General features: G+C 44.8%; 1 protein-coding gene across 1 annotated transcript; it reads left to right on the top strand.

The window, feature by feature from the left end:
- The first annotated feature begins 11,924 nt into the window (after positions 1 to 11,924).
- On the top strand, positions 11,925 to 57,255 carry LOC141157215 (cytochrome P450 2D15-like). Its single transcript, XM_073644208.1, has 9 exons — positions 11,925 to 12,338; positions 24,462 to 24,633; positions 34,986 to 35,129; positions 42,826 to 42,986; positions 44,603 to 44,776; positions 46,992 to 47,133; positions 48,285 to 48,472; positions 51,997 to 52,138; positions 56,962 to 57,255. The coding sequence occupies exons 1-9, from the start codon at positions 12,129 to 12,131 to the stop codon at positions 57,138 to 57,140; spliced, it is 1,512 nt and encodes a 503-aa protein (XP_073500309.1). The 5' UTR covers positions 11,925 to 12,128; the 3' UTR covers positions 57,141 to 57,255.
- Positions 57,256 to 60,948: the final 3,693 nt, after the last annotated feature.

The raw sequence follows: 60,948 nt of genomic DNA, 5'->3' as shown, positions 1-60,948 counted from the left end.
CATATAAACATTATATATATATAAAACTTTTTATATAAACATTCTCGTAGACTTCTCTTGTCTCTGGCTCCTCCTCCGGACACTGTGCAACGTGTGTCCGGGAAAAGTGCGACAGTCTCTTAGAAAAATCTGGTTTTCTTATAAAACCGGTAGGGGGCGCTTTAGGACGCGCAACTATATACAGGGAAGTTGGAAGTTGGCCGCTCTCAGTCCTCGGCCAGTTAGAGGAAAGGGAATGGCTGCTCACAGTCCTCAGCCTGTAGGATGAAGGGGTTAACGGGTAAAACAGTTCACTGGTCCCAACGGGGACTATTTTAGCAGCAGCAACAGTTCCAGTTTCAGTTCCTTTATACCCCGATTGGGTAACTATTTACATCACTTCTCGGCCGCACTCAACGGCGTCTTCCTCCTGCTCTTTGCTTATAGCTGGTTGTAACTTCAGACCCGTCCAGGCACGTATGCTGGGCGAACAGGTCCTCTCCCAGATGCGGCACCCTTGGTATTGCGGGCGCGGGCGCGGTGGTGGTGGCGCCCGGGTTGCCCAGGCCTTGCGGCCAGGCCTGGGGCACCTGGAAGGTGAAGGGCACCGTTAATACGGCGGCGCCCTGGGCTACCTGGCCTTGCGGCCAGGCCGGAGGCTCCGCGGAGGTAGGGGGCGCTGTTGGTGATGCGGCGCCCGGGGGTACTAGGCCTTGCGACCAGGCTGGTGGTATTTCCTGCTTTGTCATGCTCCGGGTCGAGGCGCGTGACGTCACAGGGGTCGCTGCGGCGGCTTCCGGTCGGGGCCTAGTCCATAGCGGTGACGTGGCGGCTACGGGCACAGCAGGGGGACTTTCAGGCTCTGCGACGGGGAGCTGGGGCAGGTAAGCGGTGTCACGGCTTGGGGTATAGGCGTCCCCTTTACCTGCCTCCATGCGTTCGGCTCCCTCCTCGGCGCCGTCTCCGGCCTTTGGTCCTCCCGCGCCATCCTCAGAGGCGGTCTGCTTCCTCTTCCAGGGTAGCGTGCTCCGTTGACTGGTCTCTGCTTGCTGGGTCATCTCCCGGCCCCACTCCGCCAGTATCTCGCGCTGTACCCGGGCCATCCTCCTTGCGAGGCCCTCCAGGGCAGTTTGTGCACACTCCCGGTCTCGGGGGAGCTGCGCTAGGATCTCCGCTAGACCTAGCGGGGTTGTGGACTCTAGCAGGCTCCTGACCATCGGGTCGGTGCTGCTCTGCTCGGCTCTCGGCAGGCTCCTGGCCAGCGGGCCGGTGCTGCTCTGCCCTCCTTCCTCGGTCTCTAGCAGACTCCTGGCCAGCGGGCCGGTGCTGTTCTGCTTTCTTTCCATCTCCGGGTGAGCTTCTCCGCTACTCCTTGTTAGACCTCTTGCCTCCGGGTGCGCTCGCTCCAGACTCCTCCAAGCGACACCCATCTTTTCTCTTCTCTTTCGTCTCCTCCCACCTTGAGGGCGGTCCCGGGGCAACTCGGTGACTGTCAGCTCCAGGGGTAGTTCTTTCACGCTGACAGACACCTCCAGCATCACAGTCTCTGTTGGTGGGGGCGGTTTCCACTTTTGGCGCCATTTTCTGTCCTGGCCCACGATGGGAGGTGGCCTCTTGCCCTCCTTTGGCACGCCCATAATGGCGTCCGCTGCTCTTCCAAGGCGGGAAATCTGCGGTTTTGGCGGGAAGCGTCGCCCAGTGGCGGGAAACTCTGCAGATGGCGGGAACAAGTTGGAAATGGCGGACAATCGGCGGGAAACGACTGGTGATGGAGTCCGATGGCGTGGACCCCCCGGAACCGGCGGGAGACTTCTTTCTGAGGTAAACTTGCACTTTTCTTCAGGCACGCAGTACCCGGGTGTTGCGGGCACGTAATCCTGCCGACTACGCCAAAGTTGACGCGCCCCCTGGGACATATTCCTTTTTGAGGGGAATACCCGGCACCGGATCAGATGGGGGGTTGTAGTCTCCGAGCGGCTGTGACCCGGCCCGTGCCCAGGGCGTCAAGCTAAGTGTTATGTGGCAGCTTTACAGATGTTACTAAAGTTCTTTTGTGTCGACTACGCCACCCGTTGTGATGCGGTCACTGTGGCCGCCGCTGCTGCAGGGTCCGCTGAGGCTGATGGTGGGTGCGCAGCTTGGTGAGATAACCCCCAACGGGAGGGGTATAGCCTCAGAGGGGACAGGCGCAGAGGATGGGGGTTGTGGTGGTGCGGTGCAGCCGGCAATGAAGACAGACTCGGGTTATGCAGTTAAGGGTGTTTACTTACTGCAGATGTTGTACTGGTCACTCCAGCTGCTAGTGACCACCCGAGCCGTGCTGCGTCCACCAGGTCCTGGATCCAGCCAACCCCCAAACAAGTCCAGAGCGTGGCCCTGAGCTCTCCCTCTGTCCTTTCTTCAGCCGTCCCCACCAGTGATTCACCTAGGTCCAGCTCCCTCGGGCCTTCTTTTGGGACACCCTTGGCCCTGGGTTCCCTGACCCTTCATGTGGTGTGCCTTCGGGGTGAATGTGGTGGGTGACCGTGACAGACACTGCCCACGGTCTCCGGTCTCTGGCTGGGGAATGTCTTTACCCCCACCAGCTTGGGTTCCGGTACCCTGATGCTGACTCCTCACCCGGTGTTCTAATTTGGGTTCTTGGGTCCCTTCAGTCTTCCCCCTCTGGGTCTTTCTCTGCTCCACTCTCTCTCTCTCCAGGGCTGCTGTTTCCTTCTCTCTCCTCTCCAACTGACTTGTTCTCAGCGTCTGACCCTGATCTAAGTTGGTGCCCTCCTTATATATCCCTCTATGTGTGAGCTCAGGTGACCAGCACCCAATGAGCTCCTATCACTACCCAGACTGCTCCCCCTATCTGCCCCTACACTACATGGGATGTACCACCCCCCTCCCACTCCAGCCAGGAACAGGCTCGGTTGTACCTGCACATTTCTAAGTGGGAGTACCGTCGGCCTGCTCCTCTGGAATGGGATGTATGTAGTGCATGCAGTCTATCTGAGCTCAGTTCCACACTCCTTCCTTACCCGGGAGTGGAATATCACACCTCTGGGTTGAGGTGCAATACCCCTGTAGCAGCCGAATCCTCAGGGTGCTACAGGGGCAGGGCAGCATATATACAAGGATGGGGGCAGGGCAGCATATATACAAGAATGAGGGTAGGGCAGCATATATACAAGGATGGGGGCAGGGCAGCATATATACAAAGATGGGGGAAGCATATATAAAAGGATGGGGGGAGGGGAGCATATATACAAGGATGGGGGCAGGGCAGCATATATACAAGAATGAGGGTAGGGCAGCATATATACAAGGATGGGGGAGGGCAGCATATATACAAGAATGAGGGTAGGGCAGCATATATACAAGAATGAGGGTAGGGCAGCATATATACAAGGATGGGGGCTGGGCAGCATATATACAAGAATGAGGGTAGGGCAGCATATATACAAGGATGGGGACAGCATATATACAAGAATGGGGGGAGGCCAGCATATATACAAGGATGGGGGCATATACTAAGATGGGGGTGAGCACATTCTTTATTTCTGCCATCTCATACCCCTGCTCCTTCCTGTGGCTACGCTATACTGCACTCACTTGCTCTTTGTATCAGTTGTTTTTTGTAAACTAAAACCTCAATATTTAGGTTAAATTTCCGTGTTGGCACTTGGCGATAAATAAGTGGGTTTTGGATTGCAGTTTGGGCACTCGGTCTCTAAAAGGTTCGCCATCACTGCTCTAGGGTAACCCTTCTCTTTGAATCTTGTGATCAATGTGTTTGATTGCTCCTGGTAATCAGCTGTTGAGGTACAGTTACGCCTAATGCGTCGGAATTGACTAGAAGGGATATTTTCTTCCACTTGGGGTAATGTCCGCTTGAGTAATCAAGGTATCCATTTGTGTCTACCGATTTGAAATATGTTCTACTTTGGATTTTTTGACCTACAGTATATAGTTCAAAATCCAAATAAACGATTTTTTCTTTAGATGTATCGCTAGTGAACAATAAGCCCCAATCATTTTGGTTTAACTCTTTCACACAGGACTCTGCTTCGCTTGCTGTGCCCCTCCATATTATGATCAAATCATCGATATATCTGCGATAATATCGAATGTGATCCTTATATTTGGGGGCTGTGAGTGGCGACAGGGACTCGAATCGCCCCGTGAATAAATTTGCGAAACTGGGTGCGACCTGAGTCCCCATCGCAGTCCCGAACTGCTGCAGGTACAGTGTGTTTTGGAACCAAAAAAGATTGTGTTTGAGTATAAATCTCAGGCTTTTGAGCAGAAAGATTTTTTTGTTCCATCAACACCGCTGTGTCGTTTGATAAATAATAATCTATAGATTCGATACCCAGGTCGTGATCTATAATTGAATACAGCGCACAAACGTCAAGGGTCAAAAAAAGAAAATCGGTTTCCCATTCTATATCTCTAGTTTCCAATATCAGTTGTGTGGAGTCTTAAGATATGAGGGAAATTTAGATACATATCCTTGTAAGAATAAATCAACATAATGGGACAGAGAGCTGGTCAAAGAACCAATTCCGGAAATGATGGGTCTTCCCGGAGGATTTTTATTGTCTTTATGAATTTTGGTTAAATGGTAAAATATTGCCTGATTAGAATTATTATTGGTTAAGAACCGTTTTTCTTTTTTGTTGAGTACTTTTGCTTGATACGCTTCATTTATCAGGATGTTGTATTCTTTTTCATAGGATTTGGTAGGATCTACTGTAACAATTTTGTAGTATTTATTATCAGACAGAATATTTAGTGCTTCCTTGATATAATCATCTCGATCTTGTACAACCACCCCCCCTCCCTTGTCAGCTTGTCTTATGACAATTTTGGTGTTATTTTGTAGCCGTTTTAAAGCCAAACGTTCCCCTTTTCGTAAATTGTATGTACTTATTTTAGTTTTATTAATATTTTCAAACTCACCCATGACAAGGGAATAAAAGGTTCCAAGAAAGTGTCCTCTATGATGTAGAGGATAAAATTGGGATTTTGGTAAAACTGGTTGATGCATATATACATCTGACTCTAAGGCCATGTGCCCACGTAGCGTTTTTGTAGCGTTTTTACGGCTGCGAAAACGTTTGTAAAACAGTCTGCCATGCAAAGTAATGTGAATTCGGATGTGCTTGTGCACATGATGCGCTAATTTGCGCGCCGAATTCGCATTGCGTTGCAAAACGCAGCATGACCATTTCTACCGCGATTACGCTGCAAATTCGCGGCCATTGAGGAACATTGAATCGCAGCAAACCCGCAGGTATATGTGGATTTGCTGCGTTTCAATTAAATTCAATGGCCGCGAATTTGCAGCGTAATCGCGGTGCGTGTGGTACCCGGGATGAAGAGGAGACTACAACTCCTCTTCATCCCGGCTACCACGCGGTGAAAAAAAGAAATAAAAAAGTAAAAAACAAACAAAACCTGTATAGTCACCTCTCCGGCGGCCCCCGGTCTGCTCTCCGGTCTCCTCCAGTCTGCTCCCGGCCACATCCTCTCTCCTTGCCGTCCCGCAGTGTACTGTCAGGACCTGCGGTGACGTCATTTAGTCACCTGATGGTCACGCGACCGCTGACGTCGGCGGTCAGGTGATGGTCGCGTGACCATCAGCTGACTAAATGACGTCACCGCAGGTCCTGACAGTACACTGCGGGACGGCAAGGAGAGAGGACGCGGCTGGGAGCAGACCGGAGAGGTGAGTATACAGGTTTTTTTTATTTTTAACACTTTAATTCTCTTTTTTTTTTTTTTTTTTTTACTATAGATGCTGCATTTAAAGCATCAGTTGTTCACACATTATAAATCCATGCCGGTTGCATGGATTTATATTGTGTGACCAACTTGTCAAGCACTTTTCCAAGTGATGCTCAAAATCGCTTGGAAAACTGCTAGAAAAAACGCATGCGAAAACGCATGTAAAAACGCTGAAAAAATGCTTCTTTCTGTCAGAAAAAACGCATGTAAATCTGCACGCGTTTTTTTCTGTCAGAGAGAAGCAAAAACGCTCTGCATCAAATCTGCTACGTGGGCACATAGCCTAAAGCCAAAGGTTCAGATTTCACTTTGGTTTTTTCAATCTGGAAGTGTCTATCTAGGGTGAGTTTGTGAACAAACCTATTTAAATCCAGGAATAGTTGATATTCACTAGCTTGTTGTGAGCATAGGCGGATTATAATGAGGGCAATCCGGGCTACCGCCCGGGGCCCCGAGCCTGCAGGGGGCCCGCGGCTCCGGGCGGGGTGTCTAATGCCGGATTGCCCTCATTATATGTCCAGGCACATACCGGTAGCAGTGGCGGGAGGGGGGGCCCCGGACTGCTCCCCCAGCAGCGGCGCACGGCCGCTACTTCTTCATCGGCCGGGCCAGCACTGCAGCAGTTAACTTCCCTGTGCTGGCCCGGCCGCATCACTGCTAGGAGACACGGCCCTGTGCGCGGCCATGTCTCCTAGCTGTGACGTCACGCAGTGCGCGCCCGGCCTGCACTGCTGCAACGGAGAAGTCAGAGCAGGCAGGAGGAATGGAGCCGGGGGATGGTGAGTCTGTATGTGTATGTGTGTGTGTGTGTGTGTGTGCAGGCAGATATCATTGTGTGATGTCTGTTTATATGTATTTTTGTGTTTCAAATGTGTTTATGCGTGTATGTATATGTCTGTATATGTTTGTGTGTGTGCGTGACTGCATGCGTGACTGCGTGCGGCCTCCTGCTGAGTATAGTTGGCACCGTGCGGCCTCCTGCTGTCTCTGGGGGGGGCGCCGTGCGGCCTCCTGCTGTGTATAGATGGCGCCGTGCGGCCTCCTGCTGTGTATAGATGGCACCGTGCGGCCCCCTGCTGTGTATAGATGGCGCCGTGCGGCCCCCTGCTGTGTATAGATGGCGCCGTGCGGCCTCCTGCTGTGTATAGATGGCACCGTGCGGCCCCTGCTGTGTATAAATGGCGCCGTGCGGCCCCCTGCTGTGTATAGATGCCGCCGTGCGGCCCCCTGCTGTGTATAGATGGCGCCGTGCGGCCTCCTGCTGTGTATAGATGGCGCCGTGCGGCCTCCTGCTGTGTTTAGATGGCGCCATGCGGCCTCCTGCTGTGTATAGATGGTGCCGTGCGGCCTCCTGCTGTGTATAGATGGGGCCGTGCGGCCTCCTGCTGTGTATAGATGGCGCCGTGCGGCCTCCTGCTGTGTATAGATGGCGCCGTGCGGCCTCCCGCTGTGTATAGATGGCTACGTGCGGCCTCCCGTTGTGTATAGATGGCTACGTGCAGCCTCCCGCTGTGTATAGATGGCTACGTGCGGCCTCCCGCTGTGTATAGATGGCACCGTGCAGCCTCCCGCTGTGTATAGATGGCTACGTGTGCTCAATATTGAGTCATACAATTAATGTAAGGCTATGTGCCCACGATACAGAAATGTTCCGGATTTTTTTTGAGCGTTTCTGCATCTCCCTGGCAGAAAAAACGCATGCGGATTTTACATGCGGATTTTACATGCATTTTCCTGCCAGGGACATGCGGATGTGAAGCGGTCTTCACTTGCATTTCTGCATGCGGGTTGACAAGCGCTTTAAAAGCGATTTTAGCATCACTTGGAAAGTGCTTGACAACTTGGTTACACTATATAAATCCATGCAACCAGCATGGATTTATATAGTGTGACCGTAAAAGAATGGTAAAAAATAAAAAATATATACTTACCTTCTGATGGCCTGCCGATGTCAGCGGTCGCGTGACCCGTCACATGACTAAATGACGTCACGGCAGGTCCTTTTCAGACCATCGCGAGCTGCCGGCAAGCCAGGACGCATCGGATAAAGACACCGGGGGCCATCAGAAGGTAAGTATAATATTTATTTTTTATTTTATTCTTTTTTTTACAGGTTCTATGGTACCCGGGTCCGGAGGAGAGTCTCCTGTCCTCCACATCCAGGTACCATCCGCACATTGAAACGCATGGATTCCGCATCACATGATCTATCACAGGGGATCATGTGACATGTCACGTGATAAATCAGGTGTGTGTGTGTGTGTGTGTGGGGGGGGGGGCGCACCTTCTAAGCTGCCCGGGGCCCTTGCTACTCTTAATCCATCCCTGGTTGTGAGGGACAAAATTTTAATCCTTTGGTAAGGAGATTAATTTTGAAGTCATCGAGTGTATGTTGTGATAAGTTGAAAATCGTTACAATTTGGGAGCTTTTTTTGTGGGGGTGTATTTTGGGGAACTGTTGGTGTTTTCTTCCTCCTCGTTTTCCCCGCAATGTTCTTTTCTTTTTCGGGATGATTTGAGTGGTGGAAAGAACTTTGTTATGGAGTGTGACCAGAGGGATAGAGGAGGAGGGAGGGTAGTAGTGGGGCATGGGTGCCCTGGAAATGTCAAGGACGGGCGTGTGGGGCCCAATCTTAAAAAAGAAATGTCGGATGCATTGCTGAATGTGGATGCGACTGAGGACGAAGATGATTTGGGAGACCGGGAGGACAGAGGCGTGATATTCGTGGGAACTATGGTATTTTGTGAAGAAGAATTGGATGAAGTGTCATAGACAGAGATATTGCTGAGATTAATAGGGGATAGAGTACCAGATCCAGAAGGTAAGGGGGTATCTCCTTTTTTAGCAGTGATGAGTGCTGGTAAATTTGGATTGGGTGTGGGATATTTTTTAATTCAAAATAAATTTTTATATCTTGAACCCATGCGCTTTTGAGCAGTCCCCTGCGAGCCTATTGGAACGTTTTCACTAAACCTACAGTGGAGTCTCTATTATTATCCACGGGAGCGCCTCCGGTAATCTCTTGTCACAAATAATACCACATACAAGGGACAAATACCGCTACACCATGATCAGACCACATATTACCACCACATAGTGACCGAATAATACCACATGCAAGGAACAAATACCACCACACTGTGACCAGATCACATATTACCACCACATAGTGACCGAATACTACAATACTGATCATTAATAAAAAAACAGAATACTAATATTACCATAAGTGACATTATTCACAGGAGCTCTGTGCATAGTATACAGTGTACAGTGTCAGGGTACAGATAACACACTCACTCACCAGTGACATCTGTAGTTGAAGTCCTTCATCTTTGCTTTTCCTCTTCACCCAGTGCCGACCGCCATCACTTCTTCCAGACAGGACTCATCTCTGCATAAAATAACAGTTATTTAGAACAGCTTACAGAACACATTCCCCAATTTTTCCCAACTTCTCACTACACCAGATGAAGAAAAAAAATGACATAGTGTTGCCCTGCAGAGTAACAGGACCCCCCCCCACTGAAAATAGTATCCTCAAAAATAAAATCCATCACACCAGTAATAATATCCTTTAATTAGCCCCTACAGTAATAATGCCCCACGTCTTGCCCCCCATTGTCTCCATCCTGTCCTCATTGTCTCCATGCTGCCCTCAATCTGCCTCCAATGTATCCAATGTCTCTATCCTGCCCCCATGTCTCCATTCTGCCCCTCGTGTCTCTCCATCCTGCCCCTCATGTTTTCATTCTCCCACCCGCTGCCAGTGACTGACAGGTCTTTCTCCAATCGCGCATGCAGTAATACTGGAGACTTGTCAGTCACTGGCAGCGGGTGGAGAGAAGCCACCGGGTCATGTCTGTCCGATTCATCCACTGTGCGGCTTGGTCCCCGGCAGCTTTTAAAGTACATTCTTCTCTGAGAGGCCGCAGCGTTTCAGAGTCAAACATACCTGGCTGACATCAGACAGAAGGTGCCTGATACTCGCTGCCGGTAGATGATGGGTATCAGCTGTCAGGTTCGCTTTAAAGGAGTTTTCTAAAATAATGAAAGCGCTGCACCCCGACAGTAATACATGTGCATTAAAGAGATTATCAGGTCAAAGGTTCTGATGGGAGGTTAGATTTTGTAAAACTAAAAACAACATAATGAACCCTACTTACCAGCAGTTACCCTCCTGGATCTGGTGCAGACTGATCTGTGATCTGCACCAGCAGCAATAATGTCACCGTTCTACCAGACTCAGGACCGCTGCTGCTTTTGATAGGCTGCAGCAGTCAGGTAACTTGAACTGCAGCAGTCATGTGTCTTGTAGAACGGTGACATAATGTTGGTGCAGACCATAGGGTGGCTTGCACTGAGTCCAGGAGAGTGACAGCAGGTGAGTATGATTTATTTTGTTCTTTTTAATCTGGCCTCCAGGTAGTGAGCACCTTGTGTTTTTTGTTTTTTTTTAGTGTCACATTCCCTGATGTTTCTTTTTACAATGGCTGCAAGTGTCTCGGCCCAGATGCCCCATGTGACATCTCCAGCCAATTTGTTTAAAAGCGTGCGCCTAAGTGTCCATGCCCGCGATCAGGAATAGCAGTACTTGGACGCAGTGTATTTTTGCTGTGTCCAAAACGCTGCGTTCTAATCACACACTTAAATCCGCATGTGTTTAGAGAACTATACGGATTTACCACATCTAATGACTGGCTATGGGTTAAACTATGTAGCGGGAACAAGCGTCTTCGCAACATAAATTAACAGTCTGCGGCCCATAAACACCTCCGGTTGCCATATATGCCTGCTCACTCAGTCCACACCACGTGACCCCATCTGCAGACGCCGCTGATGTCCGTTGATGTCATGTCATCTTCCAGATTTTCTTGATTCACCCAGTCGCATACACCCCCCTGATTGACTGAGCTGTGTGACGCCGTGACCAGGCCTACTCCACTGAGAGGGAAAGGGGGACCCATTTAAGACTTTTCCTATGGGGCCCCTTGGTTTCTATGTACGCCCCTGTAATGGTAGGAGTAAAATACTGATGACCATTCACTCCTACACCTGCCATCCATGTGGAAGGTGGATGCTTGGTGTTATAATGGCACAAATAAATTTTTTGGAAGGTGCTAAATCATATCAAAAGTGTAATTTTTTATTCTCAGGCCCCATTTAGACATCCATGAGTTTTCATGTACAGTACGTAAAAAATGGTCTGAGTACCATCAGTGTTTAAAGTTTCATTGAGATGTCCATTTTTCCCGTATAAGTGCTATCTGTTGTTTTCACGGATAGCACTCGTGCCTTTGATAGTCTATAGAGCCATTCACATGTGCGGGATTTTTCATGGATTGAGCACTCGGCGGAAAATTGCGGAGACATGTCCGAATTTGATCCAAGGGTCAGATCAAGATCAGCAATGCAAGTCTATGGGTCCGCGAAAAAATCAGACTGCACTCAGGTAACATCCGAGTGTGGCCTGATATTCACGAGCTGTCAGAATGGAGAAAACTTTTTTTTATCCGCGTATGAGAAAAACTGATGACACTCTGATCAAAGTCTGGTCAAAATAATTGGTCCATTTTTCTCGTATCAAATAAAATCGAAAGTCTGAATGCGTCCTCCTCACATGTCAGTTTTTCACAGACAAGGGCTATCCCTTTTTTATCATTAATACCTTTTGTACCTATGACAGTCTATGGGGCTGTTCACAATTCAGAATTTTTCTCTAACCGAGTGGTCCGTGCAAAATCATGGAAACATGTCCAATATTAATCTAAGTGTCGGATCAAAATTGGCAATGCAAGTCTATGGGTCAGCGAAAAAATCTGACAGCGCTCATATGCCATCCGTGTGCTGCCTGTTGTTCACTGACTGATAGGAGAAGGTGGAGAAACTTTTTTTTTTCACCAGTGAATAAACTGATGAAAATCTGATCAAACTCTAATGAAACGCTGATGAAACTTGGTCTGTTGTGTGAATGAGCCCTTAGTGTTTTAAAACTGATACTTAATTGGACAGAGAAATATCCCAGGCCGGAAGTCTTTCTGATGGTGGATTATTAACTTTTTATGACTCGCTCACTCTGACGAGCAGCCACTCCTCCTGGCAGGCTTTCCCCTTGGCATCGAATCTCTTAAAGCTGCTTTATATAATGTTCCTCATTCTCGTTATTAAAAAGGATTTTGCCCCTTTAAAGATAAGGCAGGAAGAGCAGCTGGTACACAGGCCTGCTGTATGTGCAGCAATGAGAGCGGCTTCTTGTTGTCTGCGAATGAACGCCGTAGACTGGGGGGGAACGGACTGAGGCGAGGGCTGGGACGGTATTTAAGACAGCTAGGACGTGAATCGTCTGCCGGCAGCAGCTTCCTCACCCGCAGCGATGCAGCTGCTCAGGTTCTGCTCTTATATCCTTGGCTTCTTTTCTAATGTTTTCTCCTTGGGTGTACTCCTCGCCATTTCTCTCCTGTTTCTGGACTTCATGAAGCGACGGAAGAGGTGGGATCGTTACCCCCCGGGCCCAGCTTCTGTACCTTTTGTGGGGAACATATTCCAAGTTGACTTTTCCAATATTCATAACAACTTTAGAGAGGTAAACGGCCGTGCTTCACTATATATTTTCTTCTATCCATAGTTTCCATCTGAATTGATTTGCCTTCAGTCATACTTAGGCGGATGTGTACTGGGCTTGTGACCACTCTCTTATGTAGCCAACAGTGGCCTCGGACTGCAGGGACGCCAAGGCATCTCTCCTCCATAGGTGGCCATTGCTCGTAGAGGTGACCCACTGAGTAGGAACAGAAGATTGTCTACTTTGCATAAAAACAATTCACCTATTAATAATACTGTTTACAATTCTGAATCCTTCACCTCCATAAAGATATAAGTATGCATTAGTTATGCTATGGATATAGCCTGGTTCTTACCGCTAACTGCAAAAAAGATATACTGCAGACAGGGGTGGATTAAGAGTAGCAAGGGCCCCGGGCAGTTTAGAAGGCGTGGCCCCCCCCCCCTACACACACACACACACACACACACACACACACACACACACACACACACACACACACACACACACACACACACACACACACACACACACACACACACACACACACACACACACACACACCTGATGTATCACGTGACATGTCACATGATCCCCTGTGATAGTTCATGTGATAGTTCACGTGAAATTAATTTGGCACAATATTAATTATAATATTTTTTTTTAGGCTGTGTGCCCACTATGCGTTTTTTAAGCGTTTCCACAGCGGCAATTCCGCTGCAGAAACACTTAAAAAAACGCTTGGTAGAAGGTCTGCCATGTTCCCCAATGATAATCCGCATGTGCTGTGCACATGCTGCGGAAATTTCCGCTGCGGATTATCATTGTGGAAAAATCCGCAGCACTACCAACTGTTTTGCGGAAGCGCGGCGTTTTCGCCGCCATTGACTTGCATTGGAACGCATGGAATCCGCATCACTGCATCTGTACATGCAGAATCCATGTGTTTCAATGTGCGGATGGTACCCGGGTGTGGAGGACAGGAGACTCTCCTCCGGACCCAGGTACCATAGAACCTGTAAAAAAAAAAAATAAAATAAAAAATAAATATTATATTTACCTTCTGATGGCCCCCAGTGTCTCTATCCGATGCGTCGTGGATTGCCGGCAGCTCACGATGGTCTGAAAAGGACCTGCCATGACGTCATTTAGTCATGTGATGGGACACGCGACCACTGACGTCGGCAGGCCATCAGAAGGTAATTATATATTTATTTTTTACCATTCTTTTACAGTCACACTATATAAATCCATGCCGGTTGCATGGATTTATATAGTGTGACCAAGTTGTCAAGCACTTTCCAAGTGATGCTAAAATCGCTTGGAAAGCGCTTGTCAACCCGCATGCGGAAATGCAAGTGAAGAACGCTTCACATCCGCATGTCCCTGGCAGGAAAAACGCATGTACAATCCTCATGTACAATCCGCATGTACAATGCGCATGCGTTTTTTCTGCCAGGGAGATGTAGAAACGCTCAAAAAAAATCCGGAGCATTTCTGCATCGTGGGCACATAGCCTTACATTAATTGTATGACTCAATATTGAGCACACATAGCCATCTATACACAGCAGGAGGTCGCACGTAGCCATCTATACACAGCGGGAGGCCGCACGGCGCCATCTATACACAGCGGGAGGCCGCATGGCGTCATCTATACACAGCAGGGGGCCACACGGTGCCATCTATACACAGCGGGAGGCCGCACGATACCATCTATACACAGCAGGGGGCCGCACGATGTCATCTATACACAGCGTGAGGCCGCACGGCACCATCTATACACTGCAGCGGGCCGCACGACGCCATTAATACACAGCGGGAGGCTGCACGGCGCCATCTATACACAGTGGGAGGCCGCATGGCCCCCCCCACCAGAGACAGCAGGAGGCCGCACGGTGCCATCTATACTCAGCAGGAGGCCGCACGCAGTCACGCACACACACAAACATATACAGACATATACATACACGCATAAACACATTTGAAACACAAAAATACATATAAACAGACATCACACAATGATATCTGCCTGCACACACACACATGCATACATATACACACGCATACATATACATACACACACACACACACACAGAGACACACACACTCACCATCCCCCGGCTCGGCTTCGGTACTCCTGCTCTTTTCCGATGCAGCACTGCAGGCCGGGTGCACACTGTGTGACTTCATAGCAAGGAGACACGGCCGGCGCACAGGGCCGTGTCTCCTAGCAGTGACGCAGCCGGGCAAGCACAGGGAAGTTAACTGCTGCAGTGCTGGCCTGGCCGAAGAAGAAGCAGCGGCCGTGCGCCGCTGCTGGGGGAGCGGTCCGGGGGCCCCCCCCGCCACTGTCTGCCGGTATGTGCCGCGGCGCCGCACATATAATGAGGGCAATCTGGCCATAGACACCCCGGAGCCCCGGGCCCCCTGGAGGTTCGGGGACCCGGGCGGTAGCCCAGATTGCCCTCATTATAATCCGCCTATGACTGCAGATGTAACAGCATGAAACCTTTTTTTCTGTTAAAGAGATGGATACACCGGAAACCAGATTATTATCAATGGGTAATGTGATGGATCTATATTACGCAGAAATCAATAACTCAGGTGTAAACACCACCTTAGCAGATTTTAATGCAAATTTTCAGCTGCGTTTTGCAGTACCAGCAAAGTCTATGAGAAACCAGAATTATCTGTTCACACACATTGCATTTTGTTTGCTGCGTATTTTCTGCCTTGGTTGTGTTTTTGGAAAATAGAGCGTGTTACTTCTTTCACCGTTTTTACATGCTTTGGAAGTAATGGGTGGTGAAAAAAAACGCTGCAAAAAACGCACCTGCATTTTTTGCAGCATTTTTGATGACAAAACAGAATGGGATTCTTTTTTTTCCCACAGAACTTTATGTACATGCCTAAATAGAGACAGCGGGACAGTGAAAAAAGCACATTAAAAAACGCAGGAAAACCTGCATTTTTTTTACGCAGCTGTTTTCCTGCCAGAGAAAAGTTGTCAGCAGATTTAGCTGCAGAAAAAAACACGTGTGTGAACATAGCTTTACAGTTTGCTGCATAAACATGTTCTTCAACTATATGGCAAAAATGTGACTGTCTATAGCCCATGTTACAGCATGCCATACAATTCTCGCTGCTCTGAGCTTGTAGATTAGTTTTAATTTTCTTCAGAGGGATTTATCAAAAATATTAACAATCCCATTTTGGTGGGATATAAACCACTTTTGCTTATTTGAGAGACGTTTGCAACATATTCTCATGGTAGGATGGTGCATGGCTCCTGGTAAATGACATAAATATTACAATTTGGCATAAAATGGACACAAGGTCTAGAATAAGCTCTGGGGTCCTGTGTCTCTGAACATGTTGGGTAGAATGTAAGCCACATGTAAAGAGCCCATGTAAACCATACCGAGACGTAGCTGTTCAATACTGAAGAACCATGGCCACTTCCCGTGTCACCACATGGTGCCTCTACTCTATTATGGAAGCATTTCGCCTGAAGGCCCCTTATACATTGCACTTCAGGCTGCTAAGCCACCAATATCAACAGGTTCGTCTAATGTGCATGGGGGCCTCCTACAGATGATGTTGGGGAAGATAAGGATCCAACGTCTGATTTTGGACTTCCTAACTTTTTGTTTTCTATGAGATAAGCTGCCACCAGAGATGTCTTCCAGAAGCTTTCTCATAGAGAACACAGGAGCACTTGGCCGAGTGGGTGTTCCTGTGTATGGGTGAGTCTGGCAAGAAGAAAGGTTTGGCTGACTAATATCTAAAGTGTATAGGAGGCTATAAACCACCAAATTTCTACTATGTTAAGTTAAGCTTAGAGATAATGGTGTAATAAAAAAATAGAATGCATAAAATATACAATCAGAGAACACAAAAAAACGAGGTCATATGCCCTTCAAATGCACGCATAACGATCAGTAATACAATACTCTGTGCATAGGCTGTCATTGTTCTTGAAGAATAAGATGGAACTGTCTAAATAAGTAGGGACCATAGTAACCAAGGGGGTCCTCCCAAACTAGATATGAGCAACAATAAGAGGCACCAGGGAGTTGTAACCCAATAAAGAGTCAATGCAACAGCAATACATGTAAACATAATAACATTTATTTAATCAATTAAAAACAGAGCTAATTGTTATAATAATGGTAAAGAGTAAGTGATGAAAAACACAAATGTGTGACGAATGTGGCACTTGTATAAAATGGTATTGCACATAGGGTATCTAGACACTATCTATGTAGCTGAAAAGTGGGGCCCTGGAGTTGGTCACTGGTGGGCCCTTGGCACCGCAGTCCGACACTGAGTGTAAATGCACCCTAATAACCACTGAAAGATTAACAGCGGGGAGTGGCATGAGGTAAGCACAAAGAGCAACCGATGGGTCATTGAGTAGAATGTAATAGTGTGTAATCTTCAGATGTGGTGTAAGAATATTTTTAACCCTTGATCAACAAAATGTGATAATTGCAGCACAGATGTGGGCACAAAGTGTAAAACTACAATTGTTATTGTCAGGTATTTTCTCCCCGTGTCTGCGTGGGTTTCCTCCAGGTTCTCCAGTTTCCTCCCAAACTCCAAGGACATACTGATGGGGAATGTCAATTATGAGCCCCAATGGGGACAGTGATGATAATGTCTGTATAGTGCTGGGTGATGTGTGAGGACAGATATACGCATTGTATTTTGGCTCTTCCAAACCTGTAGACATAAAGTCTTACCTTTACCATTAAAGTAACTTCTGATGACAAGGATGGGTTTCCCCTCTCACAATATGCATTGAAGAATAATGGTGCTACTTCCTAATCAATCTGTTGTGAGCATTATGACGTTCAGAGCCCCCTGTATGTACACATGGCATTTATATGATAATACCGGTGATACTCACATACCATTCTATTTGGGAATCAGTATAAACAATGAGCATGTTCTATTCGCACAAGGTATATTCCATTCAGACTTGCAACTAAACCCGCAACGCTCTAACATTTGTACTCCTAAAAATAACTGATAACTGCTGTCGCAGGCAGATGGTGGCTGTATAACGCAGCCACCATCTGCAGGTTATGGTGCGGGCTCAGTTTATGAGCCACCCGATCGCAACACTCATCAGGAGCGCATTAAACTAGAAGAAGAGGGGATGGGAAGAAAAACGCCGGACACGAACATGCAACCAGAGAGCATACTAATGAAAGATATGAAGTGCGACAAAGAAGGTCCAAGACAAGATACTTGGAAGGGAGGTAAGAAAATTTCTAATACAATCCACAGGGAGAAGATTGGAACAAAACAAAATCGTGTAAACTGCATGCTAGCAAATGCCAGGAGCCTGACAAACAAGATGGATGAACTGGAAGCAGAAATATCTACAGGTAACTATGACATAGTGGGAATAACCGAGACCTGGTTAGATGAAAGCTATGACTGGGCAGTTAACTTACAGGGTTACAGTCTGTTTAGAAGGGATCGAAGAAGTCGGAAAGGGGGTGGAGTCTGTCTATATGTAAAGACGTGTCTAAAGCCTACAATACGGGAGGATGTATGGGAGGGAAATGAGGAGGTCGAGTCCTTATGGGTGGAGATACATGGGGCAAAAAACAATAATAAAATTATCATAGGAGTCTGTTATAAACCTCCAAATATAGCAGAAGCCACGGAAAGTCTATTAATGAGACAAATAGACGAAGTAGCAAAAAATAACGAGGTGATTATTATGGGGGACTTCAACTACCCCGATATAGACTGGGAAACCGAAAGCTGTAGATCTCAGAAAGGAAACAGGTTTCTGTCAATTATCAAAGACAATTATTTGTCACAACTTGTGCAGGAACCAACTAGAGGGACGGCCCTTTTAGACTTAATATTAACTAACAGGCCAGACAGAATAACTGATGTGCAGGTCGGGGGGCACCTGGGAAATAGTGACCACAACATTATACAATTCCACATGTGCTTCAGTAGGGTGCCCAGCAAGGGAGTCACAAAAACACTGAACTTCAGGAGGGCAAAGTTTGATCAGCTAAGAGATGCCCTTCACCTTATAGACTGGGATAGTATCTTTAGTAATAGGAGCACGGATAGAAAATGGGAAATTTTCAAAACAGTCCTACATAGTCACTGTAGAAGGTACATACCTTATGGGAATAAAAGGGCTAGGAATAGGAGGAAGCCAATGTGGCTAAATAAGGAAGTCAAGAGGGCAATGAAAAACAAAAAAAGGGCTTTCGGTAAACTTAAACAAGAAGGCAGCGAGGAAGCGCTAATATCTTATAGGGAAAAAAACAAAATCTGTAAGAAACAAATAAGAATAGCAAAAGAGGAGACAGAGAGACTAATTGCCAAGGAAAGTAAAACGAATCCCAAACTGTTCTTTAACTATATAAACAGTAAAAGGATTAAAACTGATGTAGTTGGCCCATTGAAAAATAACCTGGGTAAAATCATAGAGGGAGATGAGAGTAAAGCAAACCTACTCAATAGCTTCTTCTCCACTGTTTTCACAAAAGAAAACAATTTATCGGAGGAAATGCAGAGTGATAAAGTAAACCCTCCGCTAAATATCACCCACCTAACCCAGGAGGAAGTTCAGAAATGCCTAAATAATATCAAAATAGACAAGTCACCAGGCCCAGATGACATACACCCCCGGGTACTAAAAGAATTAAGTAATGTGATAGACAGGCCGCTGTATCTTATATTCAAGCACTCTTTATGGACAGGGACTGTCCCACTAGACTGGCGCCAAGCAAATTTGGTACCAATATTCAAAAAGGGGTCTAAAAGTGACCCTGGGAACTATAGACCAGTCAGTTTAACGTCTGTTGTGGGTAAATTGTTTGAAGGATTTCTTAGAGATGCTATTGTAGAATATCTTAATGATAATAACTGTCTAACTCCATATCAACATGGATTCATGAGGGATCGCTCCTGCCAAACAAACCTGATCGCCTTCTACGAGGAGGTGAGCTCACAGCTGGACCGGGGAGAGTCAGTGGATGTTGTATACCTTGACTTCTCCAAAGCGTTTGATACCGTGCCACACAAAAGGTTGGTTTATAAAATGAGAATGCTTGGTCTGGGGGATAATGTGTGCAAGTGGGTAAATAGCTGGCTGAGTGATAGAAAGCAGAGGGTGGTTATCAATGGAGTAAGCTCAGGGTGTGTCAGGGTTACTAGCGGGGTGCCTCAAGGGTCTGTCTTGGGCCCTATATTATTTAATATATTTATTAATGATCTAGTGGAAGGGTTGCATAGTAAAATAGCAATATTTGCAGATGATACTAAACTTTGTAAAGTAGTTAACACAGATGAGGATAGGGCACAGCTACAGGAGGATTTAGATAAATTGGGGAGTTGGGCCAAAAAATGGCAAATGGGGTTCAATGCCGATAAATGTAAGGTCATGCACATGGGAAAGAAAAACAGCAGTCACCCATACATATTAAATGGGAAACCGTTGGGGAAATCTGACATGGAGAAGGACCTGGGCGTCTTGGTTAATAGCAAATTAAATTGGAGTGCCCAGTGTCAGGCAGCAGCTGCGAAGGCAAATAGAGTCATGGCATGCATCAGAAGAGGAAAAGGGGCATATGATGAGAACATTGTTCTTCCTCTGTATAAAGCGCTGGTAAGGCCGCACTTTGAATATTGTGCACAGTTCTGGGCTCAGGAAAGACATATTGGAGCTAGAGAGGGTACAAAGGAGGGCGACTAAGGTAATAAAGGGAATGGAGGGACTAGAATACCCAGAGAGGTTGTCAAAATTAGGCCTATTTACGTTGGAAAAGAGAAGGCTTAGGGGAGACCTCATAAACATGTATAAATACATCAGGGGGCAGTACAGAGATCTCTCCCATGACCTGTTTATACCAAGGATGGTGACAAAGACGAGTGGGCACACTATGCGTCTGGAGGAAAGGAGGTTCCTGCACCAGCATAGAAGGGGATTCTTTACGGTCAGAGCCGTGAGACTCTGGAACTCTCTGGGAGAGGAAGTGGTGATGTCCAACTCACTTAAAGAGTTCAAGAGAGGCCTGGACGCCTTTCTTGAGAACAATAAAATTACATCTTATGCTTAGTTAATTAATCCAGGGATTTAATCTGACTGCCAGATTGGTGTCGGGAAGTGAATTTTTCCTCAATGATGTAAATTGGCCTATACCGCATGGTTTTTTGTTGCCTTACCCTGGATCAACGCTGCGGAATAGCTGCAGTGCACAAGAAATAGGCTGAACTGGATGGACGCTTGTCTTCTTTCGGCCTTATAAACTATGTAATACCGTACGTGTTGGGAACTTTACCCAACATATATGTTTAATAGAGCCTAAAGACACAGTGTGAACCCATGCTAAAGTGAGTAGACATTTAATTTTTTGGGGAGGGAAAAAGAGGCATTATTACTGATCTAAGTGGCACAAGGGGACATTATTATTTATAGCAAGCACAGACCATCTAAGGCAGGGCCGGACGAACTGTGGCCTGCGGGTAACATTTGGTCCTCTGACTGTTCCAGTCCCGCCTGTGGACCAAGACAGCTGAAGGGCTGAAAACAATGGCCACGGGCTGCACCATGATCTAGCCGTCCACCACCACTGCCCATGTCGCCGCTATCCGCATGCTCGGGATGCAGACAGTGGTAAATACATTGGTGAAGGACGGAGCCTCCCGCTCCGTCACTTATTCACATCTGCTGTGCCAAGAAACAGTGCACAGGAGACAGCAACAGAGCACCAGGGGAACTTAAGAGAGGTGAGTATGTGGTGCTCTTATTTTCTCAAGAGTATGGGATGCTTGCATGTATATAGGAGGCCATGTGGTGACATACTGTATTTAGGGGGTTATGTGGGGGCTCATTCTGTTTATAGGGGGCTATGAGATGGCTCATATTATAAAGAGATGGTATGTGAGTGCTCATACTGTATAAGGGGGGGCTATATGGGGGCTCATGTTGCATATAGGGAGGCTATGTTGTGGATCATACTGTATATAGGGGCTCATACTGTATATAGGGCCTATGTGGGGGATCAAACTGTATACAGGGGTCTATGTGGGGGACTCATACTGTATGTAGACTGCTTTATGTGGGCTCATACGGCATATAGGGGGGTTGTGTGCAGGATCATACAGCATAAAGGGAGGCTGTGTATGGGCTCATACGGTATATAGCGGGATGTCAGCATACTTAATTCTGCTCAATACAGTTAATGTCATACAATTCATATTAATATATAATACTTATAATGAATGTGTTAATATTAATATTGAGCAGAATTAATTTCAGCCTATTGGTTCAGCCCTTCACAACAGTCATGGTCTCTCATGCTTTCATGTGGCCCCTCTGGAAAATTAATTCCCCGTCTTGATCAAAGCAATATGGGGGGCTACAAGTCTTAAAGGGAACCTGTCATCAGATTTTCCCCACTACCATTAAGGTTTCTCTTATTGCATACTAGAATGCTGTAAAAAAAAAAAAAAAAAAAAAAGTCCTCAATCCCCTCTGCAGATTCCAAAAAAGACTTTTCTTATACTCACAGATGGCACGGTCCGGTCTGATGGGTGTTTCTGGTCTTCATCCAGCGCCTCCACTCTCCCCTCAATCTCCATCATCCTTTCTTCCTTCGTGTGGATGATTCTTCCTACGTCATCCACACAGTATCCCTCAATTGTGCTCCTGCGCAGGTGCTCTTCTCTCTGCCGTGCCAAGGGCAGAGCAAGGTATTGTAGTGCTCATGCGCCAGCTTTACTGTAGTTCCGGGTCATCGGTGCTGTTTTGCCTTTTCCGAGCTCATATGTATTACAGTACAGGTTCTGCCCCCGGCAGAGCAGAGAGAAGTGCACTTGCGCAGGATCGCAGTTGGGGGACACAGTGGATGATATAGGACACCTTATCCACATGTAGCAGGGAAGGAGGATGGTGATTGAAGAGAGGAGGACAGATCATGAAGGCACAAGGCCCAATTCAATATACATAAATCAATAAAGTGCTAACCAAGATAATGACATCGACAAAATCATTGGATTAAATAGGCCGCAATATTTATTGAGTGTTACCATATAGAAACTAAAGAAGCACTCCTCCCATCAAAGTTTTTATCCTCTTAATATATTGCAGTCATCATATTATATAGCACTGTGTACTTACAATTGCTCATTTTGCCTTTCTACCCAGCTAATTCTTCTCTGCTCTATGGAGCAACAGGAAGTCTCTTGTCCCTGCAAGAATTATTCCCCTCTTCAACTCCTGACCCAGCTGCTCTGTGCCTCCCACCGCCATAGACTTCTGCACTGACTGGGGACTCATATGGGAAAAATTGACCTCCTGTTTCTACATAGAGCTTAGAAGGATTCAGCTAGTCAGTTTTTAATCATGTGATGTCATAGACCTAATGGAAAGCAGAAGAATTAGCTGGGTAGAAAGACAAAATGAGCAATTGTAAGTACACAGGGCTATATAATATGATGATTGCAATATATTAAGAGGATAAAAAATTGATGGGAGCGCTTCTTTAATTTAATAAGAAATAAAATCTATTAAGAATGAATCAACAAATAAATAATAAAATAATGAATCAATAAATTTATATGACCTTTAAAAAGAACCAAGTCCACTCAGCATTAGCTGGGACACTATACCATCTAACAAATATTGCGGCGAAAAAATTTGGCAGGGCGGGGAGCCACTTTTCTGACTTTCTGTGCACGAACTGGCTGGAGTGCTCAGAAGGGCCTTACAAACCTTTGATCTCCCCGGATTTTTAAGTCTTAGGCCAATCAAAACAAAGGTTTCTTCCTGCTCAAACCAACGGCCGCATCTTCCCGCATTTTTTCCTGGCAGTTAGTGGTGACGTGTAGATGATCTCATGTGTGGGTAAGCACCATTCAGATTTTATCATCAATCAAAAAAGTGGGAGTGGGGGACACCAATAGAGAGGAGAAAAGGGGGGATATGTTGTTTTTTTATAACAGCCATTAATACTATAATGAATGGGCCTGTGTCCCCCGAGCTAAATGCTTCGGGGGGCCTTGACAAGATCAGAGACGCCCATTGGACCTAACCGCACCGTGTCTGTAAATATAAGGAAAGGTCTTTTTTGGGATCTGCAGAGGTGATTGGGGACGTTTTTTTACAGCATTCTAGTATGCAGTAACAGCGGCCTTAATGATGGTGGCCGTAGTTTATATGGGGAAAACCTGATGACTGGTTCCTTTTAATGATTGCTTGGATCAGATTAAAAAGACAAAAGGAAAATGAACAACTACAATCACAGAAACAACTGTGAGTCATAGGAGTGAACTTTACTGTACTCATTGATAAGATCTGCAGAGTGTGTGTGTAGAACTGGTATATACTGCTATATGGTCCATGTATGGTGGAGAAACTATGTTTAGGGGCCCTCAGTCTGCATGTTGGTGCTGTACAGGACATCATACTGTCTATAAGGGGCTATCATGCTATATAGAGGGGAGCTGTGGGCCATCATACTGTGTGGGGGCACTTCAGGGGCATCATGTTGTGTGAGGAATTATACTGTTGGGGTTACTGTGGTGGCATCATAATTTGCTGGACGCACTGTGGCATTATGTGTGCGAGGGGAGACTGTAGGGGGAATCTACTATGGTGTATCATGCAGTATGGAGGGGGGGATTTTTTTAGGGCACTATACTCCAGAAGGGCCACAAAAGGGTATAGTAGTGTTTGATAACATTATTGACATAATTACTGTGTACCTGTCATATATAGTTTGATTTTAAAATTTGGGAGATACAACCCCACCCACTTTGCCAAATATATATTTTTTTTGGTGTAGGGGGAGAGCGTGTAGAGTGTGTAGAGAGGTTGCCAGATTAGCAATTTTTCTACGAGGCCTCGTGATTTTTATGTACGCCTCTGCCTGTGCTCTCTATGTAGAGACCTCTGCAAATAGCTTTTATGTTGCAGTTCAGAGAGTAATATGCGTAGGTGGTCAAGGGAGGAAAAGAGGTGCCTGAAAGGTAGAAAGAGGCATTTGTTAGCTAACAAAATATATTAGAAAGTCTTCTTTCTTTGCTTCTACTATTGAAATTAAATGAAAAGATATTAGTGACCCTTTAACCATGCATCTTATTCTTTACTCCCTAGCTTACCAAGCAGTATGGAGACGTATTCAGCCTGCAATACTTTTGGCAAAATATGGTTGTGCTCAATGGCTTCGAAGTCATGAAAGAAGCTTTGATGCAAAAGTCTGAAGATATAGCTGATAGGCCTCGATTCCCTTTATTTGAATCTCTTGGGATAACTGGAAATTCAAAAGGTAATAACCATTAAATATATTATGGAAATAGATTAAAGGGGCTTTCTGGGCACACAGATTATGTAAGCATTGTAAAGCTTATCAAAATAAAAAATTCTCTTTTTACTTTCTTTTACCTTCTTTTTGTGCATTTTTAGTGCAAAAAGTCGCATGATCCTTTATAAAAATAAAATTAGACAGATTTTACAATCCAGTAGGTTACTTGAGTGCAATTGGACAACATTTAGAAAAGCCCTAATGATGGATTGGACTAAAACATCTCAAAAAGGAAAACCAAATGCACATTATGTAACAACCCCCTCAATGCACAAATGGAACCAATTAACGCTCATGTAAAAAAAAGGTGAAAATGAGATAATTAGTAAAGCGCAAACATAAAATAACATTTCTATTCCATAAAAAAGGCGCAAAGACCATGATGAATCAGGGGCTTCATGCCATTGCTTTGACCAGCTCAAGCAGCAGCTCTGCAGTGAACTCTGAATAGTGATGTCATGTGGAGTCTGGCCTGTGATCCTCAGCAAGTTTTACAGGAAAGGAGGGAGAACACACAGCAGACTTGACACAGAACAAGTAATCTTATCAGCCTGTGACTGTAGACAGAGGGAATCAGGCTTGGAGTGGCCCACTGGGTGACCGGGGAATCCCTTGGTGGGCCCCTGGAACCTAGTGAACCCCTGAGCCAAGGTATAATGATCGCAGTTGCATGCAGTGTGACCGGGACTTGGCCTGGGACAAAGGGGACCCCACCAATGCCACCACTAGTTTCAGCTGGATGTGAATCCTTGGACCTACATCCAGTTTAAAGGAATTGCAGAGCAAAGAATCACCATCTCCCTGCCTTGTAATACTTACACATGCTGCCGGCCTATCAGAGACCGGCAGCGGCAGATGCCTGTGACGTGCGTGCGATGGAGAGCAGAGGGGTGAATAAGATCATGTTTATTTTTTTTTTAGCTTCCATGAGCACCAGAGAGGGGGGCGTTATACTACATGGGGCCAGAGAGTGGGATATACTACATTGGGGCCAGAGAAGAGAACATTATACAATATGGGGACCAGAGATGGGGACATTATACTATATGTGGATCAGAGAGGGAGACATTATACAATATGGGAGCAAGTGAGGGGGACATTATATTGCATCAGGGCGAGAGAGGGGGGGGGGGGGGCATTATACTACATGAGGGCCAGAGAGGGAACATTATAGTACATGAGGGCCAAAGAGGGGGCATTATACTGTATGGGGTCCACAGAGTGGGAAAGTATACTGTATGGAGGTTACAGTGGAGGCTATTATACTGTATGTGGGCCACAGAGATGAACAGTATAATGTATGGGGGCCAAAGAGGGGTATATTAATATATTGGGGGCCAATATACTATTTGGGGGGATTTTATTAATGTACAGTGCCACTTTAACAATTCCCCCATTGTCGCCCCTCATTAAAAATGCCTCCATAGTAGCCTCATATATTAATAATGACCTCATTGTGGCCCTATACATTAAAATGCCCCCTCGTGGCCTCATATATTAGCAATGCCACACTTGTTGCCTCATATATTACCAATGTCCCCTTTGTGGCCTCATATATTAGTAACTAGATGGTGGCCTGATTCTAACGCATCGGGTATTCTAGAATATGTATGCGGCCGACTGGGCGCGAATAATCTGCGAAGCAGCATTTAAATGGGTTGTGAACTGCTTTAAATTAACCCCCCAATGTATCCCCCCGGGGCCCCTAATGAATTTTGGAGGACCGGGGAGCGAGGCCGCTGGTCGAGGTACTTCTGCTGCGAGCAGCCGGGAGATGACCGGCTAGCACAGGGTGAGCGTGAGGGTGAGTGGGTGAGGGTGTGCATGTGAGGGTGAGCGTGTGAGCATGTGAGGGTGACCGTGTGAGGGTGACCGTGTGAGGGTGAGCGTGTGAGGGTGAGCGTGTGAGGGTGAGCGTGATCGTGTGAGGGTGAGGGTGAGCGAGGGAGCGTGTGATGGTGAGCGTGGGAGCCTGTGAGGGAGATGACCGGCTAGCACCGGGTGAGCGTGTGAAGGTGAGCGTGTGAGGGTGAGCGTGGGAGCGTGTGAGGGTGAGCGTGTCAGGGTGAGGGTGAGCGTGTGGTTGTGAGGGTGAGCGGGTGAGGGTGAGGGTGTGCGGTTGAGGGTGAGCATCTGAGGGTGTGCGGTTGAGGGTGAGCGTCTGAGGGTGAGGGTGTGCGTGTGTGAGGGTGAGCGTGTGAGGGTGAGCGGGTGAGGGTGAGCGGGTGAGAGTGTGAGCGTGTCAGGGTGAGCGGATGAGGGTGAGCATGTGGTCGTGAGCGTGTAAGGGTGAGGGTCTGCGTCTGAGGGTCAGCGTCTGAGGGTGAGCGTCTGAGGGTGAGGGTGTGAGCGTGTGAGGGTGAGCATGTGAGGGTGAGCGTGTGAGGGTGAGCATGTGAGGGTGAGCGTGTGCGTGTGAGGGTGAGCGTCTGAGGGTGAGCATAGGAGCATGTGAGGGTGAGCGTGGGAGCGTGTGAGGGTGGGAGCATCTGAGGGTGAGCGTGTGCGTGTGTGCGGGTGTGCGTGGGAGCGTGTGAGGGTGAGCGGGTGAGAATGTGAGGGACGGCGTGTGAGGGTGAGCGGGTGAGGGTCTGTGGGTGATGGTGTGCGTGTGAGGGTGTGAGCGTGTGAGGGTGAGCGTGTGCAGGTGAGGGGGTGAGTGTGAGGGTGTGTGCGTGTGAGGGTGAGGGTGTGTGAGGGTGAGCGGGTGAGGGTCTGTGGGTGAGGGTGTGCGTGTGAGGGTGAGGGTGTGAGCGTGTGCGGGTGAGCGTGTGCAGGTGAGCGTGTGAGGGTGGGAGCGTGTGAGGGTGAGCGTGGGAGCGTGTGAGGGTGAGCGTGGGAGCGTCTGAGGGTGAGCGTCTGAGGGTGTGGGTGAGCGTGTGAGGGTGAGTGTAGGAGCGTGTGAGGGTGGGCGTGGGAGCGTCTGAGGGTGGGAGCGTCTGAGGGTGAGCGTCTGAGGGTGAGGGTGTGAGGGTGAGCGTCTGAGGGTGAGCGTCTGTGGATATGTATGCGGCCGACCGGGTGCGACTAATCAGCGAAGCAGTATTTAAATGGGTTGTGCACTACTTTAAATTAACCCCCCAATGTATCCCCCCGGGGCCCCTAATGAATTTTGGAGGACCGGGGAGCGAGGCCGCTGGTCGAGGTACTTCTGCTGCGAGCAGCTGGGAGATGACCGTCTAGAACAGGGTGAGCGGGTGAGCTTGTGAGGGAGATGACCGGCTAGCACAGGGTGAGCGTGTGAGGGTGAGCGTGTGAGGGTGAGCGTGTGCGGGTGTGAGGGTGAGCGTGATCATGTGAGGGTGAGCGTGGGAGCGTGTGAGGGAGATGACCGGCTAGCACAGGGTGAGCGTGTGAGGGTGAACGTGTGAGTGGGTGAGGGTGTGCATGTGAGGGTGAGCGTGAGGGTGTGCGTGTGAGGGAGCGTGTGCGGGTGAGGGTGTGATGGTGAGCGTGTGAGCATGTGAGGGTGAGCGTGTCAGGGTGAGCATGTGAGGGTGAGCGTGTGCAGGTGTGCGTGTGAGGGTGAGCGTGTGAGGGTGAGCGTGGGAGCGTGTGATGGTGAGCGTGGGAGCGTGTGAGTGTGAGCGTGTGAGGGTGAGCGTGATCATGTGAGGGTGTGAGGTTGAGGGTGAGCGTGGGAGTGTGTGAGGGAGATGACCGGCTAGCACAGGGTGAGCGGGTGAGCGTGTGAGGGTGAGCGGGTGAGGGTGAGCGGGTGAGGGTGAGTGGGTGAGGGTGAGCGTGTGGAGGTGTACGTGTGAGCATATGAGGGTGTGCGGGTGAGGGTGAGCGTGTGAGGGAGCGTGTGCGGGTGAGGGTGTGAGGGTGAGCGTGGGAGCGTGTGATGGTGAGCGTGGGAGCATGTGAGGGTGAGCGTGTCAGGGTGAGGGTGAGCATGTGGTCGTGAGCGTGTGAGGGTGAGGGTGTGAGGGTGAGGGTGTGCGGTTGAGGGTGAGCATCTGAGGGTGAGCGTCTGAGGGTGTGTGAGGGTGAGCGTGTGAGGGTGAGCGTGTGAGGGTGAGCGTGTGAGGGTGTGCGTGTGAGCGTGTGAGGGAGCGTGTGCGGGTGAGGGTGTGATGGTGAGCGTGTGAGCATGTGAGGGTGAGCGTGTCAGGGTGAGCATGTGAGGGTGAGCGTGTGGGTGTGAGGGTGTGCGTGTGAGCGTGTGAGGGAGCGTGTGCGGGTGAGGGTGTGATGGTGAGTGTGGGAGCATGTGAGGGTGAGGGTGTGTGTGTGAGGGTGTGTGTGTGAGGGTGTGTGTGTGAGGGTGTGTGTGTGAGGGTGTGTGTGTGAGGGTGTGTGTGTGAGGGTGAGCGTGTGAGGGTGAGCATGTGAGGATGAGCGTAGGAGCGTGTGAGGGTAAGCGTGGGAGTGTGTGAGGGTGGGAGCATCTGAGGGTGAGCATCTGAGGGTGTGCGTGTGAGGGTGAGGATGTGAGCGGGTGAGCGTGTGAGGGTGAGCGTGTGAGGGTGAGCGTCTGAGGGTGTGAGGGTGAGCGTGTGAGGGTGAGTGTGTGAGGGCGAGCGTGTGAGGGTGAGGATGTGAGCGGGTGAGGGTGAGCATGTGAGGGTGAGTGTGTGAGTGTGAGGGTGAGGGTGAGCGTGGGAGCGTCTGATGGTGAGCGTCTGAGGGTGAGCGTAGGAGTGTGTGAGCGTGGGAGCATCTGAGGGTGAGCATGTGCGGGTGAGCGTCTGAGGGTGTGAGGGTGAGCGTGTGAGGGTGAGCGTAGGAGCGTGAGGGTGAGTGTGGGAGCGTCTGAGGGTGGGAGCATCTGAGGGTGAGCGTCTGAGGGTGAGCGTCTGAGAGTGAGCGTCTGAGGTTGAGGGTGTGCGTGTGAGGGTGAGCGTGTGAGGGTCAGCATGTGAGGGTGAGCGTGTGCGTGTGTGAGGGTGAGCGTGTGAGGGTGAGCGTGGGAGCGTGTGAGGGTGAGCGGGTGAGCGTGTGAGGGTGAGCATGTGAGGGTGAGTGTGTGAGGGTGTGCGTGTGTGAGGGTGCGTGTGAGGGTGTGGGGGTGAGGATGAGCGTGGGAGCGTGTGAGGGTGAGCGTGTGAGGGTGAGCGTGGGAGCATCTGAGGGTGAGCGTGTGCGGGTGAGCGTCTGAGGGTGTGAGGGTGAGCGTGTGAGGGTGAGCGTGGGAGCGTGTGAAGGTGGGAGCGTGTGAAGGTGGGAGCATCTGAGGGTGAGCATCTGAGGGTGAGCATCTGAGGGTGAGCATGTGAAAGTTTGAGGGTGAGCGTGTGAGCGTCTAATGGGTCAGCTTGTGAGGATGAGCGTGTGAGGGTGAGCGGGTGAGGGTGTGCGTGTGAGGGTGAGCGTGTGCGCGTGTGAGGATGAGCGTGACGGTGTGAGGGTGAGCGTGTGAGGGTGAGCGTGATCATGTGAGGGTGTGAGGTTGAGGGTGAACGTGGGAGCGTGTGAGGGAGATGACCGGCTAGCACAGGGTGAGCGTGTGAGGGTGAGCGGGTGAGGGTGAGCGTGTGGAGGTGTACGTGTGAGCATATGAGGGTGTGCGTGTGAGGGTGAGCGTGTGAGGGAGCGTGTGCGGGTGAGGGTGTGAGGGTGGGAGCGTGTGATGGTGGGAGCATCTGAGGGTGAGCGTGAGAGGGTGAGCGTCTGAGGGTGAGCATGTGAAAGTTTGAGGGTGAGCGTGTGAGCGTCTGAGGGTCAGCTTGTGAGGGTGAGGGTGTGCGTGTGAGGGTGAGCGTGTGCGCGTGTGAGGATGAGCGTGACGGTGTGAGGGTGAGCGTGTGAGGGTGAGCGTGATTATGTGAGGGTGTGAGGTTGAGGGTGAGCGTGGGAGCGTGTGAGGGAGATGACCGGCTAGCACAGGGTGAGCGTGAGTGGGTGAGGGTGAGCGTGCGGAGGTGTACGTGTGAGCATGTGCGGGTGAGGGTGAGCGTGGGAGCGTGTGATGGTGAGCTTGGGAGCATGTGAGGGTGAGCGTGTCAGGGTGAGGGTGAGCATGTGGTCGTGAAAGTGTGAGGGTGAGGGTGTGCGGTTGAGGGTGAGCATCTGAGGGTGAGCGTCTGAGGGTGTGCGTGAGGGTGTGAGAGGGTGAGCGTGTGAGGGTGAGCGTGTGAGGGTGAGCGTGTGAGGGTGAGCATGTGAGGGTGAGCATGTGCAGGTGTGCGTGTGAGGGTGAGCGTGGGAGCGTGTGATGGTGAGCGTGGGAGCGTGTCAGGGTGAGCGGGTGAGGGTGAGCTTGTGGTCGTGAGGGTGAGGGTCTGAGGGTGAGGGTCTGAGGGTGAGCGTGTGAGGGTGAGCGTGTGAGGGTGAGCGTAGGATCGTGTGAGGGTAAGCGTGGGAGCGTGTGAGGGTGGGAGCATCTAAGGGTGAGCATCTGAGGGTGAGCGTGTGGAGGGTGAGCGTCTGAGGGTGAGCGTCTGAGGGTGTGTGTGTGAGGGTGTGTGTGTGAGGGTGTGTGTGTGTGAGGGTGTGTGTGGAGGTGTACGTGTGAGGATGAGCGTGTGAGGGTGAGCGTGTGCGTGTGAGGGTGTGCGTGTGAGGGTGAGTGTGTGAAGGAGCGGGTGAGGGTGAGCGTGTGAGGGTGAGCGTGTGAGGGTGAGCGTGTGAGGGTGAGCGTGTGAGGGCGAGCGTGAGCGGGTGAGGGTGAGCGTGTGCAGGTGTGAGGGTGAGCGTGTGCAGGTGTGCGTGTGAGGGTGAGCGTGGGAGAGTAAGCGTGGGAGCATGTGAGGGTGAGCGTGGGAGCGTCTGAGGGTGAGCGTCTGAGAGTGAGGGTGAGCGTAGCAGCGTGAGGGTGAGCGTGGGAGCGTCTGAGGGTGGGAGCGTCTGATGGTGAGCGTCTGAGGGTGAGGGTGTGAGGGTGAGCGTGTGAGCGTCTGAGGGTGAGCGTCTGAGGGTGAGGGTGTGAGGGTGAGCGTCTGAGGGTGAGCATGTGTGCGTCTGAGGGTGGGAGCATCTGATGGTGAGCGTCTGAGAGTGAGCATCTGAGGTTGAGGGTGAGCGTGTGAGGGTGAGCGTGTGAGGGTGTGCGTGTGAGGGTGAGCGTGTGTGGTTGTGAGGGTGAGCGTGGGAGCGTGTGAGGGTGAGCGTGTGAGGGTGTGCGTGTGAGGGTGTGAGGGTGTGCGTGTGAGGGTGGGAGCGTGTGAGGGTGAGCGTGGGAGCGTCTGATGGTGAGCGTCTGAGGGTGAGCGTCTGAGGGTGAGCGTAGGAGCGTCTGAGGGTGAGCGTGGGAGCATCTGAGGGTGAGCATGTGCAGGTGTGAGGGTGAGCGTGTGAGGGTGAGCGTAGGAGCGTGTGAGGGTGAGCGTGTGAGGGTGAGCGTGGGAGCGTGTGAAGGTGGGAGCATCTGAGGGTGAGCGTGTGAGGGTGAGCGGGTGAGGGTGTGCGTGTGAGGGTGAGCGTGTGAGCGTGTGAGGGTGAGCGTGGGAGCATGTGAGTTTGAGGGTGAGCGTGTGAGGGTGGGAGCGTGTGAGGGTGAGCATCTGAGGGTGAGCGTCTGAGGGTGTGAGGGTGAGCGTGAGAGGGTGAGCGTGAGAGGGTGAGTGTCTGAGGGTGAGGGTGTGCGTGTGAGCGTGTGAGGGTGAGCGTGTGAGGGTGTGAGGATGAGCGGGTGCGTGTGCGGGTGTGAGCGTGTGAGGGTTGTGCGTGTTGGGGTGTGCGTGTGAGGGTGAGCGGGTGAGGGTGTGAGCGGGTGTGCGTGAGAGGGTGAGCGTGGGAGCATGTGAGGGTGAGCGTGGGAGCATGTGAGGGTGAGCGGGTGAGGATCTGAGGGTGAGCGTCTGGGGGTGAGCGCGTGAGGGTGAGCGTGTGAGGGTGACGGTGTGAGCGTGAGTGGGTGAGGGTGTGAGCGTCTGCGAGTGAGCGTGTGAGGGCGAGAGTGTAAATTTGGCGCCAATATCGCTGATTGGTCGCGATGCATCGCCGCTGACCTCTGTGCGGCAGATGAGCCGCTAACGGCCGCCATCTTGTTCTGAAATCCCGCGTCGCTGATTGGCCGCGGCCGGACCAATCAGCGACACGGGATTTCCTGGACAGAAGGACAGACAGACGGGATAAGACAATTATATATATTAGATGACCCCCTTTTGGCCTTATACATTAGTAATGCCCCCCCTTGTGGCCGCTTACAATAAAAATGCCCCATTTGTGATCTCACACATTAATATTGCCCCCTTCTGGCCTCATACATTATTAATGCATGTAGCCACAATTTTTGATGTTCTAACTGTAAAACCATAAAAGGTTGACGCTATTACTGGATGGAAGTGGGGGCAGTCCTGATACATTTCAGAACAATGATGGACATTATTACTGTACTTATGCGGGCATAAAGAGGTATTTCATTATTGTAGGGCTCATAAAAGGTGGCAATCATACAGTATGGGAGCCAGAGGAACGGAAAAATTTTTACTGTGAGAGGGTCACAAAGGACATAACTTCTGTAGTATATTACATTTTGGAAACACTGTTACTGTGCATGCAATTATAATGGCACTTTTCTTCTTCATCTGGTGAGGTATAGAAGTGGAGGGTGGGAAATAGGAAGATGCCTTTGTGTTTCCATCGGCATAAAAGCAAAGAAGAATTACTTCAACTAGAGACGTCAATGTTAAGTCATTGGATTTACCTGTACACATATACTATATACTATCTACAAAGCCCCTGTGTATAATGTCACTGGTGTTAATATTAGTGTTAGTACTGTGTTGTTGTTTTTTAATACTCGGTATAGTGGTGTTATTTACTCATTTTGTCTCTTGTATGTGGAATTATTTGGTTATTATGTGGTAGTAATATATGTTCTGGTCATGGTGTGTTGGCATTTGTCCCTTATTATTTGGTCACTATGTGGTGGTCATAAATGCTCTGTTAATGGTGTTGTGGTATTTATTCCCCCTTATATGTAATATTATTCATATATTGGTCTTGATAGAGTGGACTGTGTTGTGTGTGGATATAACTTGTTTTCTATATCAATAAGAAGATACTTTGTTGCCATTAGAGATTAAAGATAACCTGACAGCTTTTCCATGTCACTTAAACCAGCCCCATGTCTTTATCCCAATCTTTATTCTGTTTCAAACAATCCCCTTTATTTTATTTTATGTTTATTTTCTATAAAATCATTTATTTAACTTGTCTGGAGCTATACAAATCAGTGGGCAACTAGTCAAAGGGGCGTGGGACCACTGACGCCAGTGCCAATTTCAGATGGATTTGCATCTGAGGGCTCACATTCAGCCAAAATGTATTGCAGCACAGAGACCTGCCGATTCCCTGTACTGCAATACCCAATGCCGGACAATAAGAGGTTGGCAACTGACATTGGCTTGCCCGAAATGGGCGGCTCCTGGCAGTGACGTCATGAGCTGCCCATGCCGGCCCACAGAAGTCAGCTACTGGCCTCCTCGACGGCTATAGAGGAGGACGCCACGACACGTTATGGAAGCAGGGGAAGGTCAGAATAATCATTTGTTTCTTTTTAAAATGTGCTGCAGAACAACGGAACGGGCCAGTGTGGAGGGCATTATACCAGGAAGGGGCCAGTGTGGGGGGCACTGTACAAGGATTTGGGACATTATACCAGGAAGGGGGCATTATAGCAGGTCTATGGGCATTATTAAAGTCTATGGGTGGGTGGAAATCATTGGACTGCAGTTGAATGACCTCTGAGTGCAGTCCGATTTCCGCAAACTCACACAATGAAGAAGATGGAGAAATCTTGTTCTCCATCTTCTCCTGACTTGTGCTACGGTTCTCTCATTTCGAGAGAATCTGATCACACTAAACTGACTCTGTCATCTAACTCAGATAAAAGTTTGATCGGAGTGTCATTACCATAATCGATCCAATTCTCTAGGAGGAGACAATCTACGCTCGTGTGATCCTAGCCTTAAATTCATCATATGTAAAATTATCAGAACACCATTAAAATGTTTAACAGTTGATACTAATAAGTCTTATTTTACATACATGACAATGAATTCACCTATAACATATATGCAAACCAAGACTCTTTATATCTACTACTATGCATTTTGATAGTGATCTACAGAGAACTCCAAAGTGTTGAGCAATCACCTGTATACAATTCAGGGACTCCTGTGCCTTCTCTGTGTTGAGGAGGAATATGAATGCCAATAGGACCCATGGAGACAGCCAAGTACAACAGTGTTATACCGTGTTACTCCATCATGCAATATCTCCAGCTGTGCTGGGTCTGGCGATCACTCCAGCAGTTGTGCTATTATATGATACGACACTTCAGAAAAAAATTTTTGTGTGTGCAAAATTTCAGTATTTTCCATAAAATAACAATGGATTTCAGTCTGTGTGTTATCTGTTAACAGGGGTGAGTCTGGCACATTATGGTCGAGCATGGCAGGAGCAAAGAAGATTTTCCCTAACTACACTGAGAGATTTTGGCATGGGAAAAAAATCTCTTGAAACGCGAGTTTCAGAAGAAGCAGAATTTTTGTGTGCGGAGATCCAAGGTCAGTGAGCCTAAAAACTCTCTGGAAGTGAGCTTGTGGCATGAATCCTATGTCAGTGGGTAAAGAGCCAGTCAGATGTTCTAAAAACGGACCACTCATCTACCTACAGTATATAGATGTAGTATATAGATATGGTATAGATATTATATATCCGACTATTTCCCAATAGGAGCAACATCCGGGGAAAAGGAGGAGGAAAAAAAGGGGAAGATTACATGTATTTCAATTTACTATCATCACATACATCTATTGTTTTTATTCATTTTATAACTAGGACGAAGCAGGTTCGACTCTAATCCTTTCATTTTTCACTGGCAGAACACTTGGACCTTTTATTGTTTTTTATCTTATTATTCATTTTTCTCCTTTTTACCTTTCTTTTTTTTTACATGTTTTATTGCTTATGATTATAAAATGAATAACACAATAGATGTATATGATGATAATTTCTTGTACTTAAACCGCATGGATGTTATGTTGCCACTTTCACATGTGGTCGTCCTGGAAGGAGTCGAATTTGACTCTGAAATGTGTTGACAAATAAACCACCTTCAATGAATTTGTTCTGTGATTCGTTCCTGAATCGGCCGCGCACTTGAAGTCCACTTACTCTGGCTTTCTATTATTTTAGTTCTTTCATGCTTAGTAGGTGCGTGCTATTATTTTATAAGGAGTATCCTCTTTTTACTATGCAGTGAGACAGCATACGGGTGGGTGCACCGTCCTGCTTGCACAGGGCTGACAAGGGCACTGTGCTCCTTCTGCTGTTATAATAGGGGCAGATATCCCCTCTCTTACTGTACCACTCAGCTTAAAGCCGAGCCGGAGTACCAGCTAGTAAACCAGCATTGGGTTTTCCTCGTTGAAAACGTGAATATTTGTCAGTATTTTTTATAATAGGTACCTACTACCTATAAATACGGCTGGCCCTTCATATACAATGTCTGAAAGAGAAACTGTCTTTGTTGTCCACAGCATCCAAGAAAGGGAAACGCAAAAACGGAAAATGGCCCCGGGGGGATAAGACATCTTGCACGTCTTTTTTTATTGTTTATTTGCTCTTTAAGTACAACTTTCTAAGAAGCCTTTAACTCCTTCGTGACCGATTTTTCTTCCAAGAGCCATAACTTTATTTTTGCGTTGACATAGCGGTTGTTTAATTGCGGACCGCGTTGTAGTTTTGAATGACACCGTTCACTTCACAATATAACACACTGAAAAACAAAGAAAACCATTCTAAGTGCGGTGAAATGATTTTGCTTTTTCAACGTTCATATAGTGGTAAAAATGACCTGATATTATGATACTTCGGGACAGGTCTTACATATTTTTTTATTGTACATTTTAGTAACCAAAACATTTCTTAACTTTGTAAAAAAAAAATAATTTTGGTTTCTGATACTGTTTTCTTTGACTTTTTTTTAATTCTGACGATGGAGCTGTGTGAGGGCTTACTTTGTGCACGCCAGACTGCCGTTTTTTATTGACGTCATTATGGAATACATATACAGTGCTGGCCAAAAGTATTGGCACCCCTGCAATTCTGTCAGATAATACTCAGTTTCTTCCTGAAAATGATTGCAATCACAAATTCTTTGGTATTAATTTCTTCATTTAATTTGCTTGCAAGGAAAAAACACAAAAGAGAATGAAGCAAAAATCAAATCATTGATCATTTCACACAAAACTCCAAAAAAGGGCCGGACAAAAGTATTGGCACCCTCAGCCTAATACTTGGTTGCACAACCTTTAGCCAAAATAACTGCGAACAACCGCTTCCGGTAACCATCAATGAGTTTCTTACAATGCTCTGCTGGAATTGTAGACCATTCTTCTTTGGCAAACTGCTCCAGGTCCCTGATATTTGAAGGGTGCCTTCTCCAAACTGCCATTTTGAGATCTCTCCACAGGTGTTCTATGGGATTCAGGTCTGGACTCATTGCTGGCCACCTTAGAAGTCTCCAGTGCTTTCTCTCAAACCATTTTATAGTGCTTTTGGAAGTGTGTTTTGGGCCATTGTCCTGCTGGAAGACCCATGACCTCTGTGGGAGACCCAGCTTTCTCACACTGGGCCCTGCATTATGCTGCAAAATTTGTTGGTAGTCTTCAGACTTCATAATGCCATGCACACGGTCAAACAGTCCAGTGCCAGAGGCAGCAAAGCAACCCCAAAACATCAGGGAACCTCCGCCATGTTTCACTGTAGGGACCGTGTTCTTTTCTTTGAATGCCTCTTTTTTTTTTCCTGTACACTCTATGTTGATGCTTTTTCCCAAAAAGCTCTACTTTTGTCTCATCTGACCAGAGAACATTCTTCCAAAACGTTTTAGGCTTTCTCAGGTAAGTTTTGGCAAACTCCAGCCTGGCTTTTTTATGTCTCGGGGTAAGAAGTGGGGTCTTCCTGGGTATCCTACCATACAGTCCCTTTTCATTCAGACACCGACGGATAGTACGGGTTGACACTGTTGTACCCTCGGACTGCAGGGCAGCTTGAACTTGTTTGGATGTTAGTCGAGGTTCTTTATCCACCATCCGCACAATCTTGCGTTGAAATCTCTCGTCAATTTTTCTTTTCCATTCACATCTAGGGAGGTTAGCCACAGTGCCATGGGCTTTAAACTTCTTGATGACACTGCGTACGGAAGACACAGGAACATTCAGGTCTTTGGAGATGGACTTGTAGCCTTGAGATTGCTCATGCTTCCTCACAATTTGGTTTCTCAAGTCCTCAGACAGTTCTTTCGATTTCTTTCTTTTCTCCATGCTCAATGTGGTACACACAAGGACACAGGACAGAGGTTGAGTCAATTTTAATCCATGTTAACTGGCTGCAAGTGTGAGTTAGTTATTGCCAACACCTGTTAGGTACCACAGGTAAGTTACAGGTGCTGTTAATTACACAAATTAGAGAAGCATCACATGATTTTTCAAAGGGTGCCAATACTTTTCTCCACCCCCTTTTTTAGGTTTGGTGTGGAATTATATCCAATTTGGCTTTAGGACAATTCTTTTTGTGTTTTTTTTCATTGAAGACAAATTAAAGAAGATAATAATACCAAAGAATTTGTGATTGCAATCATTTTCAGGAAGAAACTGAGTATTATCTGACAGAATTGCAGGGGTGCCAATACTTTTGGCCAGCACTGTATCATGACTGTTTATTATTTTTTCTGTGGGTACTGAAATTCTGAAGGTTTAATTCTTTTATTATTTTCGGCGTTTAACCTTTGGTTTGAATAATTAGATATTTTGATAGATCAGTCTTTTACAGATTCAATACTAATGTTTACTTTTTCTTCTTTTTTTTACGTCTTTCTTAAATGGAGAACTTAATTTTTTTACAAAAGCTTTTTAAAGTTGTTTTTACTTTATTTTGTAATTGCGGACTTGAACCTACAGTTGCTTGATCGTATTGCAGTATATAGCTAAATTGCCGTTCTCCTATGAAGCCCAGTTGCCGACTGGATTTCATAGGATGACTAACAAGGCCATCATGGGGGCTTTAGCCAGCCTCCAGCTCCAATGGGAACCCTGGGGGTCTGTTGAGTTCTGATGCCGGTGCACCAGCAAGTTAGACATTTAAATGCCAATGTCAGTGATTGACAGAGGCATTTAAATAGTAAACCTCAGAGATAGATACCAGTTCCAGGAGCTGGTGTGACAGGCACATGCCAGCTGTGTAGCACATCTGTCAGTTCTTGAGCCTGCTCCATACTTTCCCTGCGATCGTATGATGTAAATTTATGTTATGTGGCCGCAAAGAGGTTAAAATTTCCTCCAAATTTGCTGTTGTGTAGTCCTTCACCTAGCTGGTCGTTCTGTTGCTTCTGATGTACAGGGTGGGCCATTTATATGGATACACCTAAATTAAATCGGAACGGTTGGTGATATCAACTTCCTGTTTGTGACACATTAGTATATGGGAGGGGGAAATCTTTTCCAGATGGTTGGTGACCATGGCGGCCATTTTTAAGTCGGCCATTTTGGATCCAACTTTATTTTTTTCAATGGGAAGAGGGTCATGTGACACATCAAACTTATTGAGAATTTCATAAGAAAAACATTGGTTGGTTTTAACATAACTTTATTCTTTCATGAGTTTTTTACAAGTTTATGACCACTTATAAAATGTGTTCAACGTGCTGCCCATTGTGTTGGATTGTCAATGCAACCCTCTTCTCCCACTCTTGACACACTGATAGCAACACCGCAGAAGAAATGCTAGCACAGGCTTCCAGTATCCGTTGTTTCAGATGCTGCACATCTCTTATCTTCACAGCAAGACCATTGCCTTCAGATGATCCCAAAGATAAAAGTCTAAGGGGGTCAGATCGGGAGACCTTGGTGGCTATTCAACTGGCCCACGACAACCAATCCACTTTCCAGGAAACTATTCATGTAGGAATGCTCAGACCTGACACCCATAATGTGGTGGTGCACCATCTTGTTGGAAAAACTCAGGGAACGTGCCATCTTCAGTGCATAAAGAGGGCAACACATCATCATGTAGCAATTTTAGATATCCAGTGGCATTGAGGTTTCCATTGATGAAGAATGGCCCCACTATCTTTGTACCCCATATACCACAAATACCATCAAGATACGAGATGTGCAACATCTGAAACAACAAATGTTTTCCCCCTCCCATATACTAATGTGCCACAAACAGGAAGTTGATATCACCAACCATTCCCATTTAATTTAGGTGTATCCATATAAATGGCCCACCCTGTAGATCCAACAACACACTGTTCATGGCTGTGCATGCTCTCTCTGCTCTTACCACACCCTTCTCTTAGTGTTAATGAGCATAGAAGGGAAAGTTATTCAGAGTGGACAGATCACACAGGCTAAGATGTATTGATGTTAAAGTGTACCAGGTGAGGCCCTAGCCCAATAATTTGGCTGGCAGTGCGCACTGAAAAAAGGGCAATGTGTCTTACGACCTTTAACTATCTAGCTCCTCAGAACTTCAATACAGATGAATACTGTAGAAGAAAAGGGAGCTATTTGCTTCCTGTCCCACCAGCCATTCTACACTGTGTGCAGAATTATTAGGCAAGTTGTATTTTAGAGGATTATTTTTATTATTGATCAACAACTATGTTCTCAATCAACCCAAAAGACTCATAAATATCCAAGCTTAATATTTTTGGAAGTTGGAGTGTTTTTTTTTTTTAGATTTGGCTATTTTAGGAGGATATCTGTTTGTGCAGGTAACTATTACTGTGCAGAATTATTAGGCAACTTAATAAAAACCAAATATAATCCCATCTCACTTGTTTATTTTCACCAGGTAAACCAATATCCGTGCACAAAATTTAGAAATAAACATTTCTGACATGCAAAAAAAAAAACAAAAAAATTAGTGCTCAATATAGCCACCTTTCTTTATGACACTCAACAGCCTTCCATCCATAGATTCTGTCAGTTGCTTGATCTGTTTTTGATCAATATTGCGTGCAGCAGCCACCACAGCCTCCCAGACACTGTTCCGAGAGGTGTACTGTTTTCCCTCCCTGTAGATCTCACATTTTATGATGGACCACAGGTTCTCTATGGGGTTCAGATCAGGTGAACAAGGGGGCCATGTCATTATTTTTTCTTCTTTTAGACCTTTACTGTCCAGCCACGCCTAGGAGTAGTTGGATGCATGTGATGGAGCATTGTCCTGCATGAAAATCATGTTTTTCTTGAACGATACCGACTTCTTCCTGTACCACTGCTTGAAGAAGTTGTCTTCCAGAAACTGGCTGTAGGTCTGGGAGTTGAGCTTCACTCCATCCTCAACCCGAAAAGGTTCCACAAGTTCATCTTTGATGATACCAGCCCATACCAGTACCCCACCTCCACCTTGTGTCTGAGTCGGAGTGGAGCTCTCTGCCCTTTACTGATCCAGCCTCTGGCCCATCCATCTGGCCTATCAAGAGTCACTCTCACTTCATCAGTCCATAAAACCTTTGAAAAATCAGTCTTTAGATATTTCTTGGCCCATTCTTGACGTTTTATCTTATGTTTCTTGTTCAAAGGTGGTCGTTTTTCAGCCTTCCTTACCTTGGCCATGTCCCTGAGTATCGCACACCTTGTCCTTTTTGATACTCCAGTAACGTTGCAGCTCTGAAATATGGCAAAACTGGTGGCGAATGGCATCTTGGCAGCTTCACGCTTGATTTTCCTCAATTCATGGGCAGTTATTTTGCACCTTTTTTGGCCAACACGCTTCTTGCGGCCTTGTTGGCTATTTGCCATGAAACACTTGATTGTTCGGTGATCACGCTTCAAAAGTTTTTAAATTTCAAGACTGCTGCATCCCTCTGCAAGACATCTCACAATTTTGGACTTTTCAGAGCCCGTCAAATCTCTCTTCTGACCCATTTTGCCAAAGGAAAGGAAGTTGCCTAATAATTAAGCACACCTTATATAGGGTGTTGATGTCATTAGTCAACACCCCTCCTCATGCACATCACCAGATTTACTTCATTGGTAGTTGGCTCTCAAGCCTATGCAGCTTGGAGTAGGACAACATATATAAAAAGTATCATGTGATCAAAATACTCATTTGCCTAATAATTCGGCACACAGTGTAGTAGGCCATAGAAATCTCCAGGAATGTGGCCTACAAGGTGCTGAAACCTTAGTGTAGGCCAACACAATGCAACATCACCCCGACCTGTATAATGGCATGTGTAACAATGTAGCAATGTAATCTCCAAAGTTGTGGTTTGCGATGTGGACAGAGCCTTAGCAGTCATAGAAGCAGAGTTTTATAGATCCTGTTAGGCTGAGTTCACACGATGCGTTTTTAATGCGTTTCCGCTGCGTTTTTGCAGCTGCGGAAACGCCGCGGAAACGCATTAAAAACGCATGGTAGAAGGGCAGCAATGTTCCCCAATTGAAATCCGCATGTGCTGTGCCCATGATGCGGATTTTTCCGCAGCGTAAACGCTGCGCTCAAAAATCCGCAGCATGTCAATTAATTTTGCGTAAACGCGGCGGTTTCGCCGCCATTGACTTGCATTAGAACGCACCAATTCCGCAAGACTGCATTTGTACTTGCGTTATTGGCGCGTTCTAATATGCGGATGGTACCCGAGTGTGGAGAAGATGAGACTCTCCTCCACACCCAGGTACCATTAAAAAAGCTGTAAAAAAATAATAAAATAAAAAATAAATGTATACTTACCTTCTGTCGGCCCGCGCACCGCTCCTGCTTGGTTCCCGGCACTTTGCAGTGAGTTGAAGGACCTGCGCTGACGTCAGAGTCATGTGACGGGTCACGTGACGCTGACGTCGGCAGGTCTTTCAATTCAATGTTGCCGACAAGGGAGAACGGATTGAGCAGGACAGCGCGGGCCATCAGAGGGTAAAGTATATATTTATTTTTTATTTTTACCATTCTCTCGGGTCACACTATATAAATCCATGCTGTTTGCATGGATTTATATAGTGTGACCTAGTTGTCACAAGCATTTTCCAAGTGATGCTAAAATCGCCTGGAAAGCGCTTGTCAATCCGCATGCAGAAACGCATGTGAATCCGCATGTATTCCGCAGGAAAAACGCATGTACAATCCGCATGCATTTTTCTGCCAGGGAGATGCAGAAATGATGCAGAAATTTTCTGCTTCATTTCTGCATCGTGTGCTCATACCCTTATAGTTGGTATTCATATTTGTATTTTTTGCTTTTGTTTGCAGGACATCCCTTTGACCCACATTTTTTGTTGAATACTGCAGTTAGCAATATAATCAGTTCCATAGTGTTTGGGGACAGATTTGAGTATGATGATGAAAAGTTCAATAAACTTCTGCGTGTCTTTGAAGATGCCTTAAAAGCAGAAAGTGGGTTTTTTGCACAGGTAAGAAATCTAAACATTTATTTATGTTTGTATATTCTGCAACCTCTGAGAGGACGGTTACCCAGACTAAAGAGATTTTTCATAGTTGGACATATTGAAAATATAACACATAGTACACTGGTAGGTGTGTTATTTTCTGAGCAACTAATTTGCTATATCCAGTAAGTGCAAGTGGCTCATACACTATCTGGAGTAAAGGGGCATTTACACTGTAAGCTAATGTTGAAAAATCGTTGTTAAAAATACTCGTTTCATCATGACATGTGAACAGGCTGCTGATCACCCCATGAATGAGCAAAAGCTCTTTCATCGGGTAAAATGATCTTTTGGGCAACACAAAAGATCATCATTCTTGCTGGTCTTGTGTAAACAGGACTCGTGCTGCCGACAACTATGGCAGCCTATGGGCTGTAAGTGATCTTACTCACTTGCTCAGTGTGTATTGTTTTTTTTGGACTTCCTGTGTAAACAGTCATTCAAAAGACCGCTGATGGGGAAAAGTTTACCCGACGGTAGTCGCATTGTCCTGCCTGTCGTTCCGAGTAAATACACTTTAAGCCAGTAGTTTATTTTTGCCCTCTTGTGCTCCAAATTAAAGCAGTGCTTCTTAAATTATGAGGTGAGCCTCACCAGTTAGGTGCTGCATAGTTATGGACGTAAACCACATATGGAGAGGCCCAAGCATCGATTTGGTCTGTTTTGTGAGGCCTGGGCATTACCTTGGACTGTCTAATGAGATCCAAGTAGAAAAAGATGAGAATCCGTAAATTAAAAGGATTATCCAGGAATATTTTATTATTATTATGGGCCTAAAAACTATCAGGCAGCTGACTACCTGCCTGCTCTACCCGATGCAGGCACAGAGTGGTTATTGCCTGCTGTGGTTGGCAATTCACCTCCATAAACAGAGCAGAGTGTCATGACGTCAGCAGAAGTCGCTGAATCGCCGGCAGCAGTGGTCAATCACCGCTCTGTGCCGGCAGAGATCGGCACTGGGCACCACAGACAATTAGGTAGCAACTACCTGCCTGTTAGTTTTTAGGCTCATAAAAAAAAAAACAGTACTGGATAATCTGGTGCTGGTCAACCCCTGATGCTGAAGGAAGTCATGTGTACAGATACAAGTCAGGACATGTGTAGCATCAAATATGAGTGTGGCTGGAGAACCCCTTTATCTTATTAACAATTTTGAGATCTGCGCATGCGCCGACTCCGGCGTCATTTTACTGAAGACCAGACTTGGAATCTCACACGGCGCACACGCCGCCCACCCCATGATAGTGGCTGCAGCACAAAATATCAAAATGGAGGCAGGTCACTGAATAACCATTGACCTGTAGAAACACAGGAGGCAGGCAGAAAGGCCGGAGCAGAAGAGGACCCAACCCCAGGCCCGCCTCGATGCACAGACGATATCATCAGAAGAAAACTTAAAACCATGATTAAAAAAGAATCATTGGTCGGATTCCTTCAACAAAGGTATCAATTTAATCAGTGTAATAGCGTCGTTATGGCCATACCTTTACTCTATAGTGCTAAATCCTGCTGACAGGTTTCTTTTAACCCACAGCACCTAAATCCAAACATTTAATATATATATATATATTTTTTGGTAGGTGGTCTCTGCTATTCCTTGTCTGCGGCACATACCTGGGCTGGTCGAGAAGGTTTTTCAGCCTCAAATCTACATGACAGCATATGTTTCAGAGATGGTTTCCGAGCAAAGAAACACTTGGGATCCTGGATACACAAGGCACTTCATTGATGCTTTTTTGCTGGAAATGGAGAAAGTAAGTGTTCTATCCTTGCTGGAAGTTACTCTGGGTTGTGCGTAGTCTGTTCTCCAATAAATGAGACGTCTGGAAGGAAGAAATCTGTAGAATTAACAAAAGGCAATGGAGGAAAACATATGAAGATACAGTACAGAGTGTTTATACGCTGTGTGCATACAGATTTATTTTTATTTTTTTCTATTTTTTTTAAGTTTTTATAGATTTTTTTTTTTTCTCTCCTTCTAAGAGCAAAAACCTTTTGTTTGTTATGTTTTGAATTATATTACTAATTTTACCATACAATGTACAAGGAAATGAATTTAAATTCCAAATGTGATGAAATGGTGACCCATCTTCCCGCGCAATTCCGCTATTGTTTTTCGAATTTTATTTATGGCATTCATTGTATAGAAAAAATGACCTGGAAATATAATTCTTTAGATCAATAGAATTACAGTAATACCAAGTGTGTAAAGAAGAAAATACAGTATAAATAATTTTATTTAAATGGTGAAAAAATGTAGAAATTTGTAAAACAAAAAAATTGGGTTTTAGTCTCCATTTTCATTTTTCCATCAATGGAGCTGTGTGAAGGCTTATTTTTTATGTGATAATCTTTTATTCATACCATTATGAGGTATGGCGACTGAAAAATTGCACTTCTGGTGTATTGATTTGTTTTGTTCTTAGATTTTACCATAACACTATGTTCACACACATGTTTTTTTTTCTGCTGCAAATCTGTTGCTAACTTTTCTCTGGCAGGTTTTGTTGTGTTTTTTGTTGCGTTTTTTTGACCACCCATTACTTCATATGGGTGAAAAAATGCTGCAAAAACGCAGATGCGTTTTCTGCTTCAAAAACGCTGAAAGAAGTGACACGCTCTATTTTCCAAAAACACAACCAAGTCACAAAATACGCAGCAAAAAAAAAAGCAACATGTGTGAACAAAGAATTCTGGTTTCTCATACACCTTGCTGGTACTGCAAAACGCAGCTGAAAATTTGCAGAAAAATCTGCAGCAAAATACGCTGCAAAACACAACATGTGTGAACATAGCCTTAGGGTACTTAATTTTTTATATTTCGATAGATCATAATTTTAGAGTTGCAGCAGTACCAGATAAGTTTTTTATTTTTTTAGTTCTTTTTTTAAAAGGAAGAAAAGGTAGGGTTATTCAAATTTCTATATACTTTTTTTTTTTAAATATGATTTTCTTACTGTATTCTTTTCATCCCCTTATTGGACTGAAATCTGCAATCTCTTATTCTATATATTGCAATTACTAAGTAATGCATTATGTAGCTAAAATCACAGTCTCCTATGAAGACCAGTCTATGGCTAGGCTTCATAGGATTAGCAGCATGGCAGCCATGCTGTCTTCAGCATGACAATCTATTGGTAACCTGCGATCAAGTTGCAAGTGGGGGCGAACGGAACGGTGCCATTAAAATGCTGTTGTCAGAGATTGATAGTGGCTTTTAAAGGATCGCTGTTGTGGATGTTGGCTGTGTTACGTGGTCGGCATGTGCTGTGTGTGGAGTAGGCTAGCCTCCTGATCCTACTGCATACACAGATCACTGAGATATGACATACAGATATATTCCTATGTCGGGAAGGGATAATGATGCTGGAGACATGAAAGTAAGATTTTTATATTTACTCTTCATATTGGGATAAGAACTGACCAAGACATAGAGGAGATTAGGATTGAGTCACACACATGCAGAGTGCTCCATTGAGCATTGTGTCAAGGTTTCCATCAAAAACCCCAAAAAACAGGATTCTGAGACCTGACGAAGCTATTCATTTCAATGAAGATGATGGAGTTTTGATGGACAATGGAGAGAACTGTATTTATTTTACTCACTTATATAGTGCCATTATTTCCACAGCACTTAACAGACATTTTTGGCACTGTCCCCATTGGGGCTTACAATCTAAATTCACTATCAGTATGTCTTTGGGATGTGGGAGGACCTGGAGGAAACCCACACAAACATGGGGAGAACATACAAACTCCTTGTAGATGTTGTCATTGGGGAGATGTGAACCCAGGACCCCAGTGCTGCAAGGCTGCAGTGCTAACCACTGAGCCACCGTGCTGCCCATATATGTGTGAAGCTAGCCTTAGATGCAACAAAATGTGTAAGAAAATAATTGTCAAACATTTCCTAAAATATAACTAGTAAATAAGCATTAATGTATTTATTTATTCGCGGCATTTTCATAGGCAAAAGGCGATAAAGACAGCAGCTTTAATGAGAAAAGCCTTGTGGTCACCACAATTGATTTGTTTACAGCTGGCATAGAAACTACAACTACCACATTGAGATGGGCTCTCCTGTTCATGATCCTCTACCCAGAAGTCCAGTGTAAGTAGCTCCAGGTAGAATTTCTGCATCCAAAATATTAACGATTTGGAGGTAGTAGACATTGTGTAGTCAGGGTATAGGACAGAATTAAAGGCCTTCTGCGGTGTAGATCTCCAAATTTCAAAGTAGATGGATCCAGTTAGTCCAGACAAAATGGGTCATAATTAATTTTCTCTATCGTGGCACCGAGGGTAATTCAGTGAGTTGTAAGGGAACCTGACAAAGGAATTGCTAAACATTGGCAGAACCTGTAAAATAAGCGCAGAGAATTTTTCATTACCTACTTTGACCATTTTTCCTTTACTCAAGCGAGTAAGTTATGTTTGTTTCTAAATAATTTCCTGCAAAAAAAGTTTTTACTTTCTTTAAAAGTTATATTGGTTCTGAAAATTATAAAAAAAAAACTTTTAAAATGTATATTTTATAAGGCCATTTGACTGTTCCTTTATGAGGAATGGACAAATGGAATTTATGTAAGGCATGGCTGCAAATGGGAACACCGAGTACTGTTATGTGCTAGTTTTTAGAATGGAAGAAAAGGTTCTGCATAATGCGCTTTTTATTCTGTTCTAATAATGGACACATGAAGTAATCCAGATTGACCCTATTACAATCAGAGGGGTCCCTCTGCTTCTGTTTGCATCAGAAATGTAATGGATCCTTTTTTGACAGTAATTCCATTTGCAAGTAACATTAAAGGGAATCTGTCACCTGGTTTTTGCTACCTCATCTGAGAGCAGCAGAATGTAGGAAAAGAGACCCTGATTCCAACGATGTATCACTTACTTTACTGGGTGCAGCAGTTGTGACACAATCACAGTTCTTAGATGTAGCGTGTAGCAGAACTGCCCCCGCCTACACCATAGCTGTCTGTGTACATTGTCTATTGACAGCTGCTAATCAGAGGAGGGGGCGTGGTCTGGGCAGTGATAATCTCCTGGTGATAAACATTCATTGTATGGAAACATCAGCACACAGCCTAATAAGTGACACGTCACTTACCTCATGCTGCCCTCAGATTACATAGCAAAAACCTACTGACAGATTCCCTTTGAATAACAACCCAGAAACTTTATCAATCCAATGTTTAAAAAATGTGTTATTTCTTGCTATGGTAATTAATGCTGATGATGTAATACATTTATATTTAGGGAAAATTCATAAAGAAATTGATGAAGTGATTGGCAGAAATAGAAAACCAACAATGGCAGATGTCCTGCACATGCCTTACACCAACGCCGTCATCCATGAAGTTCAACGCTGCGGAGATATTTTTCCAGTTGCTGCTCATCATATGTCATATAGGAACACAGAAATAGGAGGATATTTCATCCCAAAGGTAACACTTTACATTAATGTATGTTGGATATTATAAATTACTTGATATTCTTCCTTCAGACCAGCCTGCCTCAGACTAGTCAATCCGAAACATTGTCCCAGGGAATCTGTCACCAGGTTTTTGCTACTCCATCTGAGAGCAGTATAATTCAGTCAGTGGCAGAGACTCTGATTTCAGCGATGTATCACTTATTGGGCTACTTTCTACAGTTTTGATAAAATGTTTTCTGAATATGTGAGAAATCAGACATCTGAACGAGGCTTTAAACAAACCTGGATGCAATTGCACCACAAGTGTCTGTTTCATGCTGCTGCCTGTAGCTTAGGCCCCCTCCATGGCGGAGATTGATAGAGAAGAAGCGCTGTTTGACTACTGACCAGATTTGGCTGGAATAATATGCAGATGTCATTTGCAACAGTCATTAAGGTACTAGAACAGCAAAAAATCCCCAAAAGTGAGTGCATTTCAGGGAATTTATCTACAGGCGCAGTGACTATTTTCGCCCTGGAGTGGTTTCCAGACAAAAATAAAACACAGAGTGGACTTTGCACACTGAAAACCACAAATATGCCAGTTTAGTGCCCATATACTGTGCCCAGTGTGTGCTTCTGGAAACACGTACCTCATGAATTGTTAAGGTGATTTTCTCCGCTACACCATTGCCAAACATGTGGACTTAAACTATGGTTTGGGCACACTGCTGGGCTTAGAAGGAATGAGGGGCATTTGGCTTTGGGAGCGTTGATTTTGCTGTATTGATTTCTAGAAGACCTGTCGCTTTTCCAGAACCTTTAAGCTAACACTAATGTGGAAATCCCTATATTTCTATTGAGAGATGCTGAATCTGAGTAAAGGCTTGCATTTTTTTTTGTAGGGTGAGTTAAAGTTTTTATTGGTACATTTAGAGCTACATTTTATTACTTGCTTTTAAGGCTAGTTTGACATTTATCCCATGTTCTATGCTGAGCATTTATGTCAGCATTTCCAACTAAATCAGTGGTTCCCAAACTCCAGTCTTCACGGCCCCCAACCCATCATGTTTTCAGGATTACTTTAGTATTGCACAAGTGCTGGAGTTATTATTAAGGCATCAGAAATTGCCACAATTCTCTCACCTATACTCTCTACTACAGTAATCCTGAAAACATGATGTTTGGGGTCGTGAAGACTGGAGTTTGGGAAACACCGGTATAATTCTACAAAAAAAACAGGATTCAGATAAAACCCTTGAATGAACCAGTCACTATAACGAGGCAAAGTCATTTTGGACTCCTGCCTCTGTTCTGGTGATGTCTCATTTTTTCAGGAGTGCAGAAAGCCGCAGTCAATAACGCTTTGGTGATGTTCCATCTATTTAGGCGCGCACAAAACAGAGGCCGGATGGAGTCCAAAGTGACTCTACTGCCTCATTATAGTTACTGGTTCTGTCGGGGGTTTTGTCTGAATCAAGTTTTCCATGGGTTTAGATGGAAATCCCTAGGTAAGTGCTCAGTGTAGCGCACACGATAAATGTGAACCGAGCCTTAGGGCTCATTCAGATATCATTTTTTCTCGTATTAGTGGTATCCATGTTTTTCACGGACAGCCCTCATACCTATGAGGGCTGTCCAATCCAATGGGATTGTTCCCATGTCTGATTCTTTTCCTCGGACCGAGTAGTCCGCACAAAAGTATGGAGATACAGTGTGTGAAATAAGTATTTGATCCCTTGCTGTTTTTGTAAGTTTGCCCACTGACAAAGACATGAACAGTCTATAATTTTACGGGTAGGTTAATTTTAACATTGAGAGATAGAATATCCCCAAAAAATCAAGAAAATCACATTGTATAAATTAGATAAATTTATTTACTTCGACTCCGACTCCCTCATATATGGCTCATGTTTAAGTGATGAATTTACACAGCACAGATTCATCTCAGCTAAAAGTCTAGACCCTTAGATCAGGAATAGGTCAGACATTTCTAGGACATTTCAGAACTTCCCCAAATTCTTATGAAAAAATATTCCCCAGAAACTGCATTGAATTACTGTACCCAATTTATTATATATTTTAGGAGTTGGAGTCGGTCCATTTTATACAGACTCCACCAAAATGGGCTCCGACTCCACAGCCCTGGAAACTTGGACTGTTTTTTTTGTGTATGAGAAAAATCATTGACATCTGAATGAGCGCGTATTCTGATATTTGAACAGGCAGAATGAACAAATAAATAGCAGTTTAAGAAATTTTTTTTACGACATTCAATAAGTGATAAAACAACTTTGTTCTTCAAGGCAGTACAATTCCATGATTCGGTCAAGCTGGGAGAAGCCAATGTGAAGACGCCAAAAGTTGCAAAACTTTTCAAAGCCTTTACAGCAGATTTCTGGCCTGAAAGCTTTGATGAATTATGCTTTCTCATGTCTTTCAATTGGAGGAAGCTGATGGAGATGTTTTGTCACATGCCCATAAATAAAGCTATATAAATTTGGTACCACTGTGCTGACCTATAGAATAGCATTAACATTTTATTTGTGCAGCATATGAATAGTGTCAAATTTAAAACTATTCGCATAATGAATTAATACTTTAGGTAATAAATTACATGTGCCATGGACAAATACAATTCAAGATGTAAAAAACAAGCCCTCATGCTGTACCATCAATGAAAAAACAAAAATATCATGGCTCCAGAAATGTGACAATAAAAAAAAAGAAAAAAAAAAAAGTTGGTCATTAAGGAATCTGCCATTCTCCCCGCTCCGTAAATGTAAGTTAGGAGTTATAAGAACACAAGTGAATACTTATCTTTTATTAAAATAAATGAAAAAATCTACCGGAAGTTGGGGCAGCAGAAGCACCCAGAGCACTTCCATCTTCATTTGCTTATCACTTATAAAGTCAATTTCTCTGCAACAGAGAAACGACTTGGGTTAATATAGGTATGACTATGCAAATTGCCTATTCAGAGAAAAAGAGGACTTGTACTCTATAGCGCCACCTATTGGAAGCAGCAATCCTACAAGTCACAATCAACCCTTTAACGAGTCATGCAATATGACTTAGGGTAATAGCCAAATCAGAATCTCAAATTGCAGACACTGAGGCTGTTGACCCTCATCAGTGCAAAGTATGAGAACTGATTTGGCTAGAATTCATATAGGTATGAATTCACTTCTGCTGTTAAGGCTTACACACACATGTAGTCTTTTGTGGGGTAGAATGAGCTGACAGATTAAATGTTTTGTGCAATCCAAATAAACACAGTCGCCTTTATTATCCAATTTTCTTATGAGTTGAATTTTACATGGAGCTTATTGTTTCATGTCTGGTATATGGTGTTTTTTTTTTTTAATAATTAATGAAAAGTGTGTTGACCCATTCTCATTGTCCTAAAGAGATTTGAAAAAAAACCCAAAACAAATGGTAGATTATACAAAGTAAAATAAATACACACTTATTTTTCTTGCTGAGGAATTGAAAATAATGATTACTGAAAATAATATCACCTTAATCTGTTTTTTTTTTGTATTGTATTATTAGGGTACCATTGTTGTCACAAACCTGTCCTCTGTACTGAAAGATGACCGAGTGTGGAAGAAACCCTTACAGTTTTATCCTGAGCATTTTCTAGATGCAGATGGAAAATTTGTAAAACAAGAAGCCTTTATTCCATTTTCTGCAGGTAAGAAAATAAGTCAAGTAGATAATTCACTGCAATATGCATAATAACCAGTGCAGGCAAAGTGTCATTATTGGCCAGAGCTTCACAACAGATAGGCAAATTACAAATTTCATCATCAAAGGGACATTATTTAATGGGATAATTCCTACATCGTGCCAGATGACATTCCCAATGTTTATGAAATCAAATAATTTGTATTAATATTTCCAAGTGTGCAAACTGTACAAAATACAGTAAAAGATCACCCTCCTCCCAAAAAAACAGCTCATCCCTCCCCTCCTCCAATACAGAACAACATTGTTAGATTGCGGTCTAAGAACCCACCCCCACTCCCTACTTAATCTCAGCAAGAATACACAAACATATATGACATATAATCGATGCGTACCGTCACTGTCATAAGTCAAATAACACATAATAGAGAATAAAGATTTAAATGTATCAGTTACTCAGATCCCTAAACCAATTTACTGTATATCTCCAATCTGTGCCACCTTCTACTTCTATCAAGACAAACCCACCTGGCGCTCTCAAGGGAAAGGGTCAAGATCAGGGTTGTCTAGCCTTGGAGCCAATAACTTTTGAAATTTAAGTGGAGCTTCTCTCTTGAGGTATATTCAGTTTTGCAATGATCGAATGTCATTTACAGTATTAATCTCTCCTTTCAAAATGGCGTAACTGTACTTCAAGATTGCAAGTGTTTTCCCGCAATCTGCTGTTTGACAGTTATGTCATAGAGGTGGCAAGAACACGGAAGTTGTGCCATCCACAGCAGAGGCTGGCTGTTATACATGGCTAAGATCCCGTGGCATGTATTGGGACTGGATCTCATGTCGATACCAGCACTTTAACCTCTCATGTGACACTGTCAATAGTGACAGTGGCATGTGAGAAGTCTGACAAGGTCGCTCCCTTTGTCAGCCCCTCAGCTCGATCGTTGGATGATGATGGTTGCCTACCAAAGGCCTGTGGGTCTACTGTAAACCCAAGCCTATTAGAGCCCGCCAGAAGCAATAGGTATAACAGGTTACCTGTCAGTCAAACCCTGACAGGGTAGGTTGTGCACTGTACTACAAAGTAGTACAGTTTATTATCAATGCAATCAAAAGATCACATGTTCCCTTGTGGTTCTAGAACGGGATGGAAAATAAAAAATAAAATAATATGAATAAAAATATGTCAGTTTTAATAATAAAAAATGCTTTATTTATGAAAAAGCAACCCTCCTTTAAAAACAAAACATGCTTAAAATCCACTCATTCGTAACAACCCTTTGATAAGTCAAAAAGTTGTAAGTATTCCAAAATGGTGCTAATAAAAACTACAGCTCGTTATGCAAAAAAAAACAAAAACAGCTAGCGTTCATGCAGCTTTGTACTCAGAAAAATGAAAAATGTATGGATCTCAAAATATTACAACAAAAATATATATATTTTTAAAGAGCTCATGTAGACAAGTATAGAAATCTTTTAAACAAGATCAGCATACAGACATCACAATGACCCATGTTGTTCAATAGGGCTGTTCAGAAGAACATTTTTTTTTCTTGTTCCGACTGTCCATGAGAAAAATATTGCAGAATGCATTACTTTCATCCGAGTCTCGAATGAAACTCGCACATTCAAGTCTATGGGTGCGAGAAAAAAGTTGGATCCCACGTAGACCATCTGAGTGGCATCTGATTTTTATAGCTACATCTCAATAAAATACAGTTTCCTAGGTTTATAATTAAGTGCATTTTTTAGTTTAGTTGTATGAAAACGGATCACACACAGACATAAAAAAAGGACACCTGGCTGGTACACAGATGAAAATTAGAAATAAATCGTCCTAGTTTTCTGGATGAAGCTCGGACGATTTTTTATATGCTTGTGTGCAGCTGCCCTTAAAGTTATTTTCTTGGTCAAAAGCAGGAAAAGACAAAAAACCAAAACAATATAAACTGGGTACAGCCGTAAACTATTGTCCTACAGAATAAAGTTAACTTGTCAATTATACTGCACTCTGAACTACATAAAAAATAAAATTAAAAAATTATTTTAGATTCACTGTTTTTGTTCATACCTCCTAACAAAAGTTAACTTAAAAATAATAAATTCTATATACGGTATGTGCACAAAAATGAAAACAGTAAAAACTACAGCTTTTTCTGCAAAAAAAGAAGCAGTTAGTCTTGAACATGCTTATGGAAATTTATTTAATATCTTGTGCAAAAGCCTTTGTTAGTGATGACACCTTCAAGACGCCTCTTATATGGAGAAACTAGTCAAATCATGAAGGTCCTGTGGCCTCCTTCTATGAACTCTGAGCTTAGTTCCTTCCATACATTTTCTGCTGGATTCAGGTCAGGTGATTGACTGGGTCATTCTAGCAGCTTCATTTTCTTTCTCTGAAACCAATTGAGAGTTTCCTTGGCTATGTATTTGGGATCATTGTCTTGCTGAAATGTCCACCCTTGTTTCATCTTCACCATCCTGGTAGATGGCAGCAGATTTTTATCAAAAATGTCTCAGTAAATTAGACAATTCATCCTTCATTCAATTACATGAAGTTTGCCAGTGCCTTATGCCGAAAAACAACCCTACACCATAATGTTCCCACTGCCAAATTCCACTGTTGGTATGGTGTTTTTGGGATGATATGCAGTTCCTTTTGACTTCTAAACATGTTGTGTATTAGGGGATTCAAAGAGTTTAATTTTAGTCTCTCCTGGCCATACTATATTCTCCCAGTATTTCACTGGCTTGTCTAAATTATTTTGAGTAAACTTTAAACGAGCTTAAACGTGCTATTTGTTCAGTAATGGAGTCTTGCGTGGTGAGCGTGCATCTAGGCCATGGAGATTAAGTGCATTACTCATAGTTATCATTGAAAGAATTGTACCTCCTGATTCCAGGTCTTTCTGTAGCTCTCCACAGGTGGTTCCTGGCTCTTGGATAACTCTTCTGATAATTCTTTTCACTCCTCTGTCTAAAATCTTACAAGGAGCACCTGGTCGCGGCCAGTTTGTGGTAAAATTATGTTCTTTCCACTTCTGGATTATGGCTCCAGCAGTGCTCACTGGAACCTTAAAGGGAATCTGTCACCCCCTGGGACTTTTCAGACCACTAATATGGGCATACAGGTGGTAGAAATGTGAATCTATACTTACCTGTATGGCCCATATTATCGGTCTGGTGTAATAGCTGAAAATCACTAAGCAGCAGAAAACTTGTGCGCAGGTGCTGGGAAGGCAGAGTGACTCACCGGCGCCTGCACACAAGTTCCCTGCTGCATAACACTACACTGACGACAGGGAGAAGAATGCCGTCCATACAGAGGAAACAGCACAGGTGCGGGATCCGGCCGGGAACTGCACGTCTAAGGGCCCTGTGACGTGCAGGGGAGGTGGGGTGAGTATGGAAATAGGGCTGGTAGGTGGGCATTTCTTGGCATCCGGGGGACGCAAAGCTTAGCTTTTTTTATTAAATTATTTCTGCTATTACACAGCAACCAGACCGCTAATATGGGTCATACAGGTAATTATAGATTCACATTTCTATCACCTGTATGCCCATATTAGCAGTCTGAAAAGTCCCATTGGGTGACAGACTCCCTTTAAGTAATTTAGAAATTCTTCTGTAACCAATGCCATTGGTATGTTTTGCAACAATAAGGTTGTGAAGGTCTTGAGACAGCTCACTTGTTTTACTCATCATGAGATGTTTCTTGTGTGGCATTTTGGTAAGAAGACACTTTTTTATAGGCTATCAGTTGAACCAGCTGATATTTTTTTTTCATTAAGTGGCAGGATTGCTTTCTAATTACTGATATATTTCAGCTGGTTTCATGACTTTCCATGGCTTTTTGCACTTCTTTCTTCATGTGTTCAATACGTTTTAGCTGTGTCATTACTCATTATTACACATTATTTATTTATGGACATTCATGGTTTGACTTCTTTGCCTGTGTAGATTGGGTGGGTTGTTACCAACATCTGGTGAGAATTTCATATCAATAGCACATTTAGAAATATAATTACTTAGAAAATTTTTGTTCAATACTTATTTCACCTGCTGTATATAAAGTTGGTATTGTCAAGATTGTATCAATCTGCAGAATAAAGGTAATGAGACAGTTATACCTAATACCTATTGGTGAGTAGTGTTAAAAAAATAATACATTTAGAATTTGTTTTTTACCTCCCAAAGAGCATAATAAAAAGTGATAAAAATAATCGCCGGTCTTGATAGATTACGGCTAAAATGTATACATAAAGATAAGTGCATCTAGGTTTCAATTAAGAGTGAAATATATTTTACAGCGCCCAATGTAATGATCAATGTCAAAACTAAATCTGAAGTCAAAGATCTAGTATAAGATTCTTGTATTGTGTAAAAACTAAGCTAAAATATGCCTGAACTGTAGCATAATTTACACCAAAAACATGTCTTTTATGACTTGTACAATACTTAGGATGTGTTTTAGACACTTTTTATAACTTTTTATGACTTGTCTGACAAGGGGTGTAGTCTTGTTGAAAAGGGGTGTGGTGTATTGAAAGGGGAATGTCTTAAGATATGACACAATTAGAGTGCATATACGGTGCATTATAAAAAAAAATAAATAAATAAAAAAATTAAAAAAAATGAACAACTACGATAAATGGTGTTGCCAGGCTCTGATTCATGCTGCCCGTGTTTTGGCCAGCATGAATCAGGTGACGGGTTCACTTTAAAACTGGCTAGTCTAAGTTTGCACCAGAATTAGACCTTTTTGATAAATATGCCCCATTATGTTAATCTTCTCTCTATGGCTTTAAAAATCAAATATTTTCTTTTTAGGCCGACGGGCTTGTCCGGGAGAGCATTTGGCCAGAATGGAGCTCTTCCTTTTTTTCACCACCCTCCTGCAATCTTTCACATTTCAGATACCTGACAAGATGCCGCGTCCACAGGAATCACCAGTACTGGCCGTAACACTCTGCCCACAGCCTTTTAAGCTTTGTGCCATTGCCAGATAACAAGATGCTAAACCAAAATTGATGATTGTTTTTTAATCTTGATGCTGGTAATATTGATATGTATGAACCAAATACGTCTAGAACCTGATATTAAATAAATTTGTATTTTACAAAATGTGGCTAAATGAAAAGTATTTCTTGCGTAAAAAATAATATGCTTCATAACAGGTTAAGTTCAGTCAAAAACATAATTCCTCAGCTAATACTTTTTGTTTTTGAGGGACGTATTTTTGCACTTGATCTAGAAATTTATCAGTTTCCACTTTTCTTCTTTCTCAAAAATTCTATGAAATCATATATACTGTTTGCAAAAGGCTCAAGCAGAGCTAAAATGTATCCTAATTCTGTAATATATGCTTTCGCTCAAATTTTTTTTTGTAGAGCATCTCAGCAAAATTAACACACACATACTGTACATGGCAGGGGCAGACATATAGCCGGTGCAGCTGCACCAGGGCTCGGAGGTGGAGGGGGGCTCTTGCAAGGCGGATAATAATGAGGGCAATCTGGCCTGTTTCTCTGAGCCCGAGGCTCTGTGGGGCCCATGGCCAGATTGCACTCATCATATATGGCAGGCAGGGAGCGATCCTGCAGCTGTGCTACCTACAGGAGAAAATGGCAGCGGAGCAGCAGGAATACGTCCTCTGCTTCCTGCCCAGTGCTTTCTCTCTGACACAGGCACGTCACTTACGACGGTCGTTAAGGAGTTAAAAAATCATGTTATGTTGCCAAAATGTGCGTTCACCTGTGTAGAATGTAATGATGTATTACTAATGTGAATGCGCGCAGATGATGTCCATATACTGGGACTGGCCTAACCATCTGTATTTTACAGAACGCCCTTTATTTCTTGTGATTTCACTGACCGTTCTCTGTCCGTCCTGACTGCGGAGGGGACTACAGGACTGACAACAAGGACCGTTGTACAGAAATCTTTCTATTTTTATGAACTTTTTTTGTAGAAAGCCTACATCCCTGACCTCTGGACACGTGTATATTGAATGTACAGCATCTTATCCTTATGTGCGTCCGGTGCAGTTATCGCCTTGGAAGAGAATGGCATTACTTGAAAACCTGTTGATTCGTTAGTATTTAATCACTTAATACATTTTCTTCATCCACTAGAATCTGTGCTCACTACAAGCGCATCCGTCAGACAAGTCTCTTATATTACTGACTGCTACAGCCTAACACAAAGCTCCAGATGTAGTGATTATGTAGCTCCCTACTGCCACCACTAGAGGGAGCTGATAATATGAGTGCTGTGATATCATTGGTTGATTAGGGCTTCTCCGCCACTTTCCCAGTTTTTGCATTAGGGGGTCTGCCTTAGATTGCAGGGAAGTACAATACATGAGGTTTCAGAAAGTGGAAAATCAAGTTCGCTATGGTTTTTTTATTTTTTTAATGCCACAGATTTCACTTCTTCAAAGCATTAGGAATGATATCTGCTGCAAAATCTTCACGTAATCTTGCAAATTTTGCTGTGGATTTATTACGGATCTCAATTGTGCACACGTGTATTTTTACTAGAGGTTTGACATCAGAAATCCACAGCTGACACAGGGATTTCTTCCACGAATGTGAACTAGCTTTGCCTTGTGGAATTTGCTGGAAAACATAGCCTGATACTTCACGCAGAATTTTTTTTATACTAAATATATATATAATACAAAATGCGTGTGTGAGTGTGTATATATATATATATGTGTGTGTATGTATATGTATGTATATGTATATATATATATATATATATATATATATATATATATATATTACAGTGCTGGCCAAAAGTATTGGCACCCCTGCAATTCTGTCAGATAATACTCAGTTTCTTCCTGAAAATGATTGCAATCACAAATTCTTTGGTATTATTATCTTCATTTAATTTGTCTTCAATGAAAAAAAACACAAAAAGAATTGTTCTAAAGCCAAATTGGATATAATTCCACACCAAACCTAAAAAAGGGGGTGGACAAAAGTATTGGCACCCTTTTAAAAAATCATGTGATGCTTCTCTAATTCGTGTAATTAACAGCACCTGTAACTTACCTGTGGCACCTAGCAGGTGTTGGCAATAACTAAATCACACTTGCAGCCAGTAAACATGGATTAAAGTTGACTCAACCTCTGTACTGTGTCCTTGTGTGTATCACATTGAGCATGGAGAAAAGAAAGAAGACCAAAGAACTGTCTGAGGACTTGTGAAACCAAATTGTGAGGAAGCATGAGCAATCTCAAGGCTACAAGTCCATCTCCAAAGACCTGAATGTTCCTGTGTCTTCCGTGCGCAGTGTCATCAAGAAGTTTAAAGCCCATGGCACTGTGGCTAACCTCCCTAGATGTGGACGGAAAAGAAAAATTGACGAGAGATTTCAACGCAAGATTGTGCGGATGGTGGATAAAGAACCTCGACTAACATCCAAACAAGTTCAAGCTGCCCTGCAGTCCGAGGGTACAACAGTGTCAACCCGTACTATCCGTTGACGTCTGAATGAAAAGGGACTGTATGATAGGATACCCAGGAAGACCCCACTTCTTACCCCGAAACATAAAAAAGCCAGGCTGGAGTTTGCCAAAACTTACCTGAGAAGGCCTAAAACGTTTTGGAAGAATGTTCTCTGGTCAGATGAGACAAAAGTAGAGCTTTTTGGGAAAAAGCATCAACATAGAGTGTACAGGAAAAAAAAAAAGAGGCATTCAAAGAAAAGAACACGGTCCCTACAGTCAAACATGGCGGAGGTTCCCTGATGTTTTGGGGTTGCTTTGCTGCCTCTGGCACTGGACTGCTTGACCGTGTGCATGGCATTATGAAGTCTGAAGACTACCAACAAATTTTGCAGCATAATGTAGGGCCCAGTGTGAGAAAGCTGGGTCTCCCTCAGAGGTCATGGGTCTTCCAGCAGGACAATGACCCAAAACACACTTCCAAAAGCACTATAAAATGGTTTGAGAGAAAGCACTGGAGACTTCTAAGGTGGCCAGCAATGAGTACAGACCTAAATCTCATAGAACACCTGTGGAGAGATCTCAAAATGGCAGTTTGGAGAAGGCACCCTTCAAATATCAGGGACCTGGAGCAGTTTGCCAAAGAAGAATGGTCTACAATTCCAGCAGAGCATTGTAAGAAACTCATTGATGGTTACCGGAAGCGGTTGTTCGCATTTATTTTGGCTAAAGGTTGTGCAACCAAGTATTAGGCTGAGGGTGCCAATACTTTTGTCCGGCCCTTTTTTGGAGTTTTGTGTGAAATGATCAATGATTTGATTTTTGCTTCATTCTCTTTTGTGTTTTTTCCTTGCAAGCAAATTAAATGAAGAGAATAATACCAAAGAATTTGTGATTGCAATCATTTTCAGGAAGAAACTGAGTATTATCTGACAGAATTGCCGGGGTGCCAATACTTTTGGCCAGCACTGTATATATATATATATATATATACAGTCATATGAAAAAGTTTGGGCACCCCTATTAATCTTAAGCTTAATGTTTAATAAAAATTGGTGTTTTTGCAACAGCTATTTCAGTTTGATATATGTAATAACTGTTGGACACAGTAATGTTTCTGCCTTGAAATGAGGTTTATTGTACTAACAGAAAATGTGCAATCTGCATTCAAACAAAATTTGACAGGTGCATAAGTATGGGCACCTCACCAGAAAAGTGACATTAATATTTAGTAGATCCTCCTTTTGCAAAAATAACAGCCTCTAGTCGCTTCTTGTAGCTTTTAATGAGTTCCTGGATCCTGGATGAAGGTATTTTTGACCATTCCTCTTTACAAAACAATTCCAGTTCAGTTAAGTTT

This window comes from Phyllobates terribilis, unplaced genomic scaffold, assembly GCF_046119375.1.
Source record: "Phyllobates terribilis strain yellow unplaced genomic scaffold, ASM4611937v1 Scaffold_8__6_contigs__length_399053987, whole genome shotgun sequence".
NCBI lineage: Eukaryota > Metazoa > Chordata > Amphibia > Anura > Dendrobatidae > Phyllobates > Phyllobates terribilis.
This window is presented reverse-complemented; position numbering and strand designations above follow the sequence as displayed.

Excerpts from the sequence above, each read along its gene's own strand:
- LOC141157215 (XM_073644208.1), top strand. The coding sequence starts at position 12,129 with ATGCAGCTGCTCAGGTTCTGCTCTTATATCCTTGGCTTCTTTTCTAAT. Across the intron at positions 42,987-44,602 it reads AAAGTGGGTTTTTTGCACAG|GTGGTCTCTGCTATTCCTTG; the intron begins GTAAGAAATCTA and ends ATTTTTTGGTAG. Across the intron at positions 47,134-48,284 it reads CCTCTACCCAGAAGTCCAGT|GGAAAATTCATAAAGAAATT; the intron begins GTAAGTAGCTCC and ends ATTTATATTTAG.